At 53.8% G+C, this 70,629-nt stretch overlaps 1 protein-coding gene across 3 annotated transcripts; it reads left to right on the top strand.

Moving 5' to 3' along the window:
• Positions 1 to 27,360: 27,360 nt before the first annotated feature.
• UNC93A (unc-93 homolog A) lies at positions 27,361 to 68,710 on the top strand. Of its 3 annotated transcripts, none has more exons than XM_058735903.1 (9): positions 27,361 to 27,567; positions 43,255 to 43,392; positions 49,090 to 49,271; positions 50,275 to 50,504; positions 52,000 to 52,125; positions 56,258 to 56,469; positions 58,273 to 58,408; positions 59,406 to 59,537; positions 67,926 to 68,710. In XM_058735903.1, exons 2-9 carry the CDS (start codon positions 43,303 to 43,305, stop codon positions 68,189 to 68,191), a joined length of 1,374 nt encoding a protein of 457 aa, XP_058591886.1. In that variant the 5' UTR covers positions 27,361 to 27,567; positions 43,255 to 43,302; the 3' UTR covers positions 68,192 to 68,710. The 3 variants fall into 3 exon arrangements, with proteins under 3 accessions (XP_058591886.1, XP_058591887.1, XP_058591885.1); XM_058735904.1 differs by lacking the exon at positions 27,361 to 27,567 and adding an exon at positions 31,460 to 31,592; XM_058735902.1 differs by lacking the exon at positions 27,361 to 27,567 and adding an exon at positions 35,577 to 35,807.
• Positions 68,711 to 70,629: the final 1,919 nt, after the last annotated feature.

Genomic DNA, 70,629 nt, shown 5'->3' with positions numbered 1-70,629 from the left:
AAAGGACGCAGGACGGTGTGTCATAGATCCCTCACGGCGCGTTTACTCCCACGGGATGCTCGCGTCGGATTCTGTGGGACCGTGGTCTGACATCACACGCCAGTCTGCTCCTTTCCCCGTAAAGTCGTTGTCGTTGACCTGATCCATGGTCTGCTCTGACCCGCACGGGCACCGTAGGTGCTTACACGGCCCACGCGGCAATCTGCGCTGCTCACCCTTCTCCGGCACGTTCCTAAGTCCGGACAAGAGGCAGAATCACAAACCCGGCCCGAAGCTGTAGCGCGGGCCAGTCCCTGCGGAGCCGGCTCGTGGCTGATGTCAAGCGGCCAGTGCACCCTGAGCACGCGGTTGGGACGGATGCGTAGCGGTCCCTCGAATTTCTCCCCACACACACCCGCGTGTGAGTGCGCTCAGAACCACGGACGCGGACGTGTCGGAGAATCGCAGCAAAGGACGTGTTTTGTGTCGCCGTTCACTCAAAACCTAACTTACGTGATTGAAAGTTTATACCATCTAATTTTTAATAATGGCGGCGTTAAACAACAGACATGCCCCGATCCTAAAACTCTAACGACTTTTGCGGCTGCTTTTACAAAGGATGAGCTGCGTAGACAGAAGGGCGGAAGGCGCAGAGGCTCGGAAAAGATGCGGAACTCTGGGAGTCACAACCCCTCTCGGATGGAAGGTCCTGCAAATGTCAGAAGAGGGAACGGTTTGAAGCGTTTCTTCCTAACAAGTGAGCTCGCCTTTGCCGAAAAGGACCACGGCACTCACCCCGACCGGCCGTCCAGGCATAAACCCTGGAGGAAGACCTCCCCGCGGCTGTTTTCCACTCACGGTTTTTATGGCTGCAAAGATTGGGACCAGAAAGGATGTCGGCTTGTGATCGGTCGTCTTTGCAGGCGGCAATCCAAACGCCTCCCATTCCGGAGCCCCGCGCTCCCGTCGCTCTCGGCCCCACGTCAGGAATCTGTCACCCGCCTGGGTTGCGTCCCTACCGGGCGGTGCTGAGAAACTCGCACCTCTGCGCCTCTGGCAGGGCAAGCACGCGTCCCCTCACAGAGCCCTGAAACGCGGCTCTCCGGCCCAGCCCTGCCCTGGCGCCCCATCCAGAGGTGCGGCCAGCTGCTGGGACGCGGGCGCCACCGCCCCTCCTCTCCCGGAGCCGCTGGCATCTGCTCACTTCTCCCCGCGTTCTCCCAGACGTGCGGGGTCTGTACTTCATGCTCACGGGCTTTTGTGTTTTGTTTTTCTTTTAACTAGGCCAAGAAAGGAGATTAAAAAAGAAGGCCTGGGGCGCCGGGGTGGCTCAGTCGGTTGAGCCACCGACATCGGCTCAGGTCACGATCTCGCGGCCCGTGAGTTCGAGCCCCGCGTCAGGCTCTGGGCTGATGGCTCGGAGCCTGGAGCCTGTTTCGGATTCTGTGTCTCCCTCTCTCTCTGCCCCTCCCCCGTTCATGCTCTGTCTCTCTCTGTCCAAAAATAAATAAAAAAAAAAAAAAAACGTTGAAAAAAAAAAAAAAAAAAGCACTGTAGCATAACTTTTAAAAAATTAATTATAGGGGCGCCTGGGTGGCTCAGTCGGTTAAGCGGCCGACTTCGGCTCAGGTCATGATCTTGCCGTCCGTGAGTTCGAGCCCCGCGTCGGGCTCTGGGCTGACGGCGCGGAGCCTGGAGCCTGTTTCCGATTCTGTGTCTCCCTCTCTCTCTGCCCCTCCCCCGTTCATGCTCTGTCTCTCTCTGTCCCAAAAATAAATAAACGTTAAAAAAAAATAAAAACAAAAAAGAAGGCCTTTATCATGGACCAGCCTGCTTTGCAAACAAGGCTCGGAGTGACCTTCATGATTTTCCTGTTACGAAAAAAAAAAAAACACCCTCAGTTTCTGGGTCTTAAAGCTTCTCATTGCTGTTGGGGTTTCTGGGCTGTTGAAGGCAGAGCAGGGGGTTGGCTGCTCCTGCAGGACCGGTCAGGGGGCCGGTGTCCTTGTGGGGCGTCAGCGGACCAGAGCGAACCCCCCCCCCCCGGCCCCCGCCGCCCCGTTACCAGTATAGGAATTCTGCATTTTGACCTGCAGGTGTTCGGGCTCTGCAGAAGCGACTCACCCCAAGCAGACTTGAGGCGGTTGCCTAAATCAGAACGGCGATGTCGAATTTGCAGGATGCCAGATAACTGCCGTGACGGAAATATCTGCTTCCCGCGTCCAGGGTGCTCCATTGCCAGCACCAGCGTTCCTGGGAAATCAAGTCCTCAGCACAGGATTGGCGGGCACCCAGAGCCTGTGAGACCCCTGCACGCCTCTGCCCTGCAGCCCCCCTGCTCCCCCAGCCCGCCTCGGCTGCAGCTCTCTGCTCAGGCTCCTTGAACACCACTTACGTGCTGCCTGCACTGAGCTTTGAAAAGACGCACACAGCCCCCCGGGCTGTCGTTAACACACTCAGCCAGTGGGCCAATATCGCAGACGGGGGCCTGGCTTTCGTCACTTAAGTTACTGCATAGTCCCCAGCATCTGCTCTGGTCTCTGAGACCCTGGAAGGGCTGTGAGCCCAATTAGTGTCACACGAAACTCTCATCGCTTGGATGGCTTCCCCTCTAACGTGGTCTCTCTCGAGAACACAGCTTTAACATGAACCTGCCACTCTTTTGGTGGGGACGTTCCCGCCCGCGTGCCCTTCCTCCTGTAGCCAAGATGTTCCCACCATCCACGACCAACTTCTCGGTCCCCTCTCCTGGCCGCTCAACCCCAAGACCCACACTTGCTGTGCTGTTGAAAGACGCAGTGATTGAAAGGGAATCTCTGAATCCTTTTACGTAGGACTTAAACCAGCCCGAGGGCCGGGAAAGTGGGAAAAAATTCTACTCTTCATCACTGTTTCTGCTCAGTCACTTTACTGCAAAGTCACCCTCAAGGATCCTTTGGTGCAGCAAGCCAAGGAATCTGGAAACGCCTGCTGTAAAGCTTCACATACACAGGCGCACAACGAATGTTAATCTTGGGAGGCTGTCATAACAAAGCACCCCACAGCAGGCGGCTTACACGACAGACATTTATTGTCTCCTGCTCCTGGAGGCTCCAAGTCTAAGATCCAGCCGTGGCAGGGCTGGCTCCTTCTGAGGTTTCTGTCCTTGGTGTGTAGACGGCCATCTTCTCCCTGTGTCCACGGTGGTCTCCCTCCATGCCTGTCTGTGTCCCAACCTCCTTTCCTTGTAAGGACACGGGTCACATTGGGCGCTGGCCCAGCCCAGTGAGCTCATGTTAACTTCATCACCTTTGTAAAGGCCACCTCTCCAAATATGGCCACATTCTCAGGTCCTAGGGATTAGGACTCCAACATATACATTTAGGGGGACACAGTTCAGCCCATAACAGCACTTGATGATTTCTGACATCGACATCCCCGGATAGGACTATCACTCTAACTTTCCACAAAAGGGAGAAAAGATAATGACTCCAGAGATGGCCTTGAGATTGCTGGGGACCCTGGGAATGAAGAGCCACACTGTGCCTTTGTCCAAAGTCCAGTCAGTGGGCCTGGCCGGAGCCCGTCACTGCCCAGGGAGGCCACACTCTGCCCCCACCTGTAAGTCTACACCCAAGGTGGCCAAAACAGACCTGAGAAGAGGCAGCTCTTTCTCCGGACCTGCCGGGTCCCCAGGCACAGAGAGGGCCCAGGGATGAACCAGCCTCCTGCTTCCTGTGTGCCCTGTGAGGGTGGACACTGTTTGTGTTTATTGTGTCTCCGTTCTAGGAAATGCCGCTTCATGCCTTTTGCCCATTTTTCTCCTGCGTTCCCATTTTGTTATTCATTTGTAGGAGCTTTTTACGTGCATTTCAGATATTAATCCTTTATCATGCACATCTTTTTTTCTACATCTTTTTTTCTACTATGTGGGCTGTTTTGTCACTTCTTCAGCAGTAACTATTGAATGCGGTCGAATTTATCAAGTAACAATAAAAAGATGACCCATCTAGTCTTGACATTTGGGGAGCAGATCTCCCCATTCTGGCTGTTCTTTGTCAGAGGTGGGCTTGGCTTTTCCTGAATCTTTGCTCTTCTAAAAAGTCAGCCAGGCAATTTCCCCCAAAAGGCCCTCTGACACTGTGTCTGGACAGCATGGAGTCCAGGTGGCTCCCCCGCCCGGTCACATCTTCCCAGCCCTGAGCAGGCGAGCAGACTTGTCACTCCGTGCACTTCCTTCCTCACGAAGGTCTTCAGCTCAGTTTTGTATCCTCTACAGAAAGTTCTTGCATACATTTTGTCCAGTTTATACCCAGGTGCCTTAATTTCCATTGTTGTTGCTATGATATGCCTTTCAAATTATATTTTCCAACTATGTTTTTACTGCATAACGATGCAATCAATGTTGTATATCTGGTCGTTGACACTTTGTTGATTCTTCTGGGTTTCCTATATTGATAATCATGTCTCCAAATGATAAATTTGATTCTTCTACTCCAGTCCTTGCACGTTCTTACCGTGAATGTGTCTCACTTGTCCCAGGTCTCACTTGTGAGAGCCCGACTGTGAACAGAGATGTATGGATTTGGTTTGCTAATGCTTTGTGTTACGTTTTTGCACATGTGTGCCTTTCTTTTCTTATACTGTCCTCATCTGGCTTTGGAATCAAGGTTATCCATGTATCATGAAGTAAATTGGAATATTTTCCTTCCTTTTCTGTTTGTTAAAAGTCTTCATGTAATATCGAAATTAGGTATTCTGGGGATGTTTTGTAGAACTCAACTACAAAATATCCGGGCTTTGTGTTTTCTTTGTGGGAGGGTTTTTTTTTTAATTTTTTTAATGTTTTATTTTATATTTGAGAGAGAGACAGAGAGAGAGAGAGCGCGCAAGCAGGGCAGGGGCAGAGAGACGGAGACAGGATCCGCAGCAGACTCCAGGCTCCAGGCTGTCAGCACAGAGCCCGATGTGGGGCTCCAACTCCAGCAGTGAGATCATGACCTGAGTCGAAGTCGGACGCTTGAGCAACTGAGCCACCCAGGCACCCCTGTGGGAGGGTTTTCAAAAGTATAAGTTATTAAAGTATGACATGCATACAGAAAATACACAAAGTGTCAGCTCATGTAAGCAGCCAAGTCGGAAGCCCCCTGCCTCACTGTGGACCCCACCCCACGGGGGTAACCATCGTCCTCCCTTCTAATGCCATTAGTTTTCTTCTCTTCTGAACTTTTTCTAAATGTAAGTGGACTTATTAACGTGTAGCTTCTTTTGCTCAATCTTACGTTTGTAAGATGGATTCACATTTTTGTGGACAATAATCGTTCATTTGCTCTCTTGCGTGGTGTTCCATTGTGTGACGGGGACACACTTGCTTATCCGGCACTTGCCTGTTGTGGATAGCACTGCGTCAATATTCTCGTACAACTTTTGCCGAACGTGTGAACCCATTTATGCTGGGGATACGTCTAGAATAATACCGCATGTCCCGTGCGCGTATCCATCCTCCTTGATGGGCGCCGCTCACCATGTCCCCAGGCCCCTGCACTGATTTATCTGCCACCGGGAGTGTGTGAGACGTCCAGCGTCCAGCGTCCCATGGGCCCAGCGACACCTGATGCTGCCTTTCCCATGCAGCTGTTCCAGTGGATGTATTATGGTGCCTCACTGAGGATTTAACACCCATGTCCCTGATGACGAGCAAATTGAGGCACTTCACGTGCTTCCTGGCCGTTTGGATATCCTCTTGGCGAAGAACCCGTTCAAGGTTTTGACCCATATTTTCATCGAGTCGTCTGTCTTTTTCTTCACGATTTGCATTATTTGTTTTTATATTCAGGAAATGGGTTATTTTGTGGGGCATGTTTTGCAAATATCATCCCCCACCGTGCGACTTGCTGTTATTCTTGTTTCACACGCCTCAAAACGGTGTCTTTTGAAGGACAGAAGTCCTGAGTTTCAACGCAGCCCAATTTAACTTTGTTTGTCCTTTCTGCTCACCATTTTTGGTTTTTGCATCTTATGTAGGAAATCTTTGCCTCCCCCAAGGTCATGAATGAAAGCATTCTGCTGTATCTCCTTTCTTTTCTTTTGCCAGGCATATCAAACTAAAGAACTCAAAACCTCCCTGCCCTCAGGAGCGTACATTCTAGCAGAGGAGAAAAACGGTAAAGAAACAGACGTATAACATACTGGCAGGAAAGGAAGACGGAGCAGAGCGGCACGTGAATGGGGTGGAGAGTGGACAGAGGGTGCTGATGCCAGGTTGAGGGAGTGGGAGAAGGTCTCTCTCTGGGAAGCTGACACTTGAGCAAAGGCCGGAAGCAGAGAGGAGTAGCAGCCACGTGAATGTCTGAGGAGAAAGATGCTCCACACAACGGCCAGGCAGCGTGGGAGCCCTCCGGGAGCTGGCGCGGGAGCATCCTAGGAGCCGGTGTGGGAGCGCTCTTGTAGCCAGCATGGGAGCACTCTAGGAGCGAATGTGGGAGCACCTAGAAGCCAGCGTGGGAGCACTCCAGGAGCCGGTGCGGGAGCACCCTTGTAGGCAGCTTGGGAACACTCTAGGAGCCAGCATGGGAGCACCTAGGAACCGACATAAGAGCCAACACGGCCTGCTCTAGGAAAAGCCATCTGGTCAGATCAGCCAACTTGCAGCAGAGAGTGGAAAGAACTGTGACTGGAGACAGAGCAGCTATTTTAGACGTCACCCGATGTGGGCTAAGCAGGTTGGGTTGTATTTGCCGTGTGCTACCAAAGGCCACAGAGCCCTGGTGAGACGCGGTCCGATTCGTGTTTTTGGAAGAGCAGCCTGGCTACTCACTGGAGTTAAAAGGAATGAGAAGGCCGGCGTGGCCCCTGCAGTGGTTCGGGGGACGATGACGGTGTCTTTGGGCTGGGTGGCACCATAGCAAGGTGAGTCCTGTAACTTCCCCGAAATACTCTGTTTTATCTCCCACAATTAGATCTCTGATCTGTCTGCACAGGAACTATCTGTGATCTAATTGGCCAGGCCACATCGATTGAAAAGGTCACCCTAGAAGAGACCCAAGAGACATGACTTTCTCTACCGTGTGAGGACCCAGCAGAAGACGGCCATCGACCAAGCCGGAAGTGGGCTCGCCGGGAACCAAAGTGGCCGCATCTTCTCTGACTTCCAGCCTCCAGAACTGAAACAAGTGCCTGGTGGTTAGGCCGCCCCGTTACAGTATTTTGCCGCAGAAACTCGAATGAGATAGCAAACCGCCACATGGGTGGGGTTCGAGGAACGTTCGCTCCGCCAAATAAGCCAAATACAAAAAAGTAGGCACTGAAGGGTTCCACTTGTCCAAGGCGCCTACAACAGGCAAATTCACAGAGACAGAAAGTAGAGGGGAGGTCAGCAGGGGCTGGGGGCGGGGGAGCACGAGGGGTGGGGTTTCCTTTTGGGCCGATGGAAACGTTCTGGAGTTAGATGGTGATGACGGTTGCACTCATCTGTGAATATACTGAAAACACTGGATTTTACACTGTAAAATGCTAAAAATGCTGAATTTTGTGTGGATTTTGTTTCAAGAAAAATACTGTATTTATGAGACAGCATCAAAGAAGTGTCTTTAAACTTGGAAACAGGGAGAAATTGAAGTGGTAAGCGGGAGAGCCAGAAGGGACTGTCCTCCTTCCTCCATGCTTTTCTCGGGCAGGTCAGCCTCCCTCTGACCCTCTCAAGCGACCTCAGGGAGAAACGCGAAACAGGAAGAACCAGAAACCCGGTAAGCGGAGGCGAGCACACAATATTTTTGAACAATCAGATGCGATAGAAACATAATGTACTAAGACGATCGAATGGTCTTTCTCATGCCTCCATGGAAATGGGCAAACCTTAATTTTTACAGCTGAACAGATGGCACCTTGTGACGCATGTGTCCCCCATAGAGAACCGCTCGCAGACACGCAGACCCCTGCCCCGTTCTGCACAGACTCCCTGCACCCGACGAGCCCTAGCCACTCCTCAGGCCCCCCTGAAATCCTGCCACCTGGGCTCCCGTCCTCAATGAGACAAGGGACAGAGCATTCACTACCCTTCTGCGAGTCTGGCTTGTCTTTTAGTGGATAATTTGGCGACTATGAAATGACCCCAGAAGAGCCACCGCCTTCTCGGGAAGCCATCCTGTGTAAAGCACAGATTACAGGCCGGTTGGAGGGAAGAATCCTCAACCCAGAACTTAAAAATGCTTCACAATATTGCCAGTTTGGATGCTTGATGCCCTGGTTATACAGATGAGATTCGGAATGAATCCGAAGGCAGGGGACATAGCCAGTTCTTTTCGTTGGAGACGTTAAGGCCAGTCAGCAGTCCCGTGCAAATAATTTAGCTGCTGTGTGGGGTGCATGAGAGTCTGGCCACTTAGCATTTCCAGCCCTTTCCATCTAGCAGGCTAAACTGAGAGAAAACCAAGACCCAAAGTGCCCTCAGCTGATTCCAGGGTGATACCTAGAGGGGTGAGGCGGCTCAAATGAGCACACCGGTCCACCATGAAACCCTTTTTGGGGGTACAGGCCATCAAACCCGCTAGGATGGGAGACAGACCATCACAACCGGAGACCCGGGATGGAGAACACCTCCCAACAGGCCGGCAGGTTCATGTTTCATCCACACGGATCACACACTTGCAAGTTTCTGAATAAATGGAAAATTACACTGAGGATGACTTTGGCACTCAAATGGCCTGAATGAGGATCCTTTGAAATACCTAATTGGTGCGTCTGCACACCCGAGGACAGAGACCCAGATGTTAAACTAAACCACCGAGTGGGATGCATATTTTGATTGGTGTTTAGAAGCCTCCAAAAGAACACGGACAAGATAACCACCTATGTAAGAGACCGACAAGACACTTACTGCAATCTCGTGACCAAATGGAGCTCAACATCACCAATCCTGAGACGTACTTCCCACCTGCTCTACTTTCTTGGCCTGCAGATAAGGTGTCGGGGGACAAGGCACTGAAACCCAGCCTCCTCCTACCACACCAGGGCAGTGCGGCTCCGTGACGGGACCCAAGAGCTGGCCAGACCGACGCTGGTACTCAAAGCCTGATAGGGATGTTGTAAGGTCGTCTCCCCGAAGTCAGAGTGAGAAGGGTGTGCCCAGGGCAGAAGCAACTTGGAGGCCTGTCACTTATGATGCAGTGCAGCTCCTTCAAGGCAACTGTCCCGATTCTACAAATCTTTGCAAAACCAGAAACGATTCCCCCTCCTTCAATCCCCGAGTCTCCCTTATTTATCTCAGCAGTCGTGTAAGCTCTCTGGGAACTGTAGTCTCCATTATTCCCTGTTCCTAAGATTGAAGGAAAAAAAGGGAAAAGAGGCCTTTTTAAAAATACAGACATTTGTATTTTCAAAATATCTGGGGGACGGCTCAGTCAGTTAACCATCCGACTCTTGATTTGGGTTCACGTCATGATCTCACGGTTCATGGGTTTGAGCCCCGAGTCGGGCTCTATGCTGACAGTACGGAACCTGCTTGGGATTCCCTATCTCTCCCTCTCTCTCTGCCCCTCCCCTGCTTGTCTGTGTTCTCTCTCTGTGTGTCTCTGAAAATATATAGATAAACATCATTTAAAAATACGAATGTCCATGGAAGTCCCCTTGCCCAAAATCCAGCCCAAGGCTTTGACTGGAATGTCATATTCAAGACAGACACGCATAGACTCAGATGTAACCAGACAGCTTGAAGGAACTAAGGCTGAATTTAGGGAGGCAATTAAGCCTCTTGGAAATAGCGACCTGGCACCTTGCTTACAGGGTTCACAAAGATTTACCAAGTGAGTAGGGAGGGTCCCTTCCTGACAGGCTCAGGAACCCTGGGGTATTTGGGGGAATCTTGAGAAGAGAAGTAACCAAATGCCCAGGTTGCAGACGAGTGTCATGGCAAGTATTTTGTTAGCTTCTCAGCCTTCAGAGGCTGTTAGAGGCTTGATCTGAAATTCCTTATGAAAAGTTCCAGCAAAGTGTGATTAAAACACACACACACACACACACACACACACACACACACACACCTGTATACTTACCCACCACTCTTGCTGTGTTTACGAAAATAATGAGGACAAGTCTGCTGAAACGACTAATTTTATGCACAAATTAGTCTTCATTTGACTGTTGTTGGGGAGCGAGAATTCCCGTCCCCTCCAAGGTCCTTCTGGCCAGACTAAGAATCAAGTTGACAAGAGGCAGATTCACAAGAGAAAATCTAATTTAGTAGTGCACATGCGGGGGGTCCACACAGACCTAGAAATTCCAGAGACAGCCAGGTAAAGCGAGTGTGGGCGTCTGGGATGTCAGAGGGAAGCAATGCAGCTGACAGGGTGATAAAAAGAGCAGAGGTTTGGTGATTAGGTGCTTGCCCTGCCACACACACGGGTCACTCGGATAAAATTAATCATTAGTAATAACCCTTACTCTGGGAAAGACACCCAACTGAGATTCTTCTAGTGAAGGAAGGGAAAAGTTTCTTGCGAGCCCACAGGGTCTCGATTGCCTTTAACTCAAAATGATCTTCACGTCAAAGTGGCCCATCTTGGGGCAGCCGGTCCTCTGCCCCTACTATCTTTGAAGGAAACAGGGCGATTTTAGAGAGGAAAAAATTATGTTTTAGTAACACATCTTTGTGGATGTTAGTCTCTAGTTCTGATTAACGGTCTGTGAGGCTTTGCGCTTTGCCTACAACACCAGGCTGGGTCCTGAATTCTTCCGGTCTCTTCAAATATCTGGAATATCTGGGCTACGATTCTCTACACTAGGGTTTCCAATGTTCTCCTTTTTTTTTTTTTTTTTTTTTTTTTTATTGACTTGGAATCACTGAGAACAAAAACTGCCCTTCTTCCTGGGTCCTGAATTCTTCCGGTCTCTTCAAATATCTGGAATATCTGGGCTACGATTCTCTACACTAGGGTTTCCAATGTTCTCCTTTTTTTTTTTTTTTTTTTTTATTGACTTGGAATCACTGAGAACAAAAACTGCCCTTCTTCCTGGGTCCTGAATTCTTCCGGTCTCTTCAAATATCTGGAATATCTGGGCTACGATTCTCTACACTAGGGTTTCCAATGTTCTCCTTTTTTTTTTTTTTTATTGACTTGGAATCACTGAGAACAAAAACTGCCCTTCTTCCTGAACCCTTGCAAGCCACAGCTAGACAGCATGAGGTAGACTTGGGAGAAGTTGTCACAACAGCCCACGAGTTTACACAATCCTTGTGTCCCTGTTAGACGGGCGCAGAGAAGGGTCACCAGAGACCTCCCAACTGCAGACCAGGAAAGCCTGTCAGATCACCATGGCTGCTCCCACCCCACCCGAGGACGCGCCCAGCCCCACACCTGGGGATTTTCACTGGTAACACTCAGGACGCAGACGCTCGGTCCTAACCTATATATTTTTTTTGTTTCCATAAGACACGTCTTTTATTAACTTGTACCTGAACTTTGAGAGCCCCCCTGTCCTGAGAGGAGACAATGGCTCGCCAGCACGGACCTGTTCCCAAGACTGAGACGGGTTCATGAGATGTGGAGCAGACTCCTTACCTAAGGTCTAGATAGAACAGTTAAATGCCAGCAACAAGGAAATACTGCTCATCTGTGATATTTCAGGGAGAAAACATCCGTTCAGAAGGAGAGACTAGTAATTCGTAAGCGCACCACAAGAACTCTTCAGTGAAAATCTGTCCCACATATGGGACCGTCTTGTGGGGATGACGCCCACTCACGGCTAATTAAGTCAGAAGGCTCCATGTTGCTGGAAACAAGCTAATCAACCCGAGCGTCAGCCTGAAGTGACCTCGCACTCAGTCTCTGGGAAATATTAGCTAAGCGGTTTAGTTCTAAAATCCTTGGTTTAAATCTATTCTCAGGTTTCTAGCTATGACATTAACCTTCTTACTGTTAACGTGTTTACCATATAAATTGTTAGCCTCCTGCTGTGTGCGGACTGGGGTCTATCCAACCCACGGGCTAATGATGCAAAACTTCTGATACTCTGAGTGACGTGTAGGGTTCTGCACACAGTTTGGCCACGGAACCCAGACACGAGGAAACACCAGTAAAAATCGTTCCGTGGTAGGAACAATAACCGCAGTGGCCTCGCCACGGGCACCGTGTGGAGACGACCTGCGGTTCCCCGGGTTGCAGAGAACACCCCACCTACTCGTTACCACGCATCTGTCTGATGGGTGGTGCTCCCTGGGGATGCTGAGACTGGGCTCAGAGAGGGTCATGCCTTCTACAAGTCCCCCCCAGAGTATAGATTTTGGGTTTCCTTCTGAGAAGAGAAAATCTGAGAGCAAAAGAAAATTTGATAGGCTGTGCAGAGGACAACGGAGGATTTATTTGCTTTCTTGGCATATTTGGGCACATACGTGTGCCTATCCACCTGTCCATGGGATGCTGACTGTCATGCACGGAGGGCGGACGCTCTGCTCCTAAGACTCCACGGCAGGCGTCAGCAGTGTCCGGGAATGGGGGTTGGGGGAAGGACAGGTTTTAGATCCTGAGGAGCCGTCAGGACAAGGGAGTGGGTCCTGCCCCGTGGAAGGGGGTCAAACACTGATGCCCAGGAGCTAATGGCTAATGCAGGCTTTGGGGTCCAGAGAGGCTGGCTTCAAGTCCCGGCTATGCTGTGTGGCTTTAGTTAACGATTACCCCCTCTGGGTCTTAGTTCTCATCTCTTAGTGGGTGTAATAATAGTTTTGTGCAGTAAATGACATAGGCTGCGTAAAGGGCCTGTGCTCGGATGCCCTTGATAGGACCACGGTGGTGGCTCTTGCTAGTAGGTCCATCAGGGGGATGCACTGGGGCTGAGGGAGGTAGAGAGGATTCGTATCTGTCGGGGATACACAGGGGCTGAGGGTAGAGCAGCACGGAAGCCTCCGGAATGTTCTCTGAGACCCACCTATTTCCAGCACTTTGTCTTTCAACCATTCGGTCCCCTGAGCCACCCTGGGAGCAGACGTTGTTGCTATTGTCCTGTGTACAGTGGGGGAAACTGAGGCACGGGCGGTGAGTTTCAAGGCGAAAGCCACGTGCCTCGCAGGTGTCAGCTGGGACCAGAGCCCCTGACCCCCACTGTCCAAAGAGAGCCCGGCCGGCGGCTGTGAGGGCGCAGGGGCCTGGCCCCACAGGACACAGCAAGTGTGGTGAAGGGAGACGGGAAAGGACGGTGAGGCCGCGGCCCGGTGCACTCCGTCTTCATCAGGCTCCATAATCGTTCCTCCAGGCCAGCTTGGTAGGAAGCCCTGATCTCCACTTTCATGCCCCTGCCCCGGGTGGCCACGCCCCAGTCCCTGGAAGGCAGTGGGTGGACTTGTTCTCGCTGCTGGTGACACAGGCACCCGTCACCACCCGCAGTGCTGCAGGGAGAGCAGCCGAGAGGGGGCGCGCGGCCGGACAAGGACTAGAGGAGGAGAGAGGGGTCTCTGCCTATAGCCACCCGCTGCCCATCTCCCACGGCCCCCTCCTGCCTGCCCACCCCCCTTCTCCCCACGACTCCCTGGAGCCCTGGGCTGGAGGAGGCCTCCAGCACCCCGGCGGCAGTAAGGCTCAGGGGTCCCATCCCACCAGCTGCCACTCTGAGCCACGCCGCCCAGTGGATTAGGGAAGGTGAACTCCAAGCTGTGGGCCACAGCTCAGAAGGAGGAGGGAAGCCCTGTGATGCTGGCTGGACACCCCTGGCCTTCTTCCCAAACACCTGAACCCCGTGGCTCTGGGTCCGGGCAGGCTCGGGCCTCGTTGCCCGCCCAGTGTCGCCGCGGGAAATGGGTTGAACAGCATATGTCTCTCTTAGGACCGCATTCCAGTGCAGCGTTTGGACCTGGGCCCTACAAATGCAATGTCTAGGTTTGGATCCCGGTCCCTGACCCATGACTTAGAAGATAGCGTTCCAGAGTTGAGAACGGTCTGGGCAGGCAGGTACATCCAGCAGCCGTGTGCCCACACAGTTCCGGCTCGGCGGCCGAGGCGGAGGGCGAGTCTTCCAAGCTGAAGGCAGCAAGGGCCAGTGCTGGTCCCAGTGAGGGCAACAGACGGCCCGGGGATGTGCTCCCTCCCCGTCCCCATCCTGCACCCGGGGGCCTCGGGCCAGGCTCATGCTGCCCTGTTTGTGATTCCGGGTGAGCACAGAGCCATTAGAATGAAAGGCTTGGGTGTCTGCACTGAAGCATAAATAAACCACAGCGTGCGTGGGTGGGGGCGCAGTATGGTGTGAACCTTGACACAGCTGGACAGGTCTCCAAACGGTCCTTGCCCCCGCAAACAAGGGAACAAAGGGTCCTGGATCGTAAACCCCCAACGAGGAGCTGAGCCACCCCCGTCCGCCTCTGAAGCATGAGTGCGGTTGGCCTGGATGCCATCTGGCATGTGACGAAGGTCACAGAGTTTGCAAAACACATCCAGATGGATGCATTTGTCCCCAAGGAACACCCAAGTGTAGTGAAACTTCCGACCAATGCAAAAAAGAGCAGAGAAAACAAAACAAAACAGACACCCAGAAGCAATATATTGTGGCCGCGCGTGGCTTCCTGTGGTCCTTACGCCACGATGCAAATCTTTCTTAATCAACCAAGCAACATGCGCAGTCTTTCCTCTGAGAACCACAGGTTTCTTAGCAAGTATGTTTGGATAAACCATTTTAACACCTTTCCCGGGCACTGGGGTAGTGGGATAGGGGGATGATGTGAACATAAAAGCCATCATTGTACCCACTGGGAAACTGAAAATCTCCAGGTGGGTCCTCCAAGGGATTATACACTGGCCTGCACTCGCCTGGTTCAGTCGCCAAACGATTCAAGGAAACACACTTTCTTCCCCACTCTCAGCTACAGAGGATAGTTAAATTTCAGAGAATTTAACCCAACTGCCTTATTTTGTTTCGTTCGAGGTCCCACCACCACCGTTAGAAACAAAGTCTCCAGCCCACATTTCTGCCTTCCCGAAGCACATGCGTTTTGTGCGTAGACTCGGAACAAGTCAAATAGTCCCCTCCAAGTTCTGTTTCTAGTCTCCCAGAGTAGAGCATCGGGGGGAGAAACTACATCAGTTCCTTGGCTGTTCCAACAAATGTCTCTCTGCACAGACATAGAAGATAAATAGACAGACACACAGATTTAGCATACGTAAACTACATTAGTGTGTATCTGACTGCATGTACTTTATGAAATACAATGTCCCTGGGGCAGAACACTAGTTTTAGTAAAACTCCCAAAGCCTTTGCCAAAGGCTTTATATAAACTAGCCCTGAGCCACAGTGGGAAATCAGTGTTTCAGATTCCTGCTCTTTACCTCTGATTATCTATGATTTCTATACTCACTCCAAGTGTCTAGCATTGAACATCCTCCAATGAAAGTATTATGGTAAACAAAAATTTGTCTTTCTCGGGGATATTTATATTTAACAGAAATAAGTGATTTAAATCCTGGAGAAAACTGTCTATAGTAGAATTTCCAAGGTTAATACACATTTTATTCCATCCATCCATCCACCCACCCATCCCTCCATCTACCCATCCATCCACCCATCCCTCTATCCACCCCTCCATCCATCCATCCACTTATCCATCCATCCAAGAAGCTATCCATCCATCCATCCATCCATCCATCCACCCATCCCTCTATCCACCCTTCCATCCGTCCATCCACTTATCCATCCATCCAAGAAGCTATCCATCCATCCATCCATCCATCCATCCATTCACCCATCCCTCCATCTATCCATCCATCCATCCATCTATCCATCCATCCACCCACCCATCCCTCTGTCCACTCCTCCCTCCATCCATCCACCTATCCATCCATCCAAGAAGCTATCCATCCATCCATCCATCCATCCACCCATCCCTCCATCTACCCATCTCTCTATCCACCCCTCCATCCATCCACTCATCCATCCATCCAAGAAGCTATCCATCCATCCATCCATCCATCCATCCACCCATCCCTCTATCCACCCTTCCATCCGTCCATCCACTTATCCATCCATCCAAGAAGCTATCCATCCATCCATCCATCCATCCATCCATCCATTCACCCATCCCTCCATCTATCCATCCATCCATCCATCTATCCATCCATCCACCCACCCATCCCTCTGTCCACTCCTCCCTCCATCCATCCACTCATCCATCCATCCAAGAAGCTATCCATCCATCCATCCATCCGTCCACCCATCCCTCCATCTACCCATCCCTCTATCCACCCCTCCATCCATCCACTCATCCATCCATCCAAGAAGCTATCCATCCATCCATCCATCTATCCATCCAACCATCCATCCACTCACCCATCCCTCCATCTACCCATCCATCCATCTATCCATCCACCCACCATCTGTCTGTCCACTCCTCCCTTCATCCATCCACCTATCCATCCAGCCATCCAAGAAGCCAGCCAGCCAGCCAGCCAGCCATCTATTCATCCTTCAATTCAATTAATACTATATTTATTGAGCTACTGTTTTGTGCCAGGAACTCTTCTAGCTACAATAATGAAAGCTTCTGCCTTACAGAGAGTTCACTCCAGCTGAGTACTTTTATAAAGCAGTTTATAAAGCATTTTCATTGTTTTATGAGAATCTTGCAAAAATCTGAGAGGGGTCTAGCATATTAGTCAGCAATTATCATAGTAATGCCGGTAACAAACCATCCCAAACTCAGTAGTTTCTAGGAACAAGTATTGATTTTCATTTGCATGGGTCTCTGGATCAATAGTGGCTCAACTGCTCCGCACTGTGCTTGGCCGAGTTGGCTGGGTGGCCTGGCTCCAAGCTGCGGGCTGCATTTAGGTCTGCCCCCATGTTATTCTGGGGCTGCAGCTGAAGGAAGGCAGCTCAGCAGGCATGTTCTTCTCTGGTGGAGCCCCCTAGTGAGCACAAAAGAGTGGGCAGGAACATACAAGAACCGCTGAAGCCTCCTCCCAAGGCTGCCACATTGACGCTTCTGTCCATGATCCGTTGGCAGGCAAGTCCCCTGGCCTTGCCCAGTATCAATGGCCTGGGACATTTTCTTTCTCATTTTCTTCAGGGAAGCACTACTAACCCATGTGGCCAAGGATAGGTATATAATCCCTTACAGGTGATAGAAGAATTGGGATTACTAATCCAGCCTACCGCACCAGGAGAAGTAGTAATATCCCTATTTCACAGATGAGGAAACTGAGGCTCAGAGAGACAAAGGGTCCGTTCATGGTCACATAACCATTAGTGTAAAAGCCAGGCCTTCTGGGTCCTAATTCGATGCTCTTTGGTTATGGCACGATTTCAGCTGCATAAGCTGAGTGTCTTTCATGAACACCAAATAGGCCAGCTTCTTCTGCAAAGCGCGTCCCAATGTTACGGATTCTAGAAGCCCCGACTCAGGCTGGTACAGCTCGTGCCAGCAGTGTTTGTTCTCTCCCGTCTGTGACCACTTGGAACTCGTGGCTGATGTGTCTTGTGAGTCACTAAATTGCCAGATGTCTCAGAGGTAGAGATAACGAGACCGTGGCTCCGGGGGTGGAACACAGATCCGGGACAGACCACAGACCGTCCTCATCCCCACAGCAGTGCAGGAGAAGCGGGAGGAAAACCCAGGGACCCAAACATTCCAACACACTGGCCCATTAAAGGGCACGCCCTGGAGGTCAACAGCGAGGTGCTCGCGTTGCTACATGAAGCCCAGCTCCCCGAGTCATTTTTGTTCATGGTGCAGTCCTTTACGGAAGGACGCGAGGCATCCGTCAAGAGACATCAGCTTTAAAACACAGCAGCCTCCAGGAAGTTATGAAAATGCTTATCTCCCAAAGGCTGCACTGGTTCCGGGGGGGAGGGGGGGGGGGCGGTGTCCAGGCCCAACGGGAGGAGTCTCTGTCAGGGGCTGTTCCTGCCTGTGGCCCCCAAACTCCGTTTTGTCTGCCTCTCCTTGCTGGTGCTTGAGAGACAGGAAGGCTGGTCTCATTAGGCAGCAGGATCACTGAGCCAGGGTCGGCCAAGCCCTGCTTCAGAACCCAACCCCTCCCTTCCCGCTCCCCTCCCCCCCTCACTCCCCTCCTCCCTTCCCTCCCACCCCCCTCTCCTGCCTTTCCCTTTTGTGCCTCTGGGGCTGAATTCCCCACTGCCAAGGACATTTTCTGTTGTATTGCTAATTAAGCAACCTCAAAAATGCTTTTCTGGCCGAGGAGGAAGATCCAACCCATCCATTCTCCATGTAAATTCTCAGCTTCAGATCAAGTCCCCAAAATAACAGCTTTAAAACTCGAAACCAGACTCCAAGGCATGTTGGGAGCGCGTTTTTTGGACGCAGGGAGCTGGGCCTGTGCGGGGAGCAGGTGTGGTGCCTGAGACCACACTTGAGCGTCGCGTCCCAGGGGGAGGGGCCACCCGAGCAGGACGGCATCCCCCAGCCCCTCTATTGTACAATTTCTTCTGGCTGCCACACGAACTGCCCTTCCACTCGATTTCAGAAGACACGGTCAGTACTTGAAATAATTAGCATCTCGTATTTTATGTGTTTTTAAACTGGAAAGGCTTTAATTATTCAAATTTCGACTCAGCTGCCTCTCACATTTGCCTATGTGACTATGCCCTGGTCTGATCATTGGGAAGAGTCACGTTTTAGGGTTCCACGTTGTCCTTGGTGGCTTAGGAAATGTGCTGAGTTACAATTTTCGCTGGAAGACGCGTAATTATCCACGTGAATGGGATCATGGAAAATGCGAGTGGGGTAGAAAGGGCGTATTACCACTGCGCGGTCTTTGCCAAGGCCTTTCAGTACATTTGCACAATTGCACGCTTTATCAAATGCTCCATTAATTTACAGGGTATGATTATAAACTCACACCAGTTTTGAATCCAAGGACGCCCCCCCCCAAAATGACAGAGGTTCCAGTGGATACACCTCAGATCTAGATGCTTCTCTTTCTATCATCAATCATGCCACGTTGACGGTTATGAGAGTTGTTTTAAGGCCGGAGCTGGGAATTAAGCCACGACGTTACTGCTCAGGCCCACTTCCTAAAGTAAACCACAATTTATAGGTGTGGGCTGCATTGGCTTTGATATTCTGACACAATTCGGAAACATAAACAGTTAGAAAAGGAATTGGCCTCCATTCTAAACCAAATGAATCCTGCCTTTAGAATGGAGACTGTTTTGAGGCAAAGACCCCCAAATTCCCCAAATTGAACAGTAAGGACTGTAGGGTTATTCATTTGCTGAAAGCAGTACTCAGCATTCCAAAGGTGGAAACACTTACTCTCTAGTTTAAACCAAAGAGAGCGCAGTCTCACGTTCTGGTTCCTAATCCCCTAACCTGGTTTTCACACAAAATGAAGAAAAAGCCAAACGCGTGCATTTTCTTGGTACAGTCAGTGCTCGTTCAGCGTTTTCAAGAGGTAGTTACACTGAGAATGAAAAGCCCACCAGTCCCGTGGCAGAGTCCTTGTGGAAGGGGTGTTGAGTTTAAGGCACGTTGACTAATTCTTTGATAACCCCGACGTGAGCGTGAGCGGGACTCAGTGATTTGCACTTGGCCAGTAGTATTCCATGGAGCTAACCTTACATCACGTCCTCGACTAATCACAGAAGGCCTTGGGCTCCCTCCCTGCTCCCTTCCTGGGAACACTCACCCTGGGGCCGCCGGCCGCCATGTTGTGAGGACACTCAAGCCACCCCAGGGAGAGGTCGGTGTGGTGAGGAGTGGATGCCTCCTGCCCGCTACCAATGAAGAACCAGGAACTCTTCCCAAAGGCCATGCAAATTCCATCTTAGCAACGGATCCTCCAGCCTTCAGATGGCCTTCACAGCACCCTCGGGAGGGACTCTGAGTCAGACACACACACACACACACACACGTGAAGCCACGCTAACCCTGACCTGCAGGCACTGAGATAACAAACATTTATCGTTTTAAGCTGCAAAGTTTGGGGTAAGCTGTCAAGAAGCAGCAGATAACTAATACAGAAAGGGAGAAAAATATCCCTCCTCCCGCCATCCCTGAGTTTACAGGAAAACATGGACGGAGCGTGCACAAAGTGTGTGTTGAGTGATACGGGCAGGTCTGGGTTCTTGACGTTTCAGTTACTTCAGAGTTTTCTTTCCCTTGGGTGTGCACATATTACTCACATGTCCATGAACCTTTTCCCTTTTCTACTCATCTGAGAAAGCCCCGAGGTTGACAGTGAGAAGCAGAGTCAGAATGCACAGGCACGACAAGGACTGACCCTCAAACACTCCCCGCCCCATTTTCCTCGCCACATCTTCCTTCCACTCTTGGCCAAGGTTTTGGGGTTATCCATGATGAGGCTTTGGGGGTTTGATGGTGGGGTTCGTGGGGTCTGGAGCTGATGGCCAAGAAGGAATTCCTGAAGAGTCTTTGGTGCAAAAAGGTGATTTTATTAAAGCCTGGGGATAGGATCCGTGGGCAGAAAGAGCTGCCCTGTAAGTGTGTGTGGGGGTGGGGGTGGGGGGAGGGTGACTGTTTCATGGAGTCGGGAGATAAAGCCAAGAGGGAGTTTCCAAAGAGACTTTCACAAGCTCAAGGCTTCCTGGAGGCCTGGCTATTGTCAAGCCAAGGTTGTTTTTCCCTCTAGCAAAGGAGTTCCTGGAGACAGACACATTTTACTCTGCCAGCCTCAAGAATTCCTCAATGGGCTGCAGGTTATAAGGAAATTTAATTTTGTCTGCCATTTCCTTCGGCCTTTGTTTCCCGCATCACTTACTAAGTTTCAAGTTTAAGGTTGTCATACACTTCAGTCATCCAAAGGGGCCTTGGTGATGGATGAGTTTCAAGTAACTGTCAAATAATTCTGTTTATCCTAAAACTCTTTATCGTAATAATGATAGCAATACGTACTGTATATTCTGAGATTCTGATACATGGTGCTATTGTCAAGTACCGAAACAACAGTACTTGAGGTATTATATATAATGTTGATATCATTATACCGTTATTTTTTACAATTTTTTAAGTTAAAAAATTAAAATCTAAATCCTTTACATTTTAAATACTTAAAACAATGACATTTATCATCAAAATACTTTTCTGCTTGTTCTTTTTAGCAATGACCTCAGCAGACTCCCAGCTGACGTAAAAGGACCTGTGTCTTGGGGCGCCCGGGTGGCTCGGTCGGTTAAGCCTCCGACTTCGGCTCAGGTCACGATCTCGCGGTCCGTGAGTTCGAGCCCCGCGTCGGGCTCTGTGCTGACAGCTCAGAGCCTGGAGCCTGTTTCGGATTCTGTGTCTCCCTCTCTCTGGCCCTCCCCCGTTCATGCTCTGTCTCTCTCTGTCTCAAAAATAAATAAACGTTAACAACAACAAAAAAACCACCTGTGTCTGAATTAGCCTCTTTTCAGGTCTAATCTGGCTTTCCTGTGCGGTTTGAGACCCCACTTGGAAAGATCAGGACCAGTTTGAAACCTCGCTTGGAGAGATCAGCATAGGTTTGTAGGGACAGTTGTCGGTCCCGGGGCTGGGGCCAGCTCGGTGCCCCCCACACGGGTCAGAAGAACACAGGAGCCCAAAACAAAGCCTTGGTTCTGGCCAGTTTGCCCTGTGCCTGTTGCAAAACAAAATGAGGACCCCCCCCAGATGGTTTACTTGTTTTAGGTGACCAATGGAAGACAAATCCTACTCCGGACTCCATAGCAAAATATCAAGAGCTGAGGTGTGTAAGATTCTCTGCCTAAAAATTCATTCGTATTTTCTGCTAGGTGTCTCTTTCAGTCCCAGGAGACGGGAAGCCAAGCGAAAAGCCGTGAGAAGCCGTGGTCTCCAGCTAGTTCTTCTGCAAGAGGGTCGCAGGTATGGGTGGCAGCTCCCTGGCTGAAATCCTCTGATCCTTGCAGATTTTTTTTATTGTTTATTTATTTCTGAGAGAGGGAAAGAGAGAGTGGGGGAGGGGCAGAGAGCGAGGGAGACACAGAATCCGAAGCAGGCTCCTGGCCCCGAGCCGTCAGCACAGAGCCCGACATGGGGCTCGAACTCATGGACTGTGAGATCGCAACCTGAGCCTCAGTCGGACGCTTAAGGAACTGAGCCCCGCAGGTGCCCCGCAGAAGGGATGTTTTAACGAATAAATGGGACTGTGTATAGAAAGCACATGATATTTAGTTCCCTACCTTTGTTTTTTATGCCCCCCGTTTCCATCTTTCTAAATAAGAATTTGTAAGTGGGGGAGATCTAATGCCTGCTGTGAAATTCTATGTAGGTCTTTTGGAGAGAGGAAGCTAATTCACATCTTGGGTCTTGCAGATGTTCTAGAAGGAGCCTCAGCCTGAGGCGAAGGAATGGGACCAGGCTCCCCAAAGGCATCCCAAAGGGCCTGCATGGACTTTATTCCGGGTCCCCCTTACGTCGCCCAGGAAGGGAGGGGACACACCTTCTCCTGCCACTTCTCCCTAAGCTTATAAATACTGTGTCAACACAAAATGAGTCCCCTCATTCCTATCAGGGGTTTTCCAGGGGCCCGCGGGGCACAGTGTGGACGCAGAATTGTGTGGACTGATGGCAGGATGAGAATCGTGCTGGGTCACGGGCACACGGGTTGCAAGGGGGCAGTATCAGAGTCACAGATGACTTGGACCCTGCATCCTCCTAAGGGCTCTGCCCACCTTCCTCTGCCTGGTATCCCTCCCTCGCTAGCATCCCAGTGACGGCCTTTCCCTCATCCTCTGTCTCCTGGGGCCGCCACTCCACTCTCTGTGGCCCATCCCGGTGCTCCTAGGCCAGTGTGACATTGCCCCCTAGGGGACATTTTCAGCACGGTGTCACATTCCCAGTTGTCTGTGGCAAGAATGCTAAACCTCCTGTTGCGAAGGGGATAGTCCCACAGGTAGAAAACCTGCTTCTAACTGTGTGCACAGAATCGAAGCCTGTTTTACCCACAAACACCAGTTTTCATGCACAGTCTTTTTTTTAAAGTTTATTTATTTATTCTGAGAGAGAGAGAGAGCGTGTGCACGCACAAAGTGGGGAGGGACAGAGACAGAGAGAGAGAATCCCAAGCACGCTCCTCTCTGAGAGGGCCTGATCCTGGGCTCGAACCTACAAACTCCGCGATCATGACCTGAGCAGAAATCAGGAGTCAGACACTCCACTGACCGAGCCACCCAGGCACCCCTCTTCATGCACAGTCTTTTTTTTTTTTTTTTAATTTCTTTTAATGCTTATTTACTTTTGAGAGAGGGAGAGGGAGACAGAGTGCAAGGCAGGGAGGGACAGAGAGGGAGACAGAATCCGCAGCAGGCTCCAGGCTCTGAACTGTCAGCTCAGAGCCTGACACGGGGCTCGAACCCACGGACCATGAGATCATGACCTGAGCTGAAGTCAGATGCTTCACCGACTGAGCCACCCAGGCGCCCCTCTTCATGAACAGTCTTAACGTGCTTCGAATGTCCCCTCGAATCCACAAGCACCCGACGTGAAGGCACATTGCCGTGCACTTTGTCTGAAACTTCCACCGACTTGCGTCATCCGAGTCACCGTGATGTCTGGCTGTCGGCCCACAACACTCATTATTGTAGCTGGTGACCTCACGTGTAGCGAGTGGCCAACCAGCAGCAGACTACTCCATGGAACCTTCCAGATTATTGTCCCCAAGCATCCACATATAAAAATACACATTATTTTATTAAATTATTGTATAAGGTTCCCCAGAGCAGCTGGACCGATGGGATAAATGTGAAGACATACATGAGAGGAGATTTATAAGGTGTTGGCTCACAGGGTCATGGGGGCTGAGAAGTCCCACCACCTGCCATCCGCAAGCTGGAAATCCGGGCAGGCCAGTCTGAGGGCAGCAGAAGCTGAGAGCAGAACGTCCCAGCTCAACGGCGAACCAGAAAAGGGGCGCAAATTCTCCTCTGCCTTTTCTCTTCGGGCCCCCACGAGGCCGGACGAGGCCCCTCACGCTGGGGAGGCCGTCTGCGTTACAGAGTCACAGACTCAAATGTGGATCTCACCAGAACGCCCCATCCCAGACACAGCCGGGGTGGTGTCTACTCAGGGCACCACGGACGGCCAGGTTGACACAAAACATGAGCCACCACATTGACTTTCCTTCCACTCCTCCTTCCTACGAAAGGAAGGCATCAGATTGCTTTTCGCAGCGGCACGCGATCTGTGACTCCATCTCAAGACCGTAAAGGAGGGTCACAAAATATCTGTTGGGGTGGAGCATGTGGGTCCCATGGAAGTGAAGCCGTGGTCCCGTACCCCCAAGGGCGAGGCCACGTCCGTCAGGCCCCCTTACAGCTCTAACAAGAGTCTATTTCTAATGGCGAGATTTCAGAAAACATGACAGCAAATTCAGGGACAGGTGGGCAATTTTCTGGGGCCCCCTCGAACCATCCCTCATGGACGGCACCGGATTCCGAATTCACAACACAAACGGCATGTTAATAAGCCGGGCCCAGACTTGTTGAGTCTGAAATAATGGTTCCTTTTGAGCCAAGCGCGGGATCAAATGCGCGGTTCTCAGGCAGGAGGAAAGGGCTCCTGTCCTGTCCGTGGGCGTTTGGGCGGAGGGAGGGGCCGATGTGCACCTTCAAGGTCGGCGCTCTCCCGGTCCACGCTGCCGAGGTGGGCAGCGCTCGGCCTATGGCCTCGAGGATTTTTTGTTTACTTGTCTCCTCTGATGCCTCACGCAGCTCCAATCGGCTCTAGGGAGACTCGTGTTGGATCGGAGCCTCATGCACACACTGACCCGCGGTCTGGAAGCCGCCCAGGCCCTCCCTGCCTCTGCACAGGTGACTGGGGACACAGCAAGGAGGGGCGGACGGCGCCTCAGTCCCCATCAGTGCACAACATCGGTGGACAGTTAGTGGGGGCTCCGGGGAGAGAGATCCCTGTTTTTTGTCCCAATGAGCCAGGAAGCCACACACGAACTGGAATCTTCGATATGCACCTGGCTGCTTCGAAGGCCCTCCCTGCAGAGCTGACGGCTCCCCAGCCATCGTGCGCGAGGCCTAACGGGAACCCCGGCCGTTTGTGCTCCAAGACCCAAGGGGGCCACTCGGGACACGGCCTCGTTTGGTCTGGAAAGCCACCTTCAAGTAGCTGTCTGTTGTTCAGGGACAGCACGCGGTTTCTGTGCTTTCCTACTTGGGGTTTCCGGCCGAGTTAGTGAAAAACGGGCTCTCACCTGCCGCCCTGGCGGTTTTTCCACGGTGCTTCAGGAAATTGCCCGATTTGCGGGAGATCAGAGGTGGAGGGAGGACCGGGAGGGAGGGAGACCTCATTGCTGTCCCCTCTGCCGGGCTCCACGGGCCGCCTGGGAGGTGGGGGGCAGGCCTGCTGGGGGAGGCTCCCGGTCCCTGACCCCTAGGAGAGGTAAGCCGCCAGCCGTCCTCCCAGGCACCTGCCCCGAGTTAGTGGTTCCTAGACCTCGGCCATGGGCGTTCTCATGCTCCTTCTCGAATTTTCCCCGCGCCACAGGGGAGGACCCTGGGCTTCGGAACTTAAGCCTGAGAGAAAGCGTGGGCGGGGTGTCAGGCTGAGGGGGTTGGGCGTGTGACCCCGATCGCCGCGTGTGGGTGGCCTCATTCTCCACTCCCCACCTGGCAGGCCAGCCCAGGGTACTGCGTCTGGCTGACGGAAAGTGGGCAGATGAGCCTGTGCTCCTGCTGGCTGGGTCTATCTGGAACCTTCCGAAAGGGAGGGGGACCCTTCTCCTGCCTCGTTCTCTGACTGAATGGGAGGGGGGGGGGATGGTCTGCGGGGGTGGAAGGGTAGAGGCACGGGAGGACTCCCGCATGACCACAAGGGAGGGGACACCACGGGACCCCAGCATGACTGACAGAAAGTCACTTATGGGGAACACTGGGTTTTTCTAAGCAAAACCGAACTTTCTTGGACGAGCACTGAGAATGGAGAGTCTCCGCGTCGGGGGAGGGAGTCCGGCTCCAAACACGGGCTGTCGCGCCCTCTCCAAGGCTTCCGTTTCCCCTCCGCACGACGGGGAGGGGCAGCGACTCCCTGCTGCGTCCCAGCCAAGATCACAGGACATGAACCTCCGGGTGCTCCTTGGCCAACGTCTGGCCTCGTAGGCGCCTGATAAATGTTTGCTTCCCTCCTCTTCGGGCGGCCTCTCCACCTGTCCCATGACCTCAGCGGCCTTTCTCGGAGCCTCGTCCACCCCTGCGTTGGGTCACGTGTGTGAGAGGAAAATCGTCGCACCTGCCCGTGGCCGTGCCCTGCCCTCCGTCCTTTGCGGTAATATCTCACCTCGCACCCGGACACGCTGGTCTGTCGACAAACCTCCACCAACTGATGGAAGAGCCTGGGTCCCACCGTTACCGGGGGGACGAGCTGCCCCAGTGGGAGCCAGACTGAAATCCCACCGCAACAGCTCGTAACGACGCAGCCCCGCCGAGCTCGCATTCAGGCAGGACACGCTGAGCGCGGGCCCCCGGGGGAAGAGAGTGCGGCCCCGGGGACCCCGCGTTTTAAAAACTAACTTACTGTGGCCGGGCTTTACGCAGGAACAATGGACAAGCGAAACCTGTCCGCGTAAGGCGTGACGTTCTGACCCAGGGGTGCCTGGGCCACGGCTCCCGCGACCGAGGCGATGAACACATCCATCTGACACACTTACTGAGGATCTGGTCTCCGGGCACGTTCAAGTTCACAATACTGTGAACGGCACTCGGCGTGCCACACCACCGGCCCCCAGAACTTACTCGTCCTTCACCTGGGAGTCGGGACCCCAGCCCCAGGGCGGGCAGGCACCGTTGCACTGCCTGGGGCCGTCAGCCCATTTCCATCCCACAGGCGGGGGAGCGTGCGTGTCCGTCTGTCTGTGCGGAGCTTTCCCACCTGCCACGACGCCCCCAGGCTCGTCCCTGCGACGGCGGCACGACTTCCTCCCTTCTGGTGGGGTGGCCGCACGGTACCCCCCCCCCCCCCCCCCGACCAGGTCCCCGCCTGACGGAGGAAGTACGGACACTCGCTCAGGGTCAGAGCGTCTGGAAGCCCGGAGGCCCCTTTGAGGTGGGTGCCGGCAGGTGCCCCGCTGCACGCGAGGGGGACTCGGGGACAGGCCAGTGGAGGAAGCCCTTCCAAGGAGAACCACCAGGCACAGCCAAGTGCCCGGGCTCAGATGCAGAGCGCACCCCTGAAGATGCACACGGGTTCGCGCCCACACCGTCTGAACATCGCACACGCTGCGTGGACGTCACACGCACGCTTCTGTGGGATGTACGTCACACGCGTGCTTACGCACAACGTCACACACGCGCTTATTCGCTACGTAGGCGTCACACACACATTTATACCACGTACACGTCACATACACGTACGCTTATTACCACATATACATCACGCGTACGGGCACCGCACGTACGTCACAGACGCATAGCACGTCTCCATCGCACACACACACGCCGCGTGTGCATCATGCACACACGTGTGCGTCTCCCACGACTCCCTCACTATGCACTGGCTCTGTGCCGTATGTCACATCGTTGTGGTCACCCTCGCCCCGAACGCCTCCTCTCCTGGGTGTGGGGTCCACACCCGCTGCCAGCTGGGATCCGCCCCTTCTCTCGAATAGACATGAACTCCGAACGCCCCGGATGCGATGAGACGGCGTGCACGGGCTGAGGCGAGGATCTCCCTCCGTAAGCTGGGTCTTGCGAAGGGGACCCCCCCCCCACCCGGTGTCCGGAGGGTGCGCTGGCCGAGCTGGGAGACCGGCTCCCGTCCCCTCCGGCGCGGCGGCCAGACTCCGCCTGAGAGCAGACGCGAGCAGCCAGCAGCGGGAAAGCGGGCGCGTGTAGTCGGTCTGCGTGCATGGGAGCCTGCAGAAAGGGACACGAAGCCCTGAAGGAGCGCACGGGCACCGGCTTGTGCACACCAGGGCACGCGCGCCGTCCTGCGCAGGAACGCGGAGCCGTGGGCTCACGCGGGGTCCGCTCTGGCCGGGGGGGGGGGGGGGCAGGGCGCCGGGGAGGCGGGCGACAGCGACAGCGACAGCGGATGGGTTGTTTTAGCAGGTCCGTTCGTCCAGGTGCATTTCGTGTCGGGATTACCGTCGGCAGTTGCCGCCTCCTGGACCAGGATGTCCTCTTCCTGGTGGGGGAGGGTCCAGGAAATCTCACCTCTTGCGTTTAGCCAGGACGAGGGAGGGCAGGGAGCCCCCCCTGCACCTGCTGCTTCCCTCGAGCGGAACAGTCGGCATAGTTAGGGGCATAGTTAAGGCGTGTTCTGAACCCCTTCAAGAGTCGGCAAGGATATCAAGAAGCTGAGAGGTGGTGGGCTGGAGAGACGGAGCCAGCGGTGAAGACGGGGGGGGGGGGGGGGGGGGGGAGCGGCCGTCCCCGCACAGCGCGCACTGTCACTTGAGCCTGCAGCCAGCCTGCAGACCGTCGGTCCGTCGCAGGAGGTGCTAACACGCTGGGGGAGAATCCACAGCCCTCACGCTTAAGCGTCAGCGTGGCGCCACAAGCGGACCCTGCCCACGGCTCCGCTGTGCGGGCGTCCTTCCCGCCCGCATTCCCACGCTCGGCCGCACCCGAGTCACCCGGGGCGCCCCACCCGAGCTTTGGTTCCCAGGGGACACGATGCTGCCGGCGTGGGGACACATCTCGGGGGCCGCCATCCTCCGTTCCTGCAGGGCAAGCCTCCGCTCACGTGGCGGCCCAGGCGTGGCTCGGAAACCTTCCCGGGGCCAGCGGCCAAGTCCAACAAGCGGGGTGGCCTATCGTCTCCCAGCTCTGGAGGCTGAAATCTGAGCAAGGGTCAGCTGGGAACCTGCAAAGGCCCTGGAGGAGCCGTCTGTTCCGGGCCTTTCTCTCGGCCTCTGGTGGGGCTGCCCTCCTTGGCGGTGCTTGGTCCGCACACGCGTCTCCCTGGTCACGGTCTCCGTCATCACATGGGTTGTCTGTGCGTGTCTGTGTCTGTGTGTGCGTCTATGTGTGTGCCTATGTGTGTGCATGCACGTGCATGTGGTGTGTGCGTCTGTGTGTGCATCTACGTGTGTCTATGTGTGTGCATGCGGTGTGTGCGTCTCTGTGTCTATGTGTGCATGTCTGTGTGTGCACCTGTGTCTGTGTGTCGTCTCCTTTCCTCCCCGTGGTTTGTGCGCTCCGGGGTCCAGGATTTGATTCCCGTCACTGCTGACCCTTTGGGCATCAGAGAAAGATTCCAGGTGCAGTGACCTCGTGTCCTTGTTCACACTGGTCCAGGGTCATGTCCTTGTGTGCAGTGACCTCGTGTCCATCCCCGGCCTGGCCACAGGACCAGTTCACGCCCTTCTGCTCCTCCTATCCACCCCTTCCCCGGGGCCCTTGTCTCTCACTCACACATGGAGCACAGGTCGGCATGGGAGCGCCGTTTCCTGTCGCCTCCTGTAGCACGGCCTCGGTGGGACGGTTCCTCTTGTCCCCAAACGCCGCTGTCTCACGGATCTGCATCCACTAGGGGAAGGTTGAAACCCAGACTTCAGCGGCAGCTGGGTGGGCACCTTCCGGCACCTTCTCAGCCTTGCTCTGTTTTGTTTCCTCTCCTCTAGCAAAACCGGTGGTGGAACGGCTGCGTGCACACACTAGGGACGTAAGAAAATGCCGCCCTCCACATGCACCCCCGTGTTTTTAGCAGCGCTGTCGACAGGAGCCAAAGTATGGAAAGAGCCCAAATGTCCCTCGATGGTTGAATGGATAAAGAAGGTGTGGTCTATACATACAATGGAGTTACTACCCAGCAATCAAAAACAATGAAATTTTGCCTTTGGCAACTACGTGGATGGAACTGGAGGGTATGATGCTAAGTGAAATTAGTCAGAGAAAACAAAAATCAGATGACTTCACTCATTTGAGGGCTTTAAGAGACAAAACAGATGAACATAAGGGGAGGGAAACAAAAATAATATAAAAACAGGGAGGGGGACAAAACACAAAAGACTCTTAAATACAGAGAACAGAGGGTTGCTGGAGGGGGTGTGGGAGGGGAGATGGGCTAAATGGGGAAGGGGCCCTAAGGAATCTACTCCAGAAATCATTGTTGCACTAGATGCTAACTAATCTAGATGTAAATGAAAAAATAGATACATGAAATGCAGCCCTCATGACCCGTGAGAAGCTTCTCCAGGGCTAATACCGTCCGTAAACATTGGGTCTTGTGAATCTGTGTTGTGCCCAGTCACGTGGTTGCCCTGCTAAACCCCCAGTCTCGGGGGGTCGCCGTTAGGCCGGGTCAGCCCGTCATGCTGCCTCCTCCCCGGACCCTGGGACAGCCGCAGGCCCTGGAAGAATCTGGAAGGCTCGGTCACTGTGGAGGCGGCTGGCTGCTTCAGGGACGTGGGGCTCCGTGGACTTTCTGTCTGTCCATCTGTTTATGACAGTCTGATCTTCCATTTTCCAGATGATTCTCAAGGCTGCCCCCAAAACGCAGAGCCGTATCTGGCAAGTGGTGCCCCAGACGTGGACTTTCCTGACACCTGGTGGCCACTGCCTGCCCCCCGGCATCACAGGCTCTCTGCCGTCATACGGTCGTTGCTGAGGAAGACAGATGAGCAGGAGAGAAACCACAGAAGCCCAGCAAGCACGTGGGGGGGCTCGGGACCAGTAACACAGGGGGGTGGTTGGAACCTGGCTTCAGCGACATCTCTGCCGAGGAACAGTGCGTTTGTAGACAAGGGACAAGAGAGGGAAGGGGCCTGAGGGTTCCACGCTGGCGAATACACGGGGAGAGGAGGGAAGATGGGGCTGTCTACACAGGGTCTGAGATCCGGGTCCTCCGGTGCCAACTCTGCGCTGAGTCTAGGCTCCTCTCGTGATTAAGAATCACCTTGCCCTTCCTGGTCGGGGGAAGGCAGCGGGTTTCTCTGTGTCCGCCTTTTCTCAGCTGCCTTCAGCTGGGAAAACTCCTACAGCAGGGGCCGTGTGAAAACACAGACTATCAGCGATGACTTGGAAAGACGCGACTTGGCTCGCAGAACCCACGCACAGCCCGTTTTCCCGAGGAAATCCGGTCGCGAGGTGAGGGGCAGGCCCGCGTGGGGTTCGGGAGGTCGGCCGACACAGCAGGTGCGCTGCTGACTCCCGGCTGGTGAAGGACCCTCAGGGAGACATCTGTGTGGAAGGCTCCAGGTTCACACCAGCTGGGCGCCCTGCCTTGGGAACGCGGCACACGGGGCCCCGGTGGCGGGACCCTGGCCCCCAAGGGCCGAGTTGCCCCGCAGGCCGTGCGCTGTGAGCGCAGAGCCCTTGCTCACTTGTGAGTCACGATCCCCCGGTTCCCGGACACGTCATCAGCCTGATTTCTCTGTGCCTCCCCACCGTGTCACGGCCTCTGGTCCCACGGCCCCGCCACAGTCGTGGAGGCGCGGGGAAAGCTTCCTGACTGAGTGGCAGCAGCAGGTGCGTGGCTGCCTCCCAGACGGGGCGGGGGAGGCGGGGGACAGCTGATCCTCGGGGGCAGAGGGCAGCGTCCAGCGTGTGGCCACCACGGCGAGCGGGCCTAGCCAGGGGTCTCAGGCCGCAGCACCGCACGTGTCCCCGCGGCCCTGGAGGGAATGTCCGCAGGGAGCCGTGTGCACAGCTGTCGGCCAGGCCGCCTCCAGGGGCTCAAGCGCACATCCTGCTTCTCTCCGGCTCGTCCCAGACAGGCCGGGCCTCGAGGAGCTGCTGACCCCGTGTGGAAGCAGGTGGGGACGAAGCGGTCACGGGCAGCAGGGTGGCAGTGGGGTTCTGCCACGCTTCCGAGGGACGCCCGCGCCTCGTGCAGGAGCTGGGGGTGGTGGTGAGGCTCCGTCTGGAAGCACAGGAAGCTGTGAGCAGGGCTAGGGGTTTCTGGCGGCAGCTACTTGGACGCCTGTTTGCATTGGCTTCGGGGGCCGGGGAGGCGGGAGAACGCCTCAGAGAGGGTACTGATGAAGTCAGAGGCCTAGAAATAATTCTGAGTTTCAGTTTAATGTTCAGAGTTCTTTGTCACAAAACCCTTTCTATAAATATAGTTTCCTTTAAAAATGTTTACTCTCGGGGGGCCTGGGTGGCTCAGTCAGCCCAACGCCTGACTCTCGATTTCAGCTCAGGTTATGATCCCACAGTTCATGGGGTCGAGCCCCGCGTCAGGCTCTGTGCTGGGCGCGGAGCCTGCTTGAGAGTCGCTCTCTGCACCCCCCCCCCGCTCGCACACCCTCGTTCCCTTTCTCTAAAAAAAGTAATAACGAAGTAAAAATCTTTATGCTTTTTCAAATTAAATGGTTTTCCTAAAAATGGGGGAACGGTATACAGGTGCATGGGACAGAGGGCACGTTCGCCCCCTGCGCCCACACTTGTGCTGTGCAGAGAAGGGTTTGGCCTGAGTCTGCTTGTAGGCTCATTGTATGCGGGTGTGCAACGCGTGCACCTGTGTGTATATTGGTACTCACGTACGCATATGCACATGTGTCCGAGAGTTTTCTTTTTTCTTATGAAATGTCTTCATTTTTCATCGAAATATAGTCAACACACCGTGTTATATTAGATCCAGGTGTACAAGAGAGTGATTCGACATCCACACACCACACAGTCCTCATCGCCACATCACACGCCAAACCGCTGATCCCTTCCCCCACCCCTCCCCTCCGGGGACCAGGGTGTCCTCTGTGCTCAAGAGTCTGTGTTTTGATTCGTCTCTTTCTTCTTTATCCGCTCATTTGTTTTGTTTCTGGGCCCCATGGAGATGACTTTTTCCATTAAAACGGGCTCGTGCTACTTTTGTTCAAAAACCAAACAAAAATGTTCAGTAGAAGGGTTTATAAAATGTTCTCGGCCACACCACGCTCTCATCCGGTCTGCCTTTCCACACCTTGCCGGCAAATCTTTCCCAGAGAGCTGAGCAGTTCCCAGATAAGCAGCCGCTGGATGATCTGCAATTTGCAAACAGGTCCTGCGACTTGCCGAAGCGAAAACAGGTCTTACGCAAGGATTTCCCGAGGTACTACTGAATAGAGTCGTTTGAGCTCCTTGCGACCAAAGGCAAACCAGGAAAACATCCAGCGTTCTCCACGATTCAGGACGCCGTGTGCCACGATAATGACGGGAGCGAAGGAGGCACAGAACTAGGTAAAATCCACACGTGTGATGTTGCTGACTTTGGGGACATAATTCAAACTTTATGGACGTTTGCGTGTTGTGGGATCAAAGGCACAAAATTATCCTTGGAGATTTACCAAAGTAGTTTTACATCCCCGAAGCTTTGCCTGTGCAGACAAAATAATGGATTGAAAACTACCCAGAACATTCCAGCATGACCACCACTCTGCCGCTCGCCCGGGGATCGCGGGCGAAGGTATATTTGGCCCTGGACTGTCCCAGCTTTCTTAGCTACTCACAGGGCTGCCCGGGACCCCGTTCAAGCAGAAGGTCTCGGGCTCTGCTGGGCTCACAAGACGTGGGGCTGGAACTCTCGGTGGGGGAAAACCCCTCTGGGTGGGCATCGGTGGAGCCGGGCAGCCGCTCTGTCACCCTCGTGGAGATGGGGGTGGGGGCTGAGTGTGATCGCCCTCCGCATACGATCCTTCATGTGACCTGCTCTACTGGGGGACGGTCTGTACCCCCACCTGAACGTGTTTGATTTCTCTGTTTGCTTCGTTGCAAACAAAGCCCTTGTGTTCCGTCAGTGTCCAGATACGATTCTGGGTGCCACGGGCGTATCCGACGCAGGGCAGGCCCGGCAGGTAGCTTGAACGACTGCAGAAGTTGGTGCTGGGGCTCGGGCAGCAGAAGGCCCGTCGGAGGGAAAGGGAGCGTGCACGTGAAAAGCAAAAGGGGCGTGGCTGCATGTGCACGCACGCGTGTGGGCTAAACCCGGCGCCTCCCTTCCCCTCCCAAATACCAGAGTGTGGGGCGCCTGGGGTCTCAGTCGGTTTGGCGTCCGACCTCAGCTCGGGTCACGATCTCACGGTCCGTGGGTTCGAGCCCCGCGTCGGGCTCTGCGTTGACAGCTCGGAGCCCGGAGCCTGCTTCGGATTCTGTGTCTCCGTCTCTCTCTGTCCCTCCCCCGCTCGCGCTCTGTCTCTCTGTCTCTCTCTCCTTCAATTAAAACGAAACATTAAACACAATCTTTAAAAGTATATGTCCAGATACAAGAGGACGGCGTGGGGCGTTTCCCCTCTCAGGTTCGTTCCGCGTCGCGACGCTGGCGGGCGCACACACGAGCGCTAAGCGTGGCCCGCCAGCCTTTCTCTCTGGGACAAGATGACGCTGCTTAGCCTTTCCAGAAGCCGCGGCTCAGGGGCTCTGCGGATTCCTGTGGAAGATGCGGGCTGCGTGGTCAGGCCTCTGAGGCTCAGGAGGAATGAGCGCGAGGGACCCCGGGGGCGGGGAGGACCCAGAATCGCAGCACGGCTCCGAGGGAACACCGTGAGCATGAACACAGTTACGGATATTTCAGGTCCTTCTCCGGGCCCTGCTTCTGCTGACTTTGTCCTGAGCAGGGTCTCCGCTCTCTGGTAAGCGATGAGGAGCAGGAGGGGCCTCAGCCGAGGGAGGACAGGACCCAGGAGGACCCCAGCCCGCTCCAGAGGACCGCCGACCAGCGTGCTCCTCACAGGCACCCGCCTCACCCACCGGCCAGCCTGCCCCTTCGAGGCTTCAGATGCTTTGAAACCCTGGCTAGGAGATGAAGAGAATGCTTTCTGGAGCCAGAGATCAGAGAGTATAAATTGCTCTTCCAGGAAAAAAAAAGGAGCCACCAAATACATTTGTTTCCGAAGTATAAGAATTCCGAACTTCAAGCAATAATTTGCTCCTGTCCTTACATACACATTTTTCATCTTTATTAGATGAAAGTGTAAGTAATGATGACGACAAATTTGAATTTGTATGGTGCTGCTTTTATCAACAAAGGCATCAGGTTTAAATGTCAAGAAAATTGATATTAATTTGCTTCCAGAAGTAATTTCTTTAAAAGAGCCGATCCCTGATTAGACTTCCGAGAATTAAGGCTGTCTTTAGCTTCTTAGCTGGAAGTTTGCTGATTTCAAGTGTGACCTTCTAGGACGCCCCCTGAGAACATTAGGGGAGCTCAGCGTTAGCCCAACAGTGGCACCTAGTGGCTGGGAAAATCTCCTGCCTGTCAGACCCCATGAGTCTCTAGAACATTCTTTGTCTCAGCGGTGTGCCAGGCACTGAGTCTTTCACCTTAATATCCAGTGAGCGATCCTGAGGATTCAAGCAGATCTACAAAACCATCTTTTTCTCCTCCAAGTGATAAGGTGCTGATGTTAATTTTATTTTTTTTTTTAATGTTTATTTATTTTTGAGAGAGAGGGAGACACAGAATCCGCGGCAGGCTCCAGGCTCCGAGCTGTCGGCACAGAGCCCGACGCGGGGCTCGAACTCATGAACCGCAAGATCATGACCTGAGCCGAAGTCGGACACTCATCCGACTGAGCCCCCCGGGTGCCCCTGTTAATTTTAAAGAAAAAGGTGGTTATGGGTATTTTTGACACCCGAAGGCGTCAGCCATTTGAGGCTCACCCCGGGGCCCAGGTTCACAGTTCCAGTTATGCTTTTTGCTAATAATGTTGAAACTGGCTGACAAGTCAAGACAGCTTTCGGGTTTCTGGAATTTCCCACGCTCGTCCCTGCAGGAGTGTGTAAATTAGGGAGCACATACTTCTGAGGCTGGGGCCTCCTCTAAACTTGTCCTCATCACAGGCACGGCCTGGGCACGGTCCTAGTGGACCTCCCTTAGGAGATATTCTGGATGTCGTCACTAGGATGGCAACATAGCTTGTCCCTGACTTCGCTCCCTCTCCCGAGAGCCACTCACGACTATTGAAGAACAACACCAGTGAGAGAATCCCGGAACAGGGGAGTGGGGCCGAGGCACCGCCTGCACCTCAGAGACCAGGCCATCCCACAGCAACAGGGTAAGCGAAACGACCACACGGCCACACGCTGGCCACTCTGCCCCTCCCCCAGGCCAGCACAGCGCCATGCGGACAGGTCTCTCCCGAGCCTCTGCTTCCTCCAGTGGGAAGAGGGAACCTGGGCTCACAGCTAGGCTGCCCGGCACGTGAGTCATTTTGTGGGAGCCCCTAATCTGATTTCATACCATGGGGAATGCAGGGGAATGTGCAGGGCTCGACCACTGGGAATGTGACTGTCAGGGAGGAGGGGGGCGGGGCTTGCAACGGCACTTGGATCTTGGCAGACCAAGTTCATGCTTGCGGTGCCCAAGCAGGGAAACCAGTGAGAGGTTTTGTTCCACAGCAAAACTGCAGAAGTTAGGGGCGCGGTCTGCCCGGGGAACGGGATGGGGTGCAGACCTGCCTGATTCGGACCCTCAGACGAGGATCCTGCCAGCCCTGGAGCCCAGTTCGCCCGTGCCCAGGGAAGGTGCTGAGTCACAGCCCCGCTCACCGTGGAGGCTGCCTTCTAGCCCCGTTTGAGCAGAAGGGCTGGCAACCAGTCCTGGAAGCCGTGCACCCAGTGCTGCTGGAGCCCAGAGGCGGGCGGGCAGAGCTGACGGCCCCCAGAAAAAGCCAGCACTGAATGTGGGGGCTTCCCGTGTGGCACACGGCAGGGAAATTAATGCACAGCCGAGTCCCAGCCCCTCCAAACCAGACAGCTTGTTTGGGAAACCGAGAGAAACCTGGAATGTCTTTTCCTCTTCCCGTCCGGGCGCAGGGGCTGAGACACAGCCCCATCCGCGGTGCAGAGTGTCTTCCAGCCCCGTATAGACAGAAGGGTTGGTGACAACGGCTGGAAGCCATGTGACCCAGCAGTGCTAGAGCAGAGAGAGGGGCAGACAGAGGCGATAGTTCGCAGAGCAAAGCTAGGGGCCCTGTTCTTCCAGGGAGCTTGGGGTACGGGTTGGCTTGAGTTAAGAGACAAAGAACTCTACCAGCTTTAGAACTGTTTCCCCTGTTGTTCCTGGGCATCCCTGCCCATCTAATTCACAGCCCCGCTCATCACTGAAGACAGCTTTCAGCCTGTCAGGCCAGGGAACCTAACCAAAGCACGTGAGAAGCTGAATAGCCCACTCAGTAGTCCTACGTACAGCGGCACTTGAACCGAGAGTCCAGCCTGTGACTTCGCCCATCTGCAGAGCTAACCAGTGGCCTCACCTGACCAGAGAATTCTGGCCTGATTCAGGTCCCCAGACCATGAGCTGTACAGGTCCTGGTCCTGCAGCCCTGCCAAGGCAGGGAGGCTAATTCACAGCCCCGGCTAGTACTGAATATTACCCAGCCCTGGCCAGCTGGTAAATCTGACCAGAGAGTCCAGCCAGACATGGAGCCCATCCTACAGCCTCACTTGGGTAGGGAAACAAACCAGCAACCCTATTCAACAGTTCTCAGCCAGTAGCACAACCCCAATTCCCAACCACAGAGCTGGAAAACCTGTCTTGCCAAAAATAGACCGTAATAGTAGGGCCCATCTGCCCAAGGACGTTACCAGCAGACACACCCAGAAACTCAAACTGAACTGACTGGTGAAGAACTCTCCCTGCCAAAGCAAATCTGGAACATCTAGAAGAGCTCAGTTACTCAAATGCACAGATACCACTGCAGTGAATCAAGGATCATGAAAAATCAGGTTAAGTACGACACTACCAAAGGAAACCAATAAAGCTCCAATCACTGACTCTAAAGAAATGGAGATCTATGAACCATCAGACAGACATTTCAGAATAATCCTGTTAAGGAAGTTTAGTGAAGTGCAAGAACACAGACAGACAACTAAACAAAATTAGGAAAACAATGCACGAACAAAATAAGAAGTTCAACAAGGGATAGCGACCATCGAAGCAAACAAATGAAATCCTGGAGTTGAAAAATTCAATAACTGAGCTGAAGAATTCAACAGAAGAGAAGTTTTTAAGAGTAGACTCAGCCACGCAGAATAAAGAATCAGTGACCTGGAGGACAGGACAATGGAAATTATTCAGTCAGAGGAGCAAAGAGACAAAAGAATGAAAAAGAGTGAAGAAAGCCTATGGGAATTATACGACACGATAAAAAGAAACAATACTCACATTATGGAAATTCCAGAAGGAGAAGAGAAGGAGAAAGGAACAGAAAGTATATTGAAAGTAACAATGACTGAGAACTCCCCAAACCTGGGGAGAGAAATGGACATCCAGATCCATGAGGTCCAAATAGGTTGAGCCCAATTAGGGATACACTGAGACAAACTGTAATTAAATTGTCAGCAAAGACAAAAAAATAAATAAACAAAAATAAAAATAAAAACAGAAAAACAGGAAACAACAAAATGGCAATAGTAAGTCCTTACCTATCAATAATTATTTTAAACATGAAGGGATTGAATTCTCCAATTAAAAGACATAGAACAGCTGAATGGATAAACAACCAAGATCAAACAATGTGCTGTCTAGAAGGGGCTCATGCTAGCCTTAAAGACACTCACAGACTGAGGGTGAAGGAATGGAAAAGACATTTCAAGCAAATGGTAACAACAACAAAGCAGGGGTAGATATATCTACGCTGGACGAAACAGACTTTAAACTAAAAACGGTAACAAAGAGACAAAGAAGATTATTAAATGATGATAAAAGGGTCAATACATCAAAAAGATATAACAATTATAAATATTTCTGTACTCAACATTGGATCCCTAAATATGTACAGGAAAAGCTAGCAGAGGTAAAAGAATAAATCAGTAAGAATACAATAATAGTTAAGGACTTTACTACCCCATTCTCAACAGTGGAGAGATCATGCAGAGAATCAATATGGAAACAACAGATTTGAACAACACTGTAGACCAAATGGCCCTAATAGACATGTACAGAGCATTGTAATACACATTCATTTCAGGTACAAGTGGGCCATTTTTAGAATAAACTATATGTTAGACCATGAAACAAGTCTTAGCAAATTCTAAATGATTGAAATTATATCAGGTATCTTCTCTGACCACAATGTCATGAACCCAGAAATCAATAACAGAAGGAAAACTGGAAAATTTATAAACACATGAAAATTAAACAACACTCCCCTGAACAACTAATGGATCAAAGAAGAAATTAAAGGAGAAATAAAAAAGTTTTTTGAGAAAAACAAAAATGGAAACATAATGTATCAGAACTTGTGGGGTGCAGAAAAAACAGTTCTAAGAGGGAAGTTTATCGCAATAAATTCCTATATTAAGAAGCAAAAAATATCCCAAATAAACAACTGAACTTTATGCCTTAAGGAAAAAGTGAACACAAAGTTAGAAGAAGAAAGGAAATAATAAAGATTAGAGCAGAAATAAATGAAATAAAGAAAGAAAAACAATAGAAAAGATTAGCTAAAGTAAGACTTGGTTCTTTGAGATGATAAAATTTACAAATCCTTACCTAACCAAAAACAAAAGAGAAGGGACCCAAATCAACTAAATTATAAATGAAAAAGGAAACTTTAGAGTGGACACCACATAGATTCAAAGGACCATAAGAGGCTATGAGGAGAAACTATATGCCAACAAACTGGACAACCTAGAAAAAAATGGAAAAATTTTTAGAAACATATAACTACCAAGACTAAATAAGGAAGAAATAAAAAATATGAATAGACAAATTTCTAGGAAGGAGATTGACAAAGTAATAAAAAATCTCCCAATGAAGAAAAGCCCAGGACCTCTGGCTTTATCAGTGAATTTTACCAAACATTTAAAGAAGAATTAACACTAATTCTTCTCAAGTTCTTCCAAAAAATTGAAGAGGGGAGGATGTTCCTAAACTCATTTTATGACGTCAGCATTATCCTGATACCAAATCCAAAAAGGATGCTTCCAGAAAAACAAAGAAACAAACAAAAGGCCTACAGGTCAATATCCCTGATGAATATTGATGCAAAATTCTCAATAAAATACTAGCAAGCCAAATTCAGCAGCACACTAAAAGGACTGTCCACCATGATCAAAAGGGATTTACCTCTTGAAATGTGAGGATAATTCGACATATAAAAATCAATCATTGTGATACATCACATTAATAGAATGAAAGAAAAGAATCATATCATTTTGGGGCACCTTGGTGGCTCGGTAGGTTGAGCGTCCGACTTCGGCTCAGGTCATGATTTCGCAGTTTGTGAGTTCAAGCCCCGCGTCGGGCTCTGTGCTGACAGCTCAGAGCCTGGAGCCTGCTTCAAATTCTATGTCTCCCTCTCTCTGCCCCTCCCCCCAACTCGTGCTCTGTCTCTCTCTCTCCTTCAAAAATAAATTTTAAAAAACATTAAAAATTTTTTAAAAAAGAATCATATAATCATTTCAATAGAGGCAGAAAAAGCATTTGGCAAAATTCAACATTTTTTTCTCAATAAAAACTCTTAACAAACTAGGTATAGAAAGAACATATCTTAACATCATAAAGACCATATATAACAAGCCCATAGCTAACATCATGCTCAATGGTGAAAGTTTGAAAACTTTTCCTCTAAGATCAAGAAGACAACAGTGCCCGCTCTCACCACTTCTATTCAACAAAATATAGAAGTCCTAGCTAGAGCAATCAGGCAAGAAAAAGAAATAAAGGGGATCATAATTAAAAGGGAAGAAGTAAAATTGTCTCTATTTGCAAATGATATTATTTTATATAGAGAAAATCCTAAAGATTCAACCAAAAAACAGTTAGATCTAATCAATGAATTCAGTAAAGTTGCAGGATACAAAATCAGCATATGAAAATCAGTAGTGTTTCTATACACCAAGAACAAATGTTCACAAAAGGAAATAATTGAAATTTATCCCACTTATAAGTGGGATAGCATAAAAAACAAAACACTTAAGAATAAATTTAAGGAGGTGAAAGATCTCTACTCTGAAAATTATAAGACATTGATGAAAGACATTAAAGAAGACACAAATAAATGGAAAAGTATCCCATGTTCATGGATTAGAAGAATTAATATTGTTAAAATGCTAATACTACCATAAGCCTTCTATAGATTTAAGGCAATCCCTATCAAGATTCCAATGGCATTTTTTACAGAGGTGGAAAAAACCTCCTAAAATTTATATGGAACCACAAAAGACCCCAAATAGCCAAATAAATCCTAAGAACAATGCAGAAAACATCACTCCCTGACTGGAAGCTGTACTATGAAGCACTAGCCATCAAAAGAGTAAAGTACTGGCATAAAAACAGGTGAATACACCAATGGAACAGAAATGGAAGCCCAGAAGTAAACCCAAGCATTGTACAGTTAACCAATGTTTGACAAGGGAGCCAAGAATACTCAACAGAGAAAAGAAGACAGTCTTCTCAATAAATGGTGCTAGACGTCCGACTTCAGCCAGGTCACGATCTCACGGTCCGTGAGTTCGAGCCCCGCGTCGGGCTCTGGGCTGATGGCTCGGAGCCTGGAGCCTGTTTCCAATTCTGTGTCTCCCTCTCTCTCTGCCCCTCCCCTGTTCATGCTCTGTCTCTCTCTGTCCCAAAAATAAATAAAAAACGTTGAAAAAAAAATTTTTTTTAAAATAAAAAAAAAATAAATGGTGCTAGAATAATTGGATATTCACATGGAAAAGAATGAAACTGGGCCCATATCTTACTCCACCCAGAATTAACTCAACATGGTTAAAGACTTAAATATAAGACCTGCTGTCATGAAACGCCTAGAAGAAAACTTAGCAATAAATCTCCTTGACATGACTCTAGGTGGTAATGTCTGGATGCGACACCTACAGCACAGGCAACAAAACGAAAAATAAACAAGTGGGACTTCATCAAACAAAAAGCTTCTGCTCAGCTGAAGAAACCACCAACAAAGTGAAAAGACGACTAATGGAATGGGAAAAGTATTTGCAACCCATGTATCTGATAAGGGGCTAACATCCAAAATATATAAAGAATGCACAAAACTCAATAGCAAGAAAGGACAAAAGACAAATAAACGGCCCAATTAAAAAATGGGCAAAGGACCTGATAGCCACTTCTCCAAAGAAGATATACAAAAAGACAATAGGTACGTGAATAAATACACACGTCTTGAATCATTAGAAAATGTGAATCAAAACCGCAATGAGATATCACCTGACACCCATTAGGATAGTGAAAATTAACAACACTGGAAACAAGGGTTGGCGAGGATTCAGAGAAAGGGGAATCCTCATGCGTTGGTGGGAATGCAGACTGGTGTAGCTGCTCTGGAAAACAGTATGGAGGTTCCTCAAAAATTAAAAATAGAATTGGGGCACCTGGGTGGCTCAGTTGGTTAAGCGTCTGACTTTGACTCAGGTCATGATCTCACAGTCTGTGTGTTCAAGACCCATGTCAGGCTCTGTGCTGACAGCTCAGAGTCTGGAGCCTGCTTTGGATTCTGTGTCTCCCTCTCTCTGCCCCTCCCCCTGCTCACTCTCTCTCTCTCTTTCTCTTTCAAAAATAAATAAACATTAGGGGCGCCTGGGTGGCGCAGTCGGTTAAGCGTCCGACTTCAGCCAGGTCACGATCTCGCGGTCCGTGAGTTCGAGCCCCGCGTCGGGCTCTGGGCTGATGGCTCGGAGCCTGGAGCCTGTTTCCGATTCTGTGTCTCCCTCTCTCTCTGCCCCTCCCCCGTTCATGCTCTGTCTCTCTCTGTCCCAAAAATAAATTAAAAATGTTGAAAAAAAAATTAAAAAAAAAAATAAATAAACATTAAAAAAATTTTTTAAATACTTTGGCCCTTGGATCTTACAATCATGTTAACTATTTTTCAGAAGTTGAGCTATGTATCTTGAAACTCACATTTATACTCTGTTCTTTAAGACAAGTACATCCAGGGGCGCCTCAGTGGCTCAGTCGGTTGGGCGTCCGACTTCGGCTCAGGTCATGATCTCACGGTCCGTGAGTTCGAGCCCTGCGTCGGGCTCTGTGCTGACAGCTCAGAGCCTGGAACCTGCTTCGGATTGTGTCTCTCTCTCTCTGACCCTCCCCTGTTCATGCTCTGTCTCTGTCTCAAAAATAAACAAATATTAAAAAAATTTTTTTAAAAAGACAAGTACATCCATATTCTGCACCATTGACAATTTCTTTCAATGTGAAAGGTACCATTATATACATATATCTATATATAATGTAATCATATTATACATATATTACGTTATATAATATATATAACGTGAAAATCATTACTTTAAGGACTGTATCTGCTAGAAGTTCATATGGGGAAAGTTCAAGTACAAGCTGATAGAAATCCGATCTTTTGCCCCGTTACTGTGGATTGTAGAAAAGGTGAATACATAGCAGCACCCCTAGTGTTTCACGGTGTCGGTGATAACCAAGCTCATGAACTCCCAGCAGCCTTAATGGCCTAGGTGCCTCTAACTCCGACGAGAGAGAGAATGTGACTTCTTGGTACAGACCGCTTTTCCCGTGGTTTCTTTTAGGGAACTACGAACCTACGTGTCCACTGATGGTTGACGTCTTTAATCAGCATGACGGAAAGCAGCCTGAAGAATGTTCTTGTGGTTTCATTTGGATTTCTGCTTCTCTTTACGGCCTACGGAGGTCTGCAGAGTCTGCAGGTAAGTGAGGACACTTCTGAACGAACGTCCATCTCTTGGCCTCTAAGAATCCGCAGGGTCACAGAAGACAAGGAATGTAGGATTTCTTGTTAACCGATTCACTCCCAAATCCTCTCCAACAGTGGTTTTTATGTGCTTACAAATGTGCAGCCCCACCCTCTCCAACAGGATTGCACAACAGTGAGTGTGTGTTTGACCCTTGGACAAGGACTGTGGGTCTTGGGCTCGTGATGTGATTTGCCTTTGACACAGTTAAAAAGAGAGAGGCACACGGGAGCGGCGGGGTGGCTTAGTCGGTTGAGCAACCAACGTCAGTTCAGGTCATGATCTCACGGTTCGTGAGTTCGAGCCCCGCATCCGGCTCCGTGCTGACAGCTCAGACCCCGCTTCAGACCCTCTGTCCTCTCTCTCTACCCCTCGCCCGCTCGTTCTCGTTCTCTCAAACATAAGTAAAACACTCAAAAAAAAAAAAAAAAAAAAGAGGGAGAGTCACAGGATGACTCATTGCGGATTCTGTGCCTTCATGCCTTTGGCTTTGTGGTTGGGGTAGTAACATGAATTTATCATATTTTGCTAGACCATAGAGATTCCAAACTTCTTTTTTTTTTTTAACTTTTTTAATGTTTATTTATTTTTGAGAGAGACAGAGACAGAGCATGAGCATGAGCAGTGGAAGGGCAGAGAGAGAGGAAGACACAGAATCCAAAGCAGACTCCAGCCCCTGTCAGCCTAACACGGGGAGTGAGCCCACAAACCGCAAGATCATGACCTGAGCCGAAGTCGGACACTTAACCTACTGAGCCACCCAGGCACCCTGGATTCCGAGCTTCTTTAAGCAAAACAGTGAACTCGGACAAAGTTGTCTCCATAACTTTGACCCCAACCCCCATGGCACTCTCTCCTCCTCAAGCCTCTAAAAGGCTGTAACAAGAGTCACATTTGCCTAAAAGTAGATGGGCTGTATCTTCCCCCGGTAGTTACTTGTTGCTGTTGTTGTTGTTGTTTCCTTTTTAAAGTTTATTGGAAGGAGCGTGTAGGTTTCATGAGAGGTAGAAACCTGTCAGATGGTTTTCCTCTCTTCTCTTCCTCATTTCCTGTTGTCCGTTTCTCTCAGTAACTAGCTCCTTTCTCTTGTTTTTCCAGCTTCTGCTCCATAATGACTTTTTGGCTCTGACGCAGGAGACCTGTTTTCGTTTTTGTTTTAAATCCGAGTTAGTTAACATACATACACAGTGTAGGGTTGGTTTTGGGAGTAGAACCCAGCGATTCATCCCTTGCATACAACACCCAGTGCTCATCCCAGCAGGTGTCATCCCAGCAGGTGTCCTCCTCGATGCCCATCCCCCAGCCCCTCCCACCTCCCCTCCAGCAACCCTCAGTTTGTTCTCCGTATTTAAGAGTCTCTCATGGTTTGCCTCCTTCTCTTTCTTATCTTGTCTTTCCTTCCCTTCCCCTGTGTTCATCTGTTTTGTTTCTTAAATTCCACATATGAGTGAAATCATATGGTATTTGTCTTTCTCTGACTGACTGATTTTACTCAGCGTAACACACTCCAGTTCCATCCACGTTGCTGCAAACGGCAAGATTTCATCCTTTTTGATTACCGAGTAATATTCCATTGTGTATATGTTGTCTTGATCCATTCACCACTTGATGGACATTTGGGCTCTTTCCATACTTTGGCTGTTGTCAATAGCGCTGCTATAAGCATTGGGGTGCATGTGTCCCTTCGAGTCAGCACTCCTGTATCTTTTGGCTAAATACCTAGTAGTGCAGTTGCTGGGTCGTGGGGTAGTTCTAGTTTTAATGTTTTGAGGAACCTCCACACTGATTTCCAGAGCGGCCACACCAGTGTGCATTCCCACCAGCAGTGCAAGAGGGGTCCCGTTTCTCCGCATCCTCACCAGCATCTGTTGTTTCCTGAGTTGTTAATTTTAGCCACTCTGACGGGTGTGAGGTGGTATCTCGTCGTGGTTTTGATTTGTATTTCCGTGACGATGAGTGATGTTGAGCGTCTTTCCATGTGTCGCTCGGCCAACTGGATGTCTTCTTTGGAGAAGTGTCTTTTCACTTCTCTGCCCATTTCTTCACCGGATTATTTGTTTTCTGGATGTTGAGTTTGACTCGTTCTTTATAGATTTTGCATATTAACCCTTTATCCGATACATCATTTGCAAATATCTTCTCTTTATTTTATTTTAAGGGAGAGAAGGAAAGAGAGAGAGAGAGAGGGAGCAGGGAAGGGGCGGAGTGAGAGGGAGAGAGAGAGAATCCCAAGCAGGCTCTGTGCTGTCAGCACAGAGCTAGATGTGGACTCAGTCCCGTGAATCATGAGATCATGACCTGAGCCGACATCAAGAGTTGGACACTCGACTGGCTGAGCCACCCAGAGGACCAGTTGCTTGTGTTTGGAAGTGTACTTAACACAGGGGCCACAACCCAGAGAGAGCAGGTGGCCCCCACCCCCCGCACACCCAGGCCCACCCCAGTCTGCCTGGGGTCTTGGGAGTAGAAGCACCCACGATCATTGCTGAGGTGCCCTCTTCCTTGGAAGACGTCGGAGGACCAGACCTCCAGCTCTGTGCACCATCCCGCCACCCACTTCCCCCACCCTCTGTCACAGCCCGAACCGCCTTATCTCCTCCTTTGCTGGTCCGGAATATGTAAACATGGTTTAACTGGGATAACTGTGTCCATTGGTCAGGACTGGCTTAAGCAAAAGAATTCAATGACATGGACAGAAGTGACCTGAGGCATGACTGCATCCCCGCGATGCTGGAAGCACGTGTCTGTCCCTGTCATTTCCTTTGGCTTTCAACTGGCGGGCTTCATTCCCGATCCCCAGGGTCCCAGCCCTGACCTGGACTCACCCCGGGACCCAGGCACGCGTCTACACAGCCTTCCCCCTGCAGCAGCTACAGCCTTCACACCCCTGTGGCTACTGATCGGCTAGTCCTTCACATCTCCACTCGGATGTCACCTCTTTCCCTTCCTTGCTCCCTGGAGCCGAAGTCTGGGTGGGGTGCTCACAGGTGCTGAGGCAGACGCCTGTGATCGCGTGATGCCAGGACCACAGCCACCGCTCCATGACCGAGTCCCCCTGACCAAGACGGGCCAGACACGCAGGGGGCAAACTATGGATAGTTCTGTGAATGAGAGCCATCGGTGCGTGCTAATCTCCAGCTGAACTCTCTTCTCAGGCTCTCTATGGGCTTAAAGATCCGATCCTACTCCCCAGTACTGAGCTGGGACCTGTCTTGGCAGGCTGCCCAGCATCATCTCCCAGAAGAGCTTGACGGCTCTGGCCATCGTGCGATGTTCCGTGCTGCCTCTCCGCCCAGGATGAGGCCCGTGGAAACGCATCCCCACATCTCCTGCCCTCGGCACCTCCCACCCTTCCCCAGGTTCCCCCTCATCCTCCAGATCTCATTTGGTCTTCACTCCTTCTAGAAAGTCTTCCTGACCCCATGGGGCTGGCCCGAGTTTCCCTTGCAGGACTCACTCCCCACTGCAATAGACTGTTTGCTGCGTTAATGATTCCTCTTAGCTCCTGTCCACTGTGCACTCCTGGAGGGCAGCGGCTGCTGATATTTCCTTTCTTTCCACTAGAGCAGGTGCCTACAGCCTCTGCGGGTAAGCGTTTAAGACTCTATTTGTTGAATGAGCTGAGTGAATGTCCCAGTTGGTTATGCAGGCAGATCTTGCACAATTCGAGCTCAACATGCACACGTACTTATCTTCACACGTGTATTTGCCACCTGGCTCTCCTAACACATGCAAACACAGGTGTTTGGACGTGGCCATTCACGTAGAAAAGAAATTTGCTTTTAAAATCCCACTTTGGCTTCTGGCATCCGTCTTCCTTTTCGGTGGTTTGCAGTCAAATCCGATTACAAGTGCCTTATGCACTTCGCTGGCTCGCGGCAGTGCTGTGGGCGGAAGAAGTCCCAACCCAGAGAGACGCCTCGCGCCTCTCACTCACACCCAAGGAGGCGAGCCCAGTCGTACAGGAGGAGTTAACACGCACATATGAAGGAAACAAAGCCTCAGGCTCATCCAGCTCTCTCGCTCCACACTCCTAGCAGCCAGAGTCATAAATGGAAATTTCCAGCTAACCTCCATGGCAGAACAGAGTGCTCAATTTCCATCTTCCAACCAGATTTCAGAATTCTCTTGGGACTAGCCGTTTTTATCATCCATTTCAATTCATCCGCAAATACCCGTTTAAGTACCTGCTTAGGGCTAGGCATCGGGAGAGATTTGGAAAACGCAGAACATTTCCCTGCGTTCGAAGGTATCGTTGTCAGCTGGGGTGACATCGTGGGTCAGCATGTGGTGTGTGCCAGAGGTCAGGCAAAATTCCAACAGCAGATCAGAGCACAGGTCTCCGTGGATGACGTTATCCAGGAGCCCTCAGACACCCCTGATCTGCGCTGGAACAACGGGCACCCTCTGGAAAGCGAGGACAAGGAAGGTGGGAGCACGTCAGGGGGCCGGGCAGCAAAGGAAGCGGGAATCCTGGACCGGTGGACACAAGGCAGAGTAAGAAGTCAGCCCGAGGGTTTGGGATTCCGGTGGGCAGACCGGCAGTGAGGGAATGTCAGAGAGCAGTACCTGGCCGCGTGGTACAGGGTCCCTCGCCACAACACGTCTGGCAGGGGCGACCAGGCAGGAAGGGATGTTTAGAAACCAGGCATTCGAGTACCAGCTTCCAGATCACCTGGGCACCCCACTGTGTGTGTCAGTCTGCGAGCTGTGTCCCCTTCTTTATCTCTTCCATGAGGACAGTAACTCTGTTTCCTCAGCTTAAAGGGGACAAATACAAAGCTCTCCTAGAGATAAAACCGGATTCACAGAAGGCGTGTGGCCATCTGCCCCAGGGCGACCCCAGCACCGGGCCTCAGGCTTTCCCTCTCCCCAGGATGTAGCAACAGCTGACTCATGGTTCGGACTGTGCTTCCTCCCAGGCCTCACCTGTCAGCTGGGGAGGAGCACCTATCAACTGGGAGGGGAGCACTCGCCAGCAGGAGGGGAGCACCTATCATCTGGGAGGGGAGCACTATCAGCAGGAGGGGAGCACCTGAGCACCTGTCAGCTGGGAAAGGAGCACCCGTCAGCCGGGAGGGGAGCATCTATCCTCTGGGAGGGGAGAAACTGTCAGCTGGAGGGGAGCACCTGTCAGCTGGAGGGGAGCACCTATCAACTGGGAGGGGAGCACTTGCCAGCAGGATGGGAGCATCTGTCAGCTGGGAGGGGAGCACTGTCAGCAGGAGTGGAGCACCTGTCATCTGGGAGGGGAGCACTATCAGCAGGAGGGGAGCACCTGAGCACCTGTCAGCTGGGAAAGGAGCACCCGTCAGCTGGGAGGGGAGCACCTATCCTCTGGGAGGGGAGCACTTGTCAGCAGGAGGGGAGCATCTGTCAGCTGGGAGGGGAGAACCTATCATCTGGGAGGGGAGAACCTGTCAGTTGGAGGGGAGCTCCTGTCAACTGGAAGGGGAGCACCTGTCAGCTTGAGGGGAGCACCTATCAACCGGGAGGGGAGAACTTGCCAGCAGGAGGGGAGCACCTGTCAGCTGGGAGGGGGCACTCCTCAGAGTAGCCTGTTGCTCGTGGCCTCAGGGACCTAGTGGTGACCCAGAGCTCTGTCCCCTTGGCCACTGGCCCCTCTGACCAGGGCTGGGTTTGTCCCCACAGAGCAGCCTGTATGGCGAGGAAGGGCTGGGGGTGACGGCGCTCAGCACGCTGTACGGCGGGATGCTCCTGTCCTCCATGTTCCTCCCACCGCTCCTGATTAAGAGGTTCGGCTGCAAGTGGACCATCGTCATCTCCATGTGCTGCTACGTGGCCTTCTCCCTGGGCAACTTCTACGCCAGCTGGTACAGCCCACACGTCTCGCGCCCGGGTCTGGCTCAGGACGCAGGTTCCCGCTCAGGAGCACTGAGCTGGAGCCCGCTTGAGGGCTCCCCGCTGCTTTCGCTTTAAAATGAGCGCCGTTCCTGGAAATTCCTGTCTGCTTCTGGGACAGGACAGGCTTTCTTCCCCTTTTTTCCCACCAAGATGTCTCTGTCCCTTTTGCTGGGCCCATCTCCTCCCCTGCTTCCCAGCTCTGACCTTCCCTCACGTCTTTCACGGGCCTTGAGTTTCCCTGTCTGCACCAGGGGCACTTTTGTGGCCCCAGTGATGAGAGCTAGACCTTGACGAACACGTCGAGGGTGAATTTCAGGAGACTTAGCAGAAGGTGACCCGAGGACCCAACACCGTGACCTCGCCCCATCGCAGAGAGTGGACATGTCAGTGTGCAGGGGCCCAGCCTGAGACCTACCTCCTCCCTGACGGAGAGGTGTCCTCTGGGACCAAGCTCCAAGGACACCGGCCCCACAGTCTTATTCCCGGGAACACACCTATCAAACATCCCTTGGAGGGACACCTGTTGTCATCTAGGACATAATGATTATGGCGATTTCACGTTCTTCTTTTTCTTATTGCCATGGAGTTTTCACACAGAGTCCTCAACGAAGAGGTAAACCAATCACTCAGTCGATCGATCGACGTTTCAAAAAATAAATAAATCGTTTTAAACGTAAAGCTGTTAGAAATACTCAAAAACCACCCAGCCTTATTTGTAATCCCAGCTCATTGGTGGTTGCTTGCAAACACAAAGAAAACTCACTGGCAATGAATTTGTCTCTTGCAAACTAACCAGAACCAGAAAAGGCACCGAGTTGGGTCCTTTATCTGGGTTTTGTGGTGAAGCCGTCAGTCTAGCCGATCCATAAGCATGACAAGGCTTACAACAGGCTAGGCATGGAGTTTCCTTCTCCGCCAAGGTAGGGAAGATTGGAGGGGGAAGGTACTGTCTGTCTGTGTTTTATTTTACAGGTTCACCTTGGTTCCGACCTCCATACTACTGGGTCTGGGAGCAGCTCCGCTGTGGTCCGCTCAGGGCACGTACCTCACCATCATGGGAAACACACAAGCAGAGAAGGCGGGGAAAGTTGGCAGAGACGTGGTGAACCAGTATTTCGGCACCTTCTTTCTCATCTTCCAGTCGTCCGGGGTGTGGGGCAACCTGATCTCATCTCTGGTGTTTGGCCAGACACCCAGACAAGGTAAAAGGAAACGGGGCTCCGTGATGACCCCCGAGAGGGCCCCCCATCCCATTTACACGTGTCTTTATTCCACAACTAGAGCAGGTGAATCACCTAAAGACGTGGTTCTCAACTGCCTGTGCCCAGCCTTCCCTGGTCCCCATCTGTTCCCTGGGGGAGTCTGGGCGGGTCCGTCTTGTCCACAAGTGCCCTGGCCATTCTGACCCTGCCCTCCGTGGGCAGGGGGAGCCCCCCAGAGCAGTGTCCTGGGAGAACAGAGGGCCACTGCCAGTGGACCTTGGGTTCCTGGAGTCATCACTATCCTTTTAGACTAAGAACAGGCTTGACTGATTTATTGTCCCACTGAATTGATCCACTATCCAGTGTCTTAAATGCTCCACAAACGACCTGTTGTCCAGTAACCGATTTGAACATTTGACGGCTGATGTCTTAACCCATGTTTTCATCTGGACGTAAAGTGTGGATCTGTTTTATGCCTGCGCCCTCTGACGTCTGAAGATTTAAACCAAGGACAGAGGGAAATAAATCTCTTCAATTCTTACAGGAAACCTTTATCGATGGGGGTGGGCAGAGGTCCTGACTCCTGACTGCTATCTGGATTATTTCTGTCTCTTTGTCCTGGACCTGCATCCTGCCATCCCCTATGAAGTCCTGCCTTTGGAGGACTCCCAAATCCCCCTTCCCCTATTCCTCATGTGATGCCATCACTTGCTAAGTGCATGGAGAAGGGAAACCAGCAGGTCATAGACACCCATTTTTACTCATTATTGCTGTCGAGGTCAACAATAATCCAACAGAAACTGGGACTAAGGTTCAGTCTCTACAGCATGACTGGTGGGAAATGGAGTGGACAGGTTTAAAGCCATTCGGGCAAGAGAGCTTAATTCTCTAAGCGACCCCGGGACCCAGACCCCGAGGAGGGAGGCATTCCAAGGGCCCGGCGAGCGCACCAGCCAAGGGGCACTCGCGGCGCTCCATGTGATGACATCTGTATCACGACAGATGTCCTTTCTTCCATGACATCTGCCTCCTCCAGAGACTCTGACACGGTCTGGGAGCCCCTGGTGGTGCCCATTTTATTCTTTTAGCAGATTGGGAAACCAGCATTCAGGAGAGGGCGAAAGCGACCTGCCCAAGGTCATGGGACCACTACAGATGAGTGTGAAAGAAAACGCAGTGGTCCTGACACCTAGCCTAAAGCACCTTATTTCTTCTTGATTAGTCCGGAAATGTTGGATGTTTTCATTATGTCCGGAAAGTAATACGACTAGCTGTTGTGCAGCGTGTCTTAAAATCATGTATACAGACACGTGCCCGGGGGAAGTGTATTTGGAGGCACTTGGTCAAACAGACCCATGTCTCGTGCCTTTGACCCATCGTGACTCTTGGCCCTGGGATGTCTAGGCCCCCGTTGGCCGCACACTCGAATCCTCATGCCCCTTGTTCTATCAGTTTTCCACGTTCTCCTGTCATCTTTTTGCTTCCGACTGCACAGAGGCCATCCCAGAGGAGCAGCTCCTGTCTTGTGGGGCCAGTGACTGTCTGATGGCCACAGCGTCCACCAACAGCACCCAGCGACCCTCGCAGACGCTGATCTACACCCTGCTGGGCATCTACACGGGTATGTGCTCACGGCGGGCCGAGTCCCAGGGGAAGCAAACCTAACTCTTCCCTGGGTCAAGAAAGAGCATCTTCCCAACATACAAATATTCCTGTAAAGTGTGCTCAGCTTTGCACCGATGTGTTCTTCGTAGGAAATCAACTGCAACAGACCAGGGCTGTCTAATAGAGTTTCCTGTGATGACAGAGTCATTTTTCTTCTGCAAAGTTCTGTAGCCGTCAGCCCCATGTGTTTATTTATATTTTTACTACCTAAATTAAAAATACTGTTCCTAAGTCACAACAGCCACATTGCAAATGCTTGATGGCCACGTGGGGCCGATGGCTATCATATTGGATAGGACCAGGATATACCACGGTATTGATGGATTGGTTACTTGTGTGTCAACTATGTCCAAGTGACCCTGGAAATCCAAAACCTTATAAGTTGTCATCTTTTTCTGAGGAATATATTTGAATGGCTCCTGCTGGTGTGGGGCCGGGGTCCTTCCTGCAGCGACCATTCTCCAATCAGGAAGACCCCAGGGTTCTCAGCTACTGGTCACAATGCAGCTGAAGGACGCACACATTGGAAGTTCATGGAAAGATGGCTGCCCAAAGGGAGTTCATTCTTCTACTGGTTCTTATCCTTAGAAGCTCATGTTAATGCAAAATATTTATGTGAATCATTTTCTAAATGACTTCCCTGTTAGAGTCACTAGATTTATAATTAAAGGGGGTATTTTTAGAGTAGTGTTTTTTGTGTTGGCTGGGTCGGTTTGTTTGTTTTTACCATTTGAAGAGAATTTAAATCTATTCTTTGTCCTTCTTAAAGATCACGGGTCTGAAATATGTTGAATTTGGTGGGACTGAGTCCAGGATCCTAATGGGATCAAAGGTTACCAAGGCTGCGTGTGCCGTCAGAATCCGTCCCTATGCTGAGACCGTCAGCTGCCAGCAAAGTCACCTCCAGATCAGAGGTCACTGAGTGAGAACTTGTAAGACAGCCACTTGGTGTTGGCAAAGCGGAGCGAGCACCAGCGAGTGCCACGCCATAACGTGGACTTTCTCCGGTCCTGAAACTAGTAACTCAGGACCTTCGATGAGCTCAGAGCCCAATGCAGGAGAAGATGTGTATCCGGCTAACAGAAACTCGATGCACGTGTTTTGAACGAGGTTTCCAGCTGACACGTGGTCACGTCTTCTCGGGGGATTGGGGTCCAGGGCAACTTTGACGAGGCGGTGGTACCGAGCGGGTGTCGAAGGACGAGGAGAGGTTTACCAGGCGGAGAGGGAGAGGGGAGAGGGCACTACAGGCAGAGAAGCACAGAGGCGCTGGTGTGGCCGGCGGATGAGGCCCTGGAGGGGACAGAGGAGCCGGAGACAGTCGTGGGACGAGCCGTGACCCACCGTGAAAAGCCTTGATGCTGTGCTAGACGGTCTGGACAGGTGTAGACTCCTTTCCCGGACAGACTCCAACATTAACGTCCTTTGGAAATACAGAAAACTCGTGGGCAGAGAAGCCGGCCCTTGTGAGACCCCCCCACCCCCGCCCCAATCCGCAGGAAGAGTGAAGAGTAAAGGGCAGCGAGCGTTTAACCACAAAAACTAAAGCTTCTGCGGACCCCGAACTGCGTGTTTGTCCTCCCATCTGCAAGACAGCAGTGCTCCAGCTTTTCCCCCACCGGCCGGACACTAAATATTCTAGGCTTGAGGACCGAGTGGTTTCCACTGCAACTATTCAGTGATGTTTTTGGCGGGAAGAGAGGCCACAGGTAACATGTAAATGAAGAGCGAGGCTTTCTTTTCTTTTTTTTTTTTTTTTTTAATGTTTATTCATTTCTTGAGAGAGAGAGACAGAGTGTGAGCAGGAAAGGGGCAGAGAGAGAGGGAGACCCAGAATCCGAAGCAGGCTCCAGGCTCCGAGCCGTCAGCACAGAGCCCGACGTGGGGCTCGAACCCATGAACAAGGAGATCATGACCTGAGCCGAAGTCGGACGCTTAACCGACTGAGCCACCCAGGTGCCCCGAGGCTGTTTTCTAATAAGACTTTACTTACAAAAGCATCCAGGAGCAGGAACTGGCCCCGCGGCCTGCATTGCCCTGGTCCCAAGGAACAGCACAGGTCGTGGAAAATGCATTTTTTGCTTCCTCAGCCCCCGCGTGAGGTTCCCCTGCTCAGCACGCGGCCCTCAGTCCCCTCCCGCAGGTCTCTGGCTGCTGCCCCAGGCCCGGCGTTACCCAGAACTCGTGCCCGCGGCATCCAGGGGCCCGAGGGAGTGGCAGTCCAGACGGTCGTGTCAAATGGGCACTGTACACGTGTCCCATGAAGAAATCGTCTCTGATTATTCGTACCCTGGCCTCACGCAGGGTTTCATGGGTCTCCTTCCTGTGAGCAAGGCCGTGTTACCGTAGAAACACACACGCGCGCGCGCACACAAAGCAAACCGAAATGGAGAAGAACGGACCAAAGGAAAGAACTCCGCCTCCCCAGAGTGTTTTCCCGCGATCCCTGAGCTCTGTCCTCACGAGGAAATTCCTTTCGGAGCCATTCCCTCCAGTATACTCGACGTGCGACACACGCACGTTCACGCCCCTTGAGAAGGTTCTGGGTCACGGGCGGCCCTGGACCGTGTGTGATTTTTCCTAGTAAACACGTGGCTTCCATACCACGACCCAGCCGCAGGGCTGCCCCGCGGCTCTTATCCTGGGAGTCACGTGTCCCGATGGCTTCACGCGCCTGCCCACGGCGGAGGCCGTGGCCCCAGTCAGTGGGGAGCTGATGGCACGCCTCCTCCACGTGGTTACACACCCGCCTTACCTGTGCATGGACCGCTCTGGAAACCGCTTCACAGCTGAGGTGCCCAGAGGCCCCCTGCACGTGGCTCTGACTGGTGGCACTCACCGGGTCTCCAGGGGACAGGTAGTGACCGCCCACGACCTCGGACGGCAGTCCAGCAGACTTCCGTGCGCCGTGTGTTGGAAAGTGTCGTCAAAATGCGGAGTTACCCCGACCTGGGGAGAGAGGATTGTGTTCAGCCCAGGGGAAAGCGGCTGAATGACAGAAATCAGGCTCAGCAGTAGATCGGCACCTCCGGGGTGTGCGGGGCGTGTGGGGACGGGTCCGGCATCTCTGCCGACAACGTGGAAGGGGGCGGGTCGTGAGCCGGGCGCTCCCCCAGCACCGGGCCAGCGCACCGTGCAGGCGGACGCTGAGACCAAGTACAGAGAAAGAAATAACTCGAGTCCCCTTCAAGGCTGCCGGGCCTCAGCCATCGGGCTACAAATCCCTGGCGGCCCCTCGGAGAAACGGAAAAAGCCTCCCGGCTCCCGAGTCCCTCTGTGGCTCGCAGAGCACCGAGTTTAGCACTGAGCCAGGGAGGAGAAAACCGGGTATGCGCGGACCCCACACCACCAGGAAGGAAAGAGGTGTCCGTGTGAACAAGAGTCAGTGAGCTGTAGCCCTCGATCCGGGTATCGAGGTGGGTTCGCGGTGCAGATGGAGGTCTGGTCACCACTGGGGAATCACGAAGGCGCATGGTGTCCCCCACGGCGGGGGGTGGGGATGAAGAGTTGTCTTGAACAAAACCCGTTTGCACAGTCAGCGCACTCACACCCACCGCGAAGGGGGCGCCCCCCACGCAGTCCCTCCGCCCAGGTCCCGGGCTTCCGCGGCCCCGGGGCACAGCACCCCACCTGCAACGGCGCCCCTCGGCGCCCTCCCTCACCCAAAGTCCGCAGGTGCGCAGCTCTGCTCCGTCCTTCCCCTCGGCCGGTCCCCTTGGGGGATCTGCCTCCTTAGGGCACCTGACTGCCACCTGACTGTCTACAAACACGCGCTATCCCATCGCATTCAGGAGGCCCCACACTCACGCACCTAGCTCGCCCCCCAGGGCTTCCGGGTAAAGATGCCGGAATAGACACGAAACTCAGCAAACGAGAACCGCCGCGACTCGCCATCCCGAGAAGGGAGACTGGCCGTCAGTGGGAGTTCCTTGAGGGTCAGGACAGGGGAGTGGTCGCTCGGGAAGGGCGCCGAGGAGTTTGTGTTGCTGGCCCCGAATGGATGCCCCAAAGGAGAGGAGGGGGCAGACGGGGGGTGAGTAGCAGGCAGGTCCCGGACCTCGGCCTCGCGCCCTCTGTCTTCCCTCCAGGGAGCGGCGTCCTGGCCGTCCTGCTCGTGGCCGTGTTTCTGGAACCCATCAAAGATGCGCAGAGGAAACGCGAAGGAGACGAGGGGCCGCCTTTCTGGTCCACCCTGTTGTCGACCTTCAGGCTCCTTGGAGACAAGCGCCTGCGTCTCCTGGTGCTGCTGCCCATGTACAGCGGGTTCGAGCAGGCCTTCCTCGCGGGCGACTACACCCGGGTACGAGACAGCGCGGCACGCGGGGCCCCTGTGCGGCCTCACCTGCGCTCGTGGGTCTCAGGGCCGCCTGCCCCGGGGCTGGGCGGGGGCCGGGGCTCCCGGGGGGGGGGTGGACACCAGGTCCTTCGCGGCCTGAGGAGAGCTGTGTTCGTGGTCTAGGTCGCTCCCGCCTCCCCGGGGCCGGGCCTTACCTCCGGAGACCATGTGTCCCTCGAGATGTGCCTTCAGGGGGGAAGGGGGCCCCGGTCATGCGCGAACCATCGCACAGAGCACCTGCGGGATGCTCGCCTGCACCCGGCACTGCCCGTAGTTTAGAGTCAAAAGTAGGGAAAAACATAAAATCCACGAATAACACCTGGAAGTCCCCCTCGGGCCAGTTTTCAAATGATGCGTCTCAATCCGGAGATGGGTGTGGCTCTCGGGCCTGTCACCCCGTCCTGCCCTAGATGCCTGACCCACGCACTGCCCGCCCCCTTCTGTGCGCAGGGCAGGCCTCCGTGGGGCAGGCCAGCAGAGGGAGGCCCGTGCCCTGGGGCGGGCCCAGCGGGAAGGCTCGGCCACCAGCCAGCTCGCTCCCTCGTGGCACGCTCGCCAAGCTGCTGTCTCTCTAGCTCCCTGCCACTTGGTGTCGGGTCCTGAGGAGCCTCCCGGGGCCACAGAAAGGCTGCCTCAAACAGGGGCGGTGGACATTGGAGACCCCCTCTTCCAGAAAGGGTTGGGTGGGAGCTGGGGCGCCGAGGGGCTGGGGAGCCAGTCCCAAGGGTGCTCCCCAAGGATTGCCCTTCCTTGTCCGGAATCCGGAATTTTCTCCGAATTCGTGCCCGCCACAAGCCCCCTCCCAGGTTAAATCCGAATTCCAGGTAAACCGCAGTATCTTTTAGGCTGCGTATGTTCCGGGCGGGGTTTGTGCGTCCCGGGTCCTCTCTGGCACCCTGCTCCCGGGACGGCCCTGACGGAGGGCAGTGGGGTCCAGAGAGTCCACACAGATGACAGAACCGTCCCTTGGCCTTTGGTCAGGGCCCCTCCCACGGGCCTTGCCGCTGACCTCCGGCCTTCTTCCTCCACCTGTGCCGTCCGAAGCAGCAGCCTGTGTCTGTGTGTCTGTCCCGGCTGTGCGCAGGGACCGGAGTGGTGGGTGCGGGCGTGAGGGCGTCGGCGGTGGCAGCACCAGGGCCGGGGGCGCGGCTGCTAGGACCTCACGGCCTCGTGCGGGAGCACTCCTGTTCTCGCCTCCGCTGAGATGCGCTCCGTTCTCTTCACTTCTTCTCCATCAGGTGTTTGCTTCCAGGGCTGTTGTAGGTTCACAGCAAAACCACAGGCGGTTCAGGCTCCCGAATCCCCCTGCCCCCTCCCCACGCAGCCTTCCCATCATCCACATCCTGCGCCAGAGCCAACAATGACATCCCGTCACCGCCCCGTCGGGGGCCGTCCCGGCGCTGGACGCCGTGGGTTGGGGCAGACACGCAAGGACACGGGGGTAAGACACTAGGGTAGCACACAGAGCGGCTTCGCCGCCCCAAGAATGCCGGGGGCTCTGCCCGTTCACGGCTCCCCACGCCTTCCTCCAACTGTCGTGCAGAAACGACCGAATCCGCGAGGATCGGCCCAAAGTAGCGCCTCCGTGATCCGTGAGAACACACAACGTGAGGCAAAGGCTGCGTGGGGGGAGCCCCGTCCAGATGTGTGTCCTTGTTACTTCCTACCCGGTTCGAGCACGAGGCTCCAGGCCGGTCCCGCCTGGCGGCCGTCACGCTGTAACCCCCGCGAGCCGCCCGCTCACGTCCCCTGTGCTTCGTCCTGCAGTCCTACGTCACCTGCGCCCTGGGGATCCGGTTTGTTGGTTACGTGATGATCTGCTTCTCGGCCACCAACTCGCTGTGCTCTGTGCTGTACGGAAGGCTCTCCCAGAAGACGGGCAGAGCCGCCCTCTACGCGCTAGGTACGTGGACACGCTTCCCAGACGCGGGCGGGAATGGTGGCCGGCGGAGTGAAGGGCGTGTTCCGCTCAGCGATGGTGCAGGGGCACCACAGGGAGGCTCCCTGAAGGAGGTGACCCGTCCTCACGCGGTGCACAAAGACGCATCCGCCTCTGTCCCTCTTGGGAAAGGAGGAAAGAGGAAACACACGACGGTCGGCGCGAATAACGAGAACTACGGGCGTCAACGGTCACCTGGCCACCCAGTTAGGGTCTGAGGCGTCTGGGGCAGCGGGGACACAGCCAGAAGGGGAAACAGTAAATGTTTGTCAGCCCCTGGTGGGAGTAACCCGCATAGGTTCCCAGGTCATCCTGGCAAGCGCCCCATGGGGGGTGGGGGGGCACTGCCCGCTCTGCAGATGAGGAAACGCAGGAACAGAGAAGTGTGGTGGCTCACCCCAGGCCACACAGCCAGCGCGGATGCACCCGTCTTCAATGCGACAGCAGTTTCTGGACTGTCACGAGGCATGTCTCACCGCCTCGTCGAGACAGACGCCGCAGGGCGTGTGCACAAACCGTGGCCCAGAACTCAGGGCCAGCTGGGGTAAAGCCAGGAGGAGTGAGCCTGGGAGCTCCGGCCACCCCTCCGTTCTCACCCCTGCCCGCTCGGGAGGGCGGTGCTGTCCCCAGGCCGCCACCACTCAGGGAGCGGCTCCTTCCTCACTTCGGGGTCTCCTCGGCCGGGGCACAGAGGCCCCCCCTGCCAGGCGCAGGGCACACGCCCCTCACGGTGCCTGACGCAGGGGAGGCCTGCGGTGAGCAGAGGGGTCACCCTGCTGGGCACGTGGCAGTTGGACTCTGGAGGGCACACACGCGGGCCAGCCGGCCCGGCCGGTGTCAGAATCCACGCGAGGACGTGGGTTTGGGGCATTCCCAGGAAACGTTTACACAGTGCGGCAAACGGAGACTCCGGAACCACTCGGAGCCCTCACTCCCGGCGGTTTCCCCTCTGCATCCACAGGTGCGGTGACCCACCTGTGCTGCATAATCGCCCTCCTGCTGTGGGAGCCTCACCCCCGCCAGCTGGCCGTGTTCTTCGTGTTTTCTGGCCTCTGGGGCGTGTCCGACGCCGTCTGGCAAACGCAGAACAACGGTGAGCGCCCCCACATCTCCCGCCTGGCCCGGCCGTGGGGGGCAGGCGGTGGCAGAGGACCCCGCGGCCGGGGCCACCTGGGGAGATGACGTGCCCGGCGGGGGGGTAGTGGGAGGCCCGCTCCAGGTTCTTTCCGTGGACTTGAGGGACTTTCTCTGAGCGTCGGTTCAGACCCGAGGTGCAAAAGACGAGAATCACCCAAGGGTACAGCTCCCTTCCCTTCTAAGAGTGGTGGTCCCTCCCCGGCTTTCTGCTTGAGGAGCATGCCCAGTGCCGGGCCCAGGAGGCTGGAGAGGCCTTCAAGGCAACCTCGGTCCAGATGGGGAGATGGCTGTGTGATACCCACGGTGGACGAGCTGGCAGGTTACCGTGACAGCCTCCAAGCAAGGGCACTGGGACTGCGGGTTCTGCTTTCTGGGAGAACAGAGTCGGGGGTGGGGAGGCGATCAGTGGGGGCTGCATCTGGAGGTCACGCCTGAGCCAGGCCCCGGCTGATTGTCCCCAGATAGAGCTGCGGTGTCAGCGGGGTGGGGAGCTTGGGAGGCAGGGGGAGGCCAGGGAGACCACGGGGGTGGGGGAGGCCAGGGGAGCTCGGGAGGCAGGGGGAGGCCGGGGAGACCACAGGGGTGGGGGAGGCCAGGGGAGCTCGGGAGGCAGGGGGAGGCAGGGGGAGGCCGGGGGAGGCCAGGGGAGCTCGGGAGGCAGGGGGAGGCCAGGGGGAGCCACAGAGGTGGGGGAGGCCAGGGGAGCTCGGGAGGCAGGAGGAGGCAGGGGGAGGCCAGGGGAGGCCAGGGGAGCTCGGGAGGCAGGGGGAGGCCGGAGCAGCTCCAGAGGTATGCCACAGAGCAGAGTGGGGGCTCGTCAGCAGCAGACGTCCACCCCTCGCAGTCTTGTGCCTGCCAGTCTGAGACCAAGACAGCGGAGGCCGCTTCCTGGTTCAGAGAGCTGTGTCCTCATGTGGCGGAAGAGACAGGGGGGCTCTCTGGAGACCCCTCATAAGGACACAGGTCTAGCTCACGAGGAGTCGCCTCATGACCGAATCGCCCCCAGAGGCCCCGCCTCCTGACACCGTCACCTCGGGGTTAGGGGTCAACCTATGAATTTGGGGGACACAGGTGTGGTGGCGACGGAAGATGGGACACGCTGAGGGGACAGCTGGGCCAGGATGCCGGGTGGTGGAGTGGAGAGGCTGGGGGCCGACGGGGACCAGGCTGCCCGAGGAGGGTCCAGCTTCGCTCAGCAGAAAGCGCTCACCCCGGGAAGGACGAGGCCAGCCCCATCAGGTTACAGAGGGACGGACGTCTGCGGTGTTAACTCGGGAAAGACAGCACAGAGCTGCACGGAGGAGGTGGCCGTGGCTGCACAGAGCAGGAGGAGAGGGAAGGTGAGGAGGCCAAGCTTCCGGACAGAATGCACAGCGTGCGGGAGCCACCAGGCCGGTGGGCGGGCAGGGTCTGTGGCCTCGGGAGCAGCGTCCCAGGATGGGGGGGAAGGGCAGACACACGGCGGGGGGCACAGACACAGAGAGGACGCGGGTGGGGGCTCTCAGCACTGACAGGTTCTTCTGTGTAAGGTCCACACTCACGAGGATGCGTCTAGATCCGAGTCAGGGGAAGAGTGAGGGAAGGGCCAGCAGAGGGGAAGGCGGCTGAATGAGGGCATGAGGATGAGGAACAGGGGCACAGGAGCACAGAAGTGTCCCCCTGGCTCCGAGGAGGACAGCCGCCCTTTGGGAACCACAGGAAGGAAGTCGGAATAAAGATCCACAGGAGGACTTGTCACCCCGAGGAGAGGAGTTAGCAGAGTTCTCACAGAGAGCTGGCCAGGGACAGTGGGGACAGCAGGGGACAATAGGGACAACGGGGACAGCGGGGGACAGCGGGGACAGCAGGGGATAGTGGGGGACAGCGGGCACAGCAGGGGACAGCAAGGGACAGCGGGGACAGCAGGGACAATGGGGACAGCGGGAACAGTGGGGGACAGCAAGGACAGCAGGGGACAGCAGAGACAACAGGGGACAGTGGGGACAGCAGGGGACAGTGGGGGACATCAGGGACAGTGGGGGACAGCGAGGACAGCAGGGGACAGTGGGGACAATGGGGACAGCAGGGACAGTGGGGGACAGCAGAGACAACAGGGGACAGCGGGGACCACGGGGGACAGTGAGGGACAGCGAGGGACAGCAGGGGACAGCAGGGACAGCGGGGACAGCGGGGGACAGCAGGGACAGTGGAGACAGCCAGGACAGGCCACATTAGTGAGCTATACTGCATGCTAGATGCTGGGAAGGCACTCAGGGACAGAGCCCACGGGCAGGCTCACTGTCACCCACACTCGGGGAGCGGGGGGGAGGGGGCAAAGCAGAGAGGCAAGGTCACATGCAAGGGCCAGGCCCTGAGGGCAGAGTTAGGACTGGGGCCCAGGCCTGGAGCTGCCGCCCAGAACCCCGGCCGTTCCTTTAGACCATCTCTGGAGTCGGCCGGGAGCGAGTGCAGAGCCAGCTGGTGACCCCGAGGCTTGGCCACCCACACACACAGGCCAGGAGGCAGTGACACGGCACTTGCCAGGTCACACAGGGTGCAGCCTGAGACAGAGGCCACCAGAGGTCAGGCTGAGGGTGATGGGTGTCTGTTGTATGCGAGGCCCCACGGAGATGGGCGGTGAAAGACACACAGCAGAGGAAGGGACCATCGTGGCACAGGGGTCCAAGGGCCTGGCCCTGACTTCAGGGGCACGCCGTGTTGGGCCGTTGGTCGTAAGGCTTCCGGGCGGGAGGCTGTGCACGGAGGGTCTCACTCCCGCTGAGCAAGAGGACCCCCCGTGGGAGGGAAGCGAAGGTCACCTTGCAGGTGACAGGGGCAGCGGGGGCGGGTCCGGCTGCACAGTGAGTGGCTGGAGCCCAGCAGGTGGCCGGGGAGGCCCCGTGGAGATCTGAGCAGGGGGCTCGACCAGCCCCCAGGGAGGCCTGATGTGGGAGTCAGCCGCAGCCGAGCGATTGGGGCATCGGGGGGGCTCCCGTGTCAGCTGTCGGCAGTGATGGGATGAGCCAGAGCCGAGGGGCCTGGGAGGCACCGCCGGGACGGGAGCGGGAAGCAGGGGCGTGGGCGGCAGGGGTGGAAGCCACGTGACCGCGGGCTTAGATTTGGGGAGTGGGTGAAAATGACAGCCGAGTTTCCCACAGACCCATCTACAGCCTGGGATGGGGAGGGGGTGTCAGGGGCCCAGGACTGGCCAGGAAGAGAGCCGCTTCCCCTAGAGATGCGACCACCGAGCCCTGACCCAGGAAACAGCAGGGGGCTAGAAATTCAGTCGGGCCCATCCTCTGACTCCTTGAGGGCAGGAGGCCGGCTGCTGCCCCTGCGGCCACGACCTCGGCCCTCACGGCCTCCGGACCCCGCAGTGGCCCCTTCCTTACGACCTGTGTGCTTGTCAGCTCACAGGGCAGCTGAAAAACGTCTTCGGACAAAGCGGACCCTGCTGCGTTTAAGGGCTTCGGGCTTCACGGCCTGTCTACTGTCCCCATAGCGCCGGTGAAGGAAGGACGCACAGACACAGCGTTCTTGGCGGTCCCGAGTTGTAAACCAGGGACAGGTCACGTCACCCAGCGAACCCACACGCAGGGGTGGGCGACTGCGTGCGTGTTACTGCCAGCTTGCGGGCGTCTCTGACCCCTCGGGACTTTCTTCGTGTCTGCACGTTAAAGGTCAGGCGAGGGACCGGGGAAGGGGCCGCATGCCGCGTGACACTCCTTACGGTAAGCCTCCAGCTGTTTCAGGCGACTGGGGCAAAAATGCTTGGCTTTCTCTCCCCCCGAGACACGGGAATCGCGGCTCTCGCCCTCCTTTCCCGGCCTCGGACGCGGGAGACTGAGGCCGAGCCTCGTCCAGATTGTTCAGACCACGTCAGGCGAGGTCTCGCAGGTGAGCGGGACATTCCGGCCGGGTGGATGGCCGGAGGAAGGACTGCCTTGAGTTAAAATGAGCTATTTCCATCTTCTTGCACAGGCACAAACTTATTTTTTTTTTTCAAGGAGAGATTGGTTGCGGGGGAAAATTGTTCTTTTCATGATTTAAGACTTTCTTTTGGAGTCTGAGCTCGCAGTGGCCTCAGCAGGGAGCGATGGTTCACTCCCCGAGTCCCCTGCAGGCTGACTCCACCAGGCTGGCCTAGAACTCACGGCCGGGCAGCACGGAGCGTCCCCGCGGTCTTTGTGTGTATGAAGGCTGGAAATTTGGTCAGCTTTTGCCGCCACGGCCCCCGCCAAGAGCAGCTCTCTCTTGTGTTTTGAAAGAGCGAGTTGGATTTCTCATCTTGTCCCTGGACGTGTGTCTCTCGTTTGAGACAATACGTGAGGCGAGCCCGTCCTTTCCCGATCCGTGAGGCAGCATGCGGTTCTGTGTTCTCGCCGTCGCTTCCCAATTCAAACACTGACGCAGAATAAACCAGATGCCTGGCCCACCCGGCCTCCCTCCGGGAGCGGGGCTGTGCAGCCCGACGCTGGACATCCCCCGGGGCTCCAGAGGCTCCCGCAGAACCTTCGATCTGGGCCACTTGTTCCCATCTGTTCATTCGCCCTGACGGTTCAGGAAAGACAGGTGCCGTTGCTATAGCAACCCTCACACACCAGTGCACTGCATTTGAGATTCAGAACGTCTGGGCTAAAAATACTCCCTCGCCCTGCTAGCCGCCCAAAGGGCTGTTCTGGGTTGATGAACACAGAAAACGTGAGCTCTTATGTGCCCAGTTCACTTAACCTGTCTTTTCCAAGCAAACAAGACGGCCCGAAGACCCGTTCTCGCCTCACGCGAGGACAGGAGTCAGCCTCTGCCCTCGCCCACCCACCGACGCCTTCCTGGGGCGGGATGGGGCTGGCAGAAAGGCTCCTTTTCTTTTTAAGTAACCTTTTTATTTTGGAATCATTTGAGCTCACAGAGAAGTTGCAAAGACAGTCTGGAGAGTTCCCGTATACTATTGACTTAGTTTCCCCTAACGCTAATCTTACAAAATCGTGGTAACACTTGTCAAAACTAAGAAAGTAATGTTGGTACATGAGTCAACTAAACTTTAGACTTTATTTGGTTTTCTCTAGTTTGTGTGTTCCAGGGTCCCACCCAGAAGCCACACCCAGGGCCCCCAACCAGGGTCCCATCCAGAGTCATCCAGGGTCCTCCCGTGGCCTGACCCAGGCCCCCACCCAGGGTCCCATCCAGGGCACCTATCGCGTTGAGTTGCCACATCTCCTTTGTCTGATCTGTGAAAGTTTCTCATTGTTCCTTGTTGTTCATGACCTTGACAATTCGGAAGAATACCGGTCAGGCATTTGGTAGCCTATCTCTCATTTGGGGTTATCAGATGTTTCCCATGATTAGGCTGGAGTTATGGCTCTGGGGGAGGAAGCCTCCAGAATAAAGTGCTTTTCTCATCACATCAGTCACTGAGGATGAGAAGAACCTTGATAGGCGGTCAGCCTGGACCCGCCAGACTCAAATTTAATCTTGAAATCTGGAGATGCCAACCTCCAGACAAACACATTAGCTTAAAGTCAGAGTGGCCGTGTCACTAGAATATTCATGAAATTGGGGTGTGTTTGCTCTGGCACTGTACCGACTAAGGGGGCCACCATACCCGTTGGCCATGGAACATGGAAACACCTGCCACTCACAGCCCTGGTGTCTCAGACTTGGATTTTCCTCCTACTCCCCCCACCCCCCACCTCCCGTCTGGGGACCATCAGTGTGTTCTCTGGAGGTAAGAGTCTGTTTCTCGGTTTTCCTCTCTCTTTTTTCCTTATGATTGTGTGTTTTGTCTCTCAAATTCCACCTACGAGTGAAGTCCTATGGTATTTGTCTTCCTGGGGCTGACTTATTTCGCTTAGCGTAATACACCCTAGTTCCATCCGTGTCGTGGTAAATGGCAAGACTTCGTCCTTTTATGACTGATAGATATTCCATTGTATACATGCCACATCTTCCTTATCCATTTGTCAGTCAGCGGACATTTGGGCTGCTTCCATCATCTGGCTCTCGTGCACGATCCTGCCATAAACGTCGGGGTGCTTGTATCCCTTTGAATCGGTATTTTTATACCCTTCGAGTAAATACCAAGCAGTGCAATTGCTAAATCATAGGGTAGTTCTATCTTTTTTTAATGTTTACTTATTTTTGAGAGAGGGAGGGAGAGAGAGCGAGCGGGGAAGGGGCAGAAAGAGAGGGAGAGAGAGAATCCAGCAGGCTCTGTGCCCGATGTTGGGGATTGGTATCATGAACCGTGAGATCATAACCTGAGCCGAAACCACGAGTCGGACATTTAACCTGCTGAGCCACTCAGGCGCCCCGAGGTAGTTCTATTTTTAACTTCTGAGGAACCTCACACTGTTGTCCATAGTGGCCCCACCAGTTTGCTTTCCCGCCAACAGCACACAAAGGTCCCTTTCTCTCCGCATCCTCGCCAGCACCTGTGCTTTCTTGTGTTGTTGGTTTTAGTCATTCCGACAGGCGTGAGATGATACCTCATCCCAGTTTTGATTTGCATTTGCCTAAGGATGAGTGACGTTGGGCACATTTCCTGAATCTGTCGACCATCCATAGGAAGACGAGAAATCTTCAGAATACTCTGAGGAACTGCTAACTCCCAGGTCTTGTTATCAGACTCTCTTTGTGGGTGAACTTGCACTAAAATGGACGCCTCGCAGACCCGGACAACAAGGGCACCTCCTCTGAGCCTTCCAAACAGCCTCCTGTTGTCCCAAACACACGTATGTTGTTCATAATGTGCCTCTCACGTTGTATCGTGCCGGTGGCCTTGCCCTCCTGAGTCCCTCCCGTGATAGGTGGACAGCCGAGTAACCAGATGCCAAGAAAAACCTTCTGGGTGTTGATGTTCACAGGCAGGGCCACAGGAAACCTTGCTGCTGGCCCCCGACCTTCCCCGTGGTGCTGGGGGGCCTCCCTTCCCTCCATCCCTCCCCTGCAGAATGTAGGGAGAGGGAACAGGGCAAAGGGCAAGGGAAGGAGGGGAGCCGGGGAAGGGAGGTGTGTGAGAGTTCCGTGTGTGCTCTCTCTCCCACCGTGCACAGCTGCCCGCCGTGCAGGAAGGGAAGGACGGTCCCAGGAAAGTCCCCACGACTTCCCAGACTCCCGCTGTCCCCAGGAATAACAGGCGCAGATCACGTCTGGCCCCACTGAGGCTGGGGGCAGAGGGCAGTCCGTTCATCCTGCCCGAGCTACAGGACTACACTTGACACGTTGGTCTACTTATTGTCTCACGCTTTCTACTCTGGTTACATGTCCTGTGTTACCTCCACTCCCACCCGGGGTGGGGGACTTCTGGGCAATAACCAGAAGGAACGAAGAGGAAGAGGCAGCTCTTGTCCTGGAATCGCCCCCCCCCCCAACCCCCGCCGTTTCCTTGTGTTACTATTTATCCTCCGAGCGAGCGCATCGGGTCTCTGACATGGCGCAGCAACCCCGCGGGACGTGGGCTCGGTGTTTTACCTGTTGGTTCCCTACTCGCTTCATGAAGTCGCCGTCCATCCACGGTTCCACTTGGCCATTCCACGAGTACTTTTACTGACACTTTGAGAGCTCTGGAATTACTGTGATGAGGATGGGACGCTGGGCAGGATGGCCTCGTGGGGAACTTGACCGAAAAATCAGAGGCGTGCCGCCGCTGGCCGGCCACGTGCAAGGGCACGAGGCATAGAAGCCTGGCAGTGGGGCCGGAGTGAGGGGCACGCTCCACAGCGACAGGTGGTGCTGGGCTGGGACAAAGCCAGGTGACAGCGGCATCTGCCCCCCTGATGAGATATTTGTTCTACCCCAAAGCCAGGCGGGGCCACTGAAGGCACTGGTGTGGGAGGGACATGACACGTTTACACTGTAGAAAGATGGCCGTAGCGGCAGTGTGGGGTAACACGGAGCAGGTAAGACAAGAGAGGAGGAAACAGGTCTGGAGCTGACGAGAGATAAGGCAGGGAACCGTCGAGACGGTTCTGGATATCCTGGAGAGGAGCCTCACGGCGTTCGTCTTTGCTTGGGCCCCCAGGGAGTGGTCGTGCCTCGTGTGGCACACAGGTCAGGCCTCCGAGCTCACCTTTTCCTTTCCCACGTAGTCACCCACCGAGTGACGGCTTGACCCGAGTTCCCACCAGTGCTAACGTCGCGTGAATTCTGTGTTTCCTTTACGTACGATGCTTCCTCACTGCCAACGATGTGTCGCCTGACTTGGCAAAGTCCCCATCGTGAAATAATTCCGGTTTTGGTACGAAGCGAAAATTCCTGATTTTGTTGAGAAAATTGGGCAGCAGGAAAGCCACCGTTTTCAGCAATAGCTGAAAGCAATCGTTTGAGGTTTTGAAGCAACGTGTTCATGCCCGTGTCTCCCCCGCAGCTCTTTACGGCGTTCTGTTTGAGAAGAACAAGGAGGCTGCCTTTGCGAACTACCGCCTGTGGGAATCGCTAGGCTTCGTCATCGCCTTTGGATACAGCACATTTTTGTGTGTCAACGTCAAACTCTACATCCTGCTGGGGGTCCTGAGTCTGGCCATGCTGGCCTACGGGACCGTGGAGTATCTGGAGGCCAAGAAGGCGGCCAGGCCAGCCGCTGCGGAGCAGGCAAAGCCAGCAGAGGGGGAGGAAACGGAGACAGCCATGTGAAAGGGACGCGCACCAGGTCCGGGAGCCCCGCGTCCCCAGGAGAGCTCCATCTGAAGTGCCTCAGACTTTATAACCGATTCTTCTCAACTACGACAGCGACACTGAGCCGTCCTGAAGACATCACACCGTCACATGGTTTTGTGTGATTTTTTTTCGATTCTAATAAGCGTTCCATCCACCCTGTCACTCGCAGAGATCGAGAGGGAACGTGAAGGGATCCATTCATGTCACAAAGGAAGAAAGTCCGGTGTATCATCAGCCAACGGGAACTTGCTTAGATACAACAAACCACTGTACTTGCTTCTGTCGTACTCGCTGTTGTGGTCGTTCGTGAGAATTGGAAGGATGCGGACGTAGGGAGTCCAACACCGTCGTTTTACAAATGGGTAAACTGATGTCCAGGTAAGCCCGCCGACTCCCTCCTGGAGTTGGTGAGCGACAAAGCCAGGCAAGAGTTTACGTCTCTTGAAGCTTATAGACGATGAGTTTGTAAATAAACGCAACTACATCATGGACTTATCTTCTGTGCAAACACTTTTACTCTAAATACTCAGTAGAGCACACACACACCAGTCACCAAGTAAGTGAGTGAGCCCGCCGTAGACTAGAATGTGTAAGACAGCTGTTACACACACACCTCGCACCTTCCGATCAGAACCCGCATCCACCAATGGTCTATTCCCTCTATTCCCACCCTCGTCGTCTTTAACAAGCTGCTAACGCTGGCCTCTGCCCCCTGCTGAGCCTCTCCCTTTTCCACGGCTCTCAGAGCCCTCTGGCCCCTCTGACGGTGTCCTGGGGTTTGTCACCCTTGCCCCCTTCACCCCAAGGCACCTGCTCTTTGCCCAGGCTTCTCCCTCCACTTCCCGTGAAGCCCCTCCCGCTTCCCCACGAACAGGCACCCCCACCCAGGCCCCAGCCTCCGTTGCAGCCTGGCACTCTTCCAGACCTTCAGCGAAGCCCCATCAGGTCAAACCTCTGTTAAAAGCCCTTCCATGGCTCCCCATCTCAATGAGGCGAGTTGAGTCCTGTCCCAAGGAGACCGCCAGGCTCCTCTCCAGGACATCTTGTTCCAGACCTTTGCTCGCACGCCTCTGCGACCTTGAGAATCTTCCGGCCCCTCCACACCAACGCACCCAGCTCATGACAGGCACGGTCCCCTCCACCTTGGAGGCTGGGGCTTCCGTAAATAAACCGTGTGGCGTTCCTGGATGCAAATCAGGTAAGACAGGCCGGTGTGGAACTGATCTTCGGTTTCTCTCTCGGCTCAGGGCCTCTGAGAGGGAGACACCCCAACTCGCTTAGGAATCCCTCCTACCTTCCAGAGGCGCCCTGGAAGATTATCCTGGAAAAAAACAGGCCACATCGTCCTGACCCCACCGGGCGTCTGCTGAGACATAGATGACACTGAGAAGCGTGCCCTGGGCCAAAGGTCGACAGGAAAGCACCCCCCACCCCCACCCCAGGCTGAGAGCAGAGCCGGAAGTTTGTGCAAAGCCCTGGAGAGACCTGGAGAGGCACCTGTCCAAACTGGCACCCCACGGCAAAGCCCAGACACAGGGGGGACGCAGGCAGGCCTGATATTTTATGTTACTTTATCTTATTTTGTCTCGTTTTATTTTATTTATTTTTTAATTATTATTTTCGAAGGCCGGGGAGGTGCCTTGGTGATTGGTGACATTGGGCAGCTTGCTGTCGAGTGTCTGGCTTAAACAGCAAAGGCTGGATGCTCTGCTCTGTCGCTCGGGGTGCCAGCCCCTTCCTGATCCATTGGGCACTCAAAGATGAGGGGAGCGTGGGCTGAGGGGCCTGGTCTGGAACTTGGGGCCCCAAGGCCAGCCTGGTCCCAACGCAGGGAGCAAAGGCTCTCTCAGTAAGGGCTGAGGGCACGGTGTCCCCCGGCACCCCCACAGCAGGGTTCTCGCTGGCCTTGAAAGAGGCTGAGGGGTCCCACGGGCCCTGACCTTGTTTGCCATTGTTGATGCAGTGACAGAGGCCCACAGGTCAGCGCTGCCGCGGACACGGGCTGTGGTCCGGGGCGGCCGGCCGGTGCTCCCGGAGGCTCTGGGCAAGCGGCACTCTCCCATCCGCCAAACGAGCCGCCTGGCTGGACATCGGGTCTCCCCGAACATCGCCTCCTACACCATCACCACCTTCTCTTCTCTTTCCCCGCTCCGAACTGTCTGATGAGAAGAGTTGGTGAGCTTCCCCCTGTGCCCAGCTGTGGGGCCTGGCCGGCGGGTGAAGGATGGGTGGCCAGTGGCCTCGGTCAGACGAGCACTTCCTGCCTCGCCTGTGCCAGCGGGAAGCCTGGATTGTAGCAGAAGGGAAGTGATTGAGTCTCGCTCTCAGTCTTCCATTTGTACGGTGAAGATCTCCCTGCTTCCCGGAATCCGGACAAGGTGTTGTTGTGAAACTCCGTGTACAACGGGGTGTCC

This window comes from Neofelis nebulosa, chromosome 6 (assembly GCF_028018385.1).
Source record: "Neofelis nebulosa isolate mNeoNeb1 chromosome 6, mNeoNeb1.pri, whole genome shotgun sequence".
Lineage (NCBI taxonomy): Eukaryota > Metazoa > Chordata > Mammalia > Carnivora > Felidae > Neofelis > Neofelis nebulosa.
The sequence above is the reverse complement of the archived record's forward strand: the minus strand, read 5'-3'. Positions and strand labels throughout refer to the sequence as shown.

Excerpts from the sequence above, each read along its gene's own strand:
- UNC93A (XM_058735903.1), top strand. The coding sequence starts at position 43,303 with ATGACGGAAAGCAGCCTGAAGAATGTTCTTGTGGTTTCATTTGGATTT. Across the intron at positions 43,393-49,089 it reads GAGGTCTGCAGAGTCTGCAG|AGCAGCCTGTATGGCGAGGA; the intron begins GTAAGTGAGGAC and ends TTGTCCCCACAG. Across the intron at positions 59,538-67,925 it reads CTGGCAAACGCAGAACAACG|CTCTTTACGGCGTTCTGTTT; the intron begins GTGAGCGCCCCC and ends TCTCCCCCGCAG.